At 33.7% G+C, this 72,089-nt stretch overlaps 4 protein-coding genes and 1 pseudogene across 4 annotated transcripts; 2 read left to right on the forward strand and 3 right to left on the reverse strand.

Moving 5' to 3' along the window:
- Window positions 1-686: 686 nt before the first annotated feature.
- On the reverse strand, window positions 687-1,655 carry LOC100927121 (olfactory receptor 4K13). Its single transcript, XM_003755767.1, has one exon. It carries the CDS (start codon window positions 1,653-1,655, stop codon window positions 687-689), a length of 969 nt encoding a protein of 322 aa, XP_003755815.1.
- An 11,834-nt stretch (window positions 1,656-13,489) lies between these two features.
- On the reverse strand, window positions 13,490-14,865 carry LOC100926866 (annotated as a pseudogene).
- A 14,350-nt stretch (window positions 14,866-29,215) lies between these two features.
- Window positions 29,216-30,796, forward strand: LOC100926603 (olfactory receptor 4K13-like). The gene is made up of 2 exons (XM_012544056.1): window positions 29,216-29,229; window positions 29,848-30,796. Exon 2 carries the CDS (start codon window positions 29,858-29,860, stop codon window positions 30,794-30,796), a length of 939 nt encoding a protein of 312 aa, XP_012399510.1. The 5' UTR covers window positions 29,216-29,229; window positions 29,848-29,857.
- A 12,172-nt stretch (window positions 30,797-42,968) lies between these two features.
- On the forward strand, window positions 42,969-43,898 carry LOC100926339 (olfactory receptor 4L1-like). Its single transcript, XM_003755765.1, has one exon. The coding sequence runs from the start codon at window positions 42,969-42,971 to the stop codon at window positions 43,896-43,898; it is 930 nt and encodes a 309-aa protein (XP_003755813.1).
- A 24,255-nt stretch (window positions 43,899-68,153) lies between these two features.
- Window positions 68,154-69,086, reverse strand: LOC100920932 (olfactory receptor 4K13-like). Its single transcript, XM_003755747.2, has one exon. The coding sequence runs from the start codon at window positions 69,072-69,074 to the stop codon at window positions 68,154-68,156; it is 921 nt and encodes a 306-aa protein (XP_003755795.2). The 5' UTR covers window positions 69,075-69,086.
- Between the last annotated feature and the right edge of the window lie 3,003 nt (window positions 69,087-72,089).

Consider the following 72,089-nt stretch of genomic DNA (forward strand, 5'->3'; position numbering starts at 1 on the left):
GGGAACATTTTATAAGTTATGTAGCAGAATATTTCAGATATCATTGACATTCAGTCATGAAAAATATGTGAAAAGAAAACATTGTGATGGCTTTAAGAAATTTCAGCAGGAAATTTCTGCTAGAACCAGGAAAAATGCTGCTCTGAAGAGAACTACTCATGTTCTGGATTGATTTTCATGGATGAAAATTTTAATTACCAACTCAGAACCATTTGCTTTAAGTTATTAGATCAGAGATCAGACTGAAGCTGAGTATGAATCTTGTTTCCTGACTCTGCAAAAAAAATGTAAAGTAGAAAAAAGGCACATTTCACTATGTTTGGGTATCCTGGGCTGTATCACTTCTCCTAAATCAAGTCTTGCTTACTTTCAACAGCCCATCCTACTCCTCCTCTCTGTATTTATTTTATTATCCTTGAAATTATTTCAAGTTCTTATCTCTGGTAGGCACACACACATACACACACACTCTCTCAATTCTCAGTATAAAGTAGAATGTCACCAATAACAGACCTAATAAAAGCATCAAAGGTTCCTCATTGGGCAGTACACATAATAATATACTTTGAGAGAGAAAAAATATTTTAGACATTAAAGAAACACTTTACAAAACACTTTCAATGTCCTTCAAAAAGGAAGGACTTCTGTCAGAAAAGGTCTTTTACCAAACTATTTCTTTAAAATGTCTAGAAAAGAAAGTTCTTTGGAACTCTCAATTGCAGGTTATGCTTGGAATTTATTTGTCGATTCCGTATTTTCTTAATGGCTGCTTTTACCTCTTGATTCCTCAGTGTATAAATAATGGGATTCAGTAGGGGTGTAAAAATTGTATAAAACACAGAAAGTATCTTATCAACAGAATATCTGCTGAAAGGCCACACATAAATGAAGACACATGGTGCAAAGAATAAAGTGACTACTGTAATATGAGCTGAAAGAGTGGAGAGAGCCTTGGAAGACCCACCAGAGGACCGGTGCCGAACAGAATAGATTATGATTGTGTAAGAGAAGAGTAAAAGAATGAAACATATGAGGGACAGAAGCCCACTATCAGCAATTACCAGGAGCTGTAACACATAAGTGTCTCTACAGGCAAGTTTGATCACCAAGGGAAGGTCACAAAAGAAACTATCCACTATATTAGGTCCACAGAAAGGCAAATTCAACATAAACGCCATCTGGCTTGATGAGTGAACAAAACCAACAGCATAAGAGATCACTATCAATCCCAATAGCACCCGATGGTTCATAATAGTCATGTAGTGGAGGGGTTTACATATGGCAACATATCTGTCAATTGCCATGGCAACAAGCAGCATCATTTCACTCCCACCAAGAATGTGCATAAAAAACATCTGGGAGAAACAACCCCACCAGGAGATAGTCTTGTGCTGTCGGAGAAAGTCCACAATCATCTTTGGGGTAGCAAAGGAGCCCAAGATCATGTCAATTAAGGAGAGATTTGCCAGCAGAAAATACATTGGAGTGTGAAGATGTGAATCAAGGGTTACAGTGATCAAGATGAGCAGATTCCCTAATACAATTCCAATATATACCATAGAAAATCCAAGGAAGAAGAAAATTTGGAGATTCTGTGATTTGGTCAGTCCAAGCAAGATGAACTCAGATACTACAGAATAATTATTCAGTTCCATTTTCTTGGGCCATGTTCCAAGTATTTGAAAATAGGGAGAAAGAGAAATTAATTCTAATTATTTAATTGAAACATTGATATCCAGTCCTTTTGTGCAATATACTATAAAATTAATTGCCTTCATATTCTTTAGTTTTTAAAAGGAAGAAACTGAATACTATTATATATGGCATATACTTTACAAACATCATTTCATATAATTATTACAATAATGTACAATGATAAAATATAAATATTACAATACAAAGTATTACAATTACCCGTGAGGTAGATGCTGTTATTATTTCCTAGAGCTGAGGGAAATGAGGGAGTCAATAGTTCAATTATTTGCCCCGAGTCATTCAGTAAATATCTGAGGTCAAATGTGAAATGCCTCTTTTAATTAGAGCTTTGTCAGCTATAATCTTTATTGTCCCTAGGATGTGACAGATGCAGAAAGGAAAAATTGAAGGTTCTAGTAAGCCACAAATAGGAACAGAATCTGGGAGAGAAAATCATTGTGCTGAGTAATTATGCAATTCACACTCCCTTAGGGTTTTAAAAATTGAAAACAATGATTTTTCTTTTCATCTCCATTCCCACTTCTATGTGGGACATTTTCTAGTTCCTTTCTCAATTGAAACAAGCTATTGTCAAAGCAAAAGAGCAAATTAGGAACCTAGGAAAATTAAGAGAGGTGTAGTTCAGTGCCTTCTTTAAAGGAATGGAGAGGGCAGAATTGAAAAATCACAGAAATCTGTCACAAAACATCCCATTAGAAATGATGAGCAGGATGTTATCAAAAAAAAAAAAAAAGAACCTGGAAATTTCTTCATGAACTCAAGCAAAGTGAAATGCGCTGTATACAAAGTAAAAGCAATGTTCTGGGATGACCAGTTAGTTGTCAATGGCTTTGCTTTTCTCAGCAGTGTAGTGATCCACAACTATTCTGAAGTACTTACGATGAAAAATCCTATTCATACCCAAAGGAACTGATTGTATCCAAATAGAGATTGAAGAATTCTCTCTTTCTTTTTCTTTTTTTAAACTTTATTTATCTTGAGGATTTTTATTTTAATTAGGGTGGGAGATCTATGTTTACTTTCACAAGTGAATTTTATGTAAATGTTTTGCCCAACTTCAAATGTGGTTTCTTAATTGTGGTTGAGAATAAGGGAAAGAACCTAGAACTCAAAAATTAAAAAAAATTAAAAATTTGCTTTAAATGTAAGTGGGTGAAATATTAAATAAATAAACAGATAGATAGATAAACAAAAACAGCCCATGAGATATACTAATCTCTAAAAGTGCCAGAAGATAGCATCAGGGAAGGCAAATACAATAGTCTGCAATTCTATGTTTTTATGCAATGCAAGATCAACTGAAGATTTGACGGAGAGCCTTAAAAATCAGGGACCTAGCTGGAATCTTAAGATCCTAAAAAATAATTCATTATCTCTATACATAGCTGCCCAAATTATCAGCTTAATGCACAGTGTCAGTCTCCTTTTCAAAAATTTTACGATCTCCCTATTTCTTGGCAAAATAAAGTTCAAGTTTTTCATTATCTTTGAACAGAAAGGATTTTCATCTTTCACATACCCTGCTTTATCTCTCATCCCACTATGCCCACCTATCATAGGAGTAAAACATATAGATTTTAGACTTAGAGCTTTAAGAGATTTTTAAGGTGATATAGTTCATTCTCTTCATTTTTTATGGAAACTAAGACTCAAATAGATTGTGGTTTGCTTAAGGTCCCACAGGTGATAACTGACTTAACTAGGAAGTAAACAAGTGTTAATCCCTACAGCAATATGATGTCTTATTCATTTTTTTTAGTTTTATTTATTTTATTTTTAATTTATGGAATAAAAAACATTTCCATAACATAGAATGATTTTCAAAAAGCTGAAATTACAAATCTATTGTATACAATTTGCTATTTCTATAAAATATAATAAAGTTATCATGTGATTTTTTTTTCTTTTTTCCTGAGTGTAAATAGGAAAGATGCTTCGCCCGTGCTTTTATGACATTTTTTCTACTTCTGGTGAACCTCTTTTCCTATTTGTTGCTGTCTCCAACTCCAATCCAGGTTACAATCACTGAACCAGAAGAGTACTAGAAAGTCTAGTATGGCTATATTCTGGGAGACTGAGGCCTTTCAGTGCTTCTCCTTATCCAGTCTCATGGCTTCCTTAGCTTTCTGAGGGCTCTCTTTTATAGTTCCACCTCCAAGCCAAATGGAATTACCATGTTAGAAGGTTATCAGACTCACTATACTGGAATTACAAACCACTATCAGGCCTTTTCTGTCATTTCTTCTAAAATGGGAACTCCAAATCATTGCTAATAAGAAATAAGGCTTTTTGTTATCGCTGTAGCTCTGCACTGTCTTTTTACACAGGAGACCACTTCTATTTCTTAATCTCATGGTGGGAAGGCCTGAGTTGAATTAATATCTTATTCCTAGGTTTAGGATGTTCCTTTCAATAGGTCATTTTTAAGCCTTGTCTAAATATTTCCCTCAACACTGCCTCATACTATGTTGAAATGACTCAGTTTTTAGAATTTGTTAATATACAAAATCAAAAGCCATTTTTCCTGATGAATTCATAGCATATATAGTCCCATCTCATTTATGAAAATTTAATTCCTCTATCACCATCACTATGTACAAAATAGTCTAAAACTCTAAGAACTCCACAAGAGGTGTCTTCTCACAACAGATAGTGGTCTAATGCAGGGCAGTTTTTCTCCTCCATGCTCCACAGAAAGAAATGGAACTTTTATCACATTCATGACTAGATTTTGCAGACCAATATTTGATCCCACTGATTCTAGAATCATGACAAATTCATGTAGCAGAAATGCCACTGGAGATGGAAAGACTAGGAAAGATATCATGGCCCCCATATGGAATGTATGAAGGACAGTATGAAATGAGCAACTACCCTCTCCAGTTGCTGAAGCTGTTTGCCAAGTTTTCAATTGGCTTTTATCAGATTCTATGGCACTGGGAGGTGGAAATGGGGGTACAATGCAGTTCAAATCCATAGTTTTGGAATTACTCTCAAGATATTAAGACTGTGATTGTCTCTCAGATTCTTAAAAAAGTTTTATGTCCTCATCACCAGGAGATCTAGGACAGCAAAAGATCTAATTTAGCAAAGAGACACCATAGTGAAAAGGAAAGAACACAACATTGCAATCAGTGTGATTCTTATGTGGTGTTAGATGCTGTATCTCTTTAGCTAAAAATCAGAGAAGTACTTTAAGAGTTGCAAATTGCTTTTCACCTATTATTTAATTTCATCCTTCCAACAACCACATGAGGTAGACACCATGTTTATGACCATTATATAGATAAAGAAGTTGAAACTGAAAAGGGTTGTAACTTGTGCAGACACACAGCAAGGAAATGTTTTCTCTATTAGATTTAAATTTCCTCAAGAGCAGATATTGTCTCTTACTTTTATTCTGATCCCCAGCTCTTAGCACAGTGCTTGACATATAGTAGATGCTTAATAAGCATCTATTCTTATCAAATTTAGATTTTCCTGACTCTAAATCCAAGCACATCAGCCACTATATCACCTAGTTATTTTGTCTGTCTGTCTTTGCTATTAACTGGCACTGTTATCTCTGGTACTCCATACTTCATGTTCCTCAGAAATTTTATTTTTATCAATTGTAAAATGAGAGCATTGTTGAAAATCTCGTCAATTATTTCCATCTCTGAAGCCTATGACCCTTCTTTAGCACTTGTAATTGATTTTTTTAACAGTTTCAATTCTGATTCAATATTGACTTCTCTGATCCCTTCTTATCCTATCCATTCTAACGCACTGCATATATTTTTCCTATATTGAGCTTACCTATACAGTTCCATTCTTCATTAGAGTTAAGAGCCAACATGCTCTTATATTGGTTAAAATATTTTAATGCTATTTTATTCACCTACCCCTTTTGTTGAAGGCTTCCAGGAATTCAGATATTTAGCATTAATGATAATATGGAGATTTGATGCAGTTTAATGGTGTTCTTCTTTAAATAAAAAGATAGATAGATAGAGATTGCCTGCAGTTTAATGGTGTTCTTTTAAAAGTAAAAACATATGGAGATAGAGAGAGTTGTTGAGAGAAGATAGATAAAAATAGATAAATTTATATGAGAGAAACAAAATGTATAAGAGAAGAAACAGAAAATAATGAATATATCCAAGAAAGAATGATGATAATGAGAAAGATGATGCAGCACTTGGAGATCTGAAAATACCCAACTGGCAATCAAAGTCAAATGGGAATTGCTAAAAACACCAATTTTGTTTTTCCTCCATGATGCCTAGAGAATATTTATATTGACATTACATCATAAATAACATTCATGGATTTTCCTGGGAAGAGCAATTAGCATTATTAAAGATAGATACTAAACTACTAGATATTCATAATAATAGAACATGCTTGAAATGCATGAAACTGGCAGAAATTTACTCCATTCAAAATCTCCATATTTGTATCTGTTAAATTTCATAATGCAAGTAAAATCTTCATGGTCATAGTGGTATTTGTGCTGATACTTAAAGGATAGGTAGGATTTCAATAATCAGGAATGAGAAAGCAGGTATTTCAGATACAGGAAAAAATGTGAACAAAGGGAGGGATGTGAAATGGATTCCATCCAATTTTAGACAGAGTATATGATAGGGCACTTGGGAGCAAAGTGATATGGAGCTAAAAAGTAAGAAGTGGAGAGATGGACATCTTTTATACGCTGAGAATTACCGCAAAATCAAGATGACTTTGAAAAAAGTAGAGGAAAAGTTCTTTATTGTTCAGGATTGTTTACTTTTAGTACTTAGGTGATTCCTCATAGTGCTCAGCAAAGAACTAATAGTGGATTCTCAATCTACTTTTCATGGTCAAGAAACATGCTTGTATTATGGGACTATGAGCAAACAGACACAACAAAGTGATTGATCAATGTCTTTATTCAAAAACATAAAAAAGCAACCCCAAATTCATTTTTGCCCAGGTTATAAAATAGGAAAAAATGTCCTGCCAAATTGTAGTTAAAATACATCACTGACTAAATCACACTTTTTTATCAGCATTTTTTGTTGTCATATGTTGAGCCAAAAAAACATTAAGTGTATACTCCAAATCCAAGTTCAGTGTTAAGCACTGAAGATATAAAAGCAAAAATCAGTCCCTACATGTAAGGATTTCACAATTTATTGGGGGGGCAATTTGCAAATAACTTATGTACAAATTAGTTACATACAGAATATATTTTAAAATTTGACAGAGGGAAGGAAATAGAATTAAGAGTAATTGGAAAATTTTCATATACATAAGCCACAGCAATCATTCCCCCACAGGATTCTTAGGAAGTAGAAGGACAACTATATATAGTTCTTTATTTTCATTTTGGAACGAATAACTGAAACCCACAGCTGCCAAAATAGTATTTCTAAAGAACACAACTGACCATATCACTCCTGTATTCAGAAAACACCAGTGGCTCCCTATTATTTGTAGGTCAAATACAAATTTTGACATTTAATGCCTTTTACATCTGGCTCCAGGCTCCATATTATTCATAACTCCTCTTCACATAGTCTTTATCCAAAAATGGTTGTTCTAAAGAATAGGGTTCTGACTTTTGATCCAGTCTGCTATCTGCCCCCAATTAATGGGAAAGTTCATCCCATTCATATTTATGGTTAAAATGACTAATTCTGTATTTCCTGCCATCTTATTATCCCCAGATTATGCTTTTCTTTTTCTTGACCCCTCTAACCTTCTTTCCCAGTTTTAAACTTATGGTCCCCACTTGCATCATGCCCCTCACCCTTTATAGGACCCCTCCCTCTCCCCTTTGAATCTCTTCCCCTTTCTTGTGCCCTTTCCTTATTACTCTTTTTCTTTTCCTTTTTCCTCTCCCCCTTTTTAATGAGTTGAGAGAAAATTCTCTGTAAAATAAATATGTCAGTTATTTTCTCTTTGAGCCAAATGAGAGTAAGATTCACACAATATTCCTCCCCCTCTCTAAATTCACTCAGATATGAGAAGTTTCCTTTGCCTCTTTGTGGGATGTAGTTTCCCTCTTTTTATCCCCCCTTTCTCCTTTTTCTGACACTATCCCCTTTCCATTTCTACTTCCCTTTTTTATATTATATCAATAAAATCAAATTATAAGGTAGTCTTTATGTATATCCACAACAGAAATACAGTTCTCAAGGCTTCCTTTTACCTTTCTGCTTTCTCTTGAGTCCTATGGTTTAAGATCAAATTTTTTTGTTTAGTTCTGTTTTTTTTCCTTAGAAACAAACAGAATTCATCTGTTTCATTAAATGTCCATCTTCTTCCCTGGAAGAAAACGCTCAGCTTGGTTGGGTAGTTTATTCTTGGCTGCATTTCAAGTTCTTTTGCCTTTAGCAATATTAGATTCCAGGCCCTTAGATCCTTTAGGCAGCCAGATCTTGGGTGATCCTTATTGTGGCACCTCTGTATTTGAATTGTTTTTTTCTGGCTGTTTATAATATTTTTTCCTTAATCTGATAGTTCTGAAATTTGGCCACAATATTCCTTGGAGTTTTTATTTTAGGGTCTTTTTCAGAACGTGTTTGATGAATTCTCTCAATGCCTATTTTACCTTCTGATTCTATTACATCTGGACAGTTCTCTTTGATGATTTCCTGTAAAATAGTATCTAGGCTCTTTTTTTAAATCATAATTTTCAGGAAGTCTAATAATCCTCAGATTAGCTCTCCTAAATCTATTTTCCAGTTCTGTCATTTTTCCAAGTAGATATATAATGCTTTTTTTTCTAATTTATCATTTTTTTGGCTTTGCTTCACTGATACTTGATGTCTCAATGAATCATTCATTTCTATGTGTTCAGTTCTGATTTTTAATGAGTTATTTTCTTTATTAGCTTTTTTTTTAACTTATTTATGTATTTGTCCAATTGAGTTTTTAAATGAGTCGTTTTGCTCTATGGAATTTTTTTCCATTTCACTAATTTTTTTAATGAGTTATTTTCTTTTTCCAATTCACAAATCCTACTTTCTTGGGAATTCTTTATCTTTTCCAATTCACAAATTCTACTTTCCTGAGATTTTTTTTTTTACTTTTTCCAATTCACAAATCTGTTTTCCTGCACTTCCTGGGAATTCTTTACTTTTTTCCAATTCACATTTCAGGAAGTTGTTACTTTCTTGCATAGCTTCTCTTTCCTTTCCCCATTTTTCTTCTAACTCTCTTTTAAGACTTTTAATGGTCTCTTCTAGGAGAGTGTTATGTGATGGGGGTCAGGTAACATTTCCCTTTGGGGTATTGTCTGTAGACTGTTTGCTATTAGTCTCTTTGGGGCTACAAACCTGCTCTCTTTCTGTTTAGAAGCTATACATCATCCTTTTGATTTTTTTTTCTAATTTTTAAAGCCTTTAGGTTCTGCCTTCAGGGCAAGGAGGTTACCAGCTTCCTCTGCAAAGCAGGGATAGGTATAAATGGGCTGCAAAGGGCAGCAAGGTATGGGAGTGCTCTGGGAAAAAGTCCCCCTCTCTCCCCCCGCCACTGGAAGTGATTTTCACTTGGTTAGCATAGTCAAGCTGCAGCAGTGCCCAGTGAAGAACTGCACTGTACAGATTAGCGACTGCCCTGAGGCTAGAGACTGAGCATTGAAAGTGTCACTAACCCAGCCCAAAGCCCACCAGGGGGCTGTGGGTATTAGCAGCTGACCAGAGAGTAGAAACTTCCCACATGGATCGGAAGTGTCTCTGCCAAGGGAAGCACAATCACACTGTGGAAGATCTATTGGCCCAGGCTGAGCCCCCTACTGTGCAGATTAGAGGCTGTCCCAGACTGTGCCCACCTGCTGTGCAGATTTGTAACTGCCCCAATCAAGCCCCGTACTGCAGAATGTGCCTGCTGAGCTGGGTTAAGGTCTATGCTGAGTCTCTCACTTCTGGTTTTGGGTGGGTATAGACAGATCCTGTTAGGGTCTGGCTTTTTTAGGGTACTTTCTGCCTTTGGCTTTAATTTCTCTGCTGATCTGCTGTTTTGCAACCAAGACAGAGCAATCAGCCTATGCCAGAGTCACCTCTGTAATTTTCTAACCACAGAGGCTACTCCTTTTCCCATCAGCTCTGTTTGCTAGCCTCTCCTACCTCCTTGCCTGCACTGGTCTGTTCCCACCCCTCAGGACAAACCTTTCCTGGCAATCTTCTAGATTATCTTCGACTGGTGAGTTGTTGTACTTTTAATCCTTGTAGGTTTTACCAGTCAAGCTCTATTTTTGAGGCTGAATTTAATAAGTGGCCATGAGGTTATGACAGGACCTTAGAAAGTCACATGTGCCTTCTCTGCCATCTTGGATCTGCCCCCCCTCTCTCTCAATTTTAAGTGTGTTTCTTCTGAGTGGATGCCCATCAGTTGGGGAATGGCTGAATAAGTTATGGTATATGAATATTATGGAATATTATTATTCTATAGGAAATGATCATCAGGATTATTTCAGAAAGGCCTAGAGAGATTTATATGAACTAATGCCAAGTGAAGTGAGTAGAACCAAGAGAATATTGTACATAGCAACTACAAGATCATACAATCATCAATTCTGATGAATGTGGCTCTTTTCAATAATGAGGGGATTCATGAACAATTCCAATAGATTTGTGATGGAGAGAGCCATCTACATCCAGAGAGAGGAGTAGGGGGACTGAATGTGGATCAAAACATAGTATTTTCATCTTTTTGTTTTTGTTTGCTTGCTTGCTTTTTCTCTCTCATTTTTTTTTCCTTTTTGATCTGATATTCTTGTGCAGAATGATAAATGTGTAAATATATATAGAAGAATTGCACATGTTTAACATATTACTTGTGTAGGGGAGGGTGTATGAGGGAGGGAGAAAAAATTTGGAACACAAAGTTTTACAAGATTTTGCACTATATCTGCATGTATTTTGAAAATAAAAAAGCTATTATTAAAAACATTAAGTATATTTCTTTAAATATTGCTACATCCCTGGAGGGTTTTTTATTCATTCTACTATTTCTGTTTTATCAGTGTGCTCATCCCACTCACTTTCAAAATTATAATAGTCATGTTTCATTCCATCCTACTTCTCCCCATCATTTTTACTTCTCTTTTTTTTTTTACCCTATTCTTCCTCAGAAGCCTTATTTACTTTTGACTATTGTCTCTCTAAACCACATAACCTGCAAAGAGATTCTTGCTTGTCCCATCCCTTTGCTCTCAAATTTCTCTGGAACTAAATAAGACTTTTATACTAAAACCAGTTGTATATATTATTTTCCTTTTAATCAAATTAGGTTTGGACATAGTTGCCACAATGCCTACCCTCTATTCTTCTAACTACCTTCATGATGACACTATTCTTAAGTGTCATAAATATTTTCCAAAATAAGACAATAAACAGCTTAACTACATTAAATCCCTTATGATTAATATTCCATGTTTATCTTCTTATATTTCTCTTGATTCTTGTATTTGAAAGTCAAATTATCTGTTCAGTTCCATCATTTTACTCAAGAATTTCTGAAAGTCCTTTAATTCATTAAATTTCATTTTTTTTCTTTCAGGGGTTTACATTCAGTTTCTGTGTAGATAATTCTTGATTGCAAACCTTGTTCCATTGATCTTTAAAATATCATCTCTCATGTCCCTTAGTAATTTAATGTAGAAGCTGCTAAATTTTGTATCATCCTGACTGTAGCTATACAATATTTGAATTTTTCTTTCTAGTTACTTGTAATATTTTTTTTCATTGACATGGGAGCTTTGAAAAATATCTATAAGGTTCCTGTGAGTTTTTCTTTTGTGATCTATTTCAGGCAGTGATCAACAAATTTTGTTTTCAACTTTTATTTTACTCTCTAGCTCCAAAACTTCAGAACAATTTTCCTTAAATATTTCTTGAATGTAGTCGGTATTATTTTTTTGACCATGACTTTCAGATAGTTCAACAATTCTAATATTATCTCCACTTAATCTTTTGTCCAGGTCAATTGTTTTCCCAATAAAATATTTCATTTTTTTCTATTTTTAATTTTGTTTCATTATTTCTTGATGTCTTATGAAGGCATTAGCTTCACCTTGTCAAAATTGTTTTTTCTTGAGATAATTGGGGTTAAGTGACTTTCCCAGGGTCATAGAGCTAGGAAAGGTTAAGTGTCTGAGAAGAGAATTGAACTCTGGTCCTCCTAAGTTGAAGGCTGGTGCTCTATCCACTGAGCCCCCTAACTGCCTCCTCAAATTCTAATTTTTAAAAAAAGTTATTTTCTTCATGAAGTTTTTGGATCTCTTTTCCCAATTGGATGGCTTTCTTTTCTTGCTTTACTCCTTTCTTTTTCCAATTTCTCCTCTTACTATTTTATTTGATTTTTAAAGTCCTTTTTAAACTCTTCCAAGGAGTTATTTTGGGCTTATGACTAGTTTACATTTTTCCTTGAAGTTTTACATGTAGCTGCTTTGATTTCATTGTCTTCTGAGTTTAAACCCTGATCTTTTTTCTTATTTATTTATTTTCATCATTTACAGCATTGTTTTTATTTTCTGTCAAAGAAAGTGACAGAAATAACAATAATAACTTTATGAGATATCAGTAAAATTTCATTTTTAAATGGTGTTCTTTTCACCCCTCCCCAAACAGGGGAATAATGGAGGCAAAAAATGAATGCAATGCCACTGGTAGAAGCAAATGAACAGTGCCAAACTATTCTAGTATAAAGTCACTCCATAAAGAAAATTCTTCAGTTCTGGAATACTTCGCAAATTCTACTTCCAACAATTTATATGCTTTCTTTTTGACTCTCTCTTTTTCTTTCATGTTTGCTGGCTATAATTAGTCCTGAAAAGTCACTGGCTAGTAAAGAGAGGAAGCTTGTGCAGTGATTGGAATGCAGATGACAAGAGGCAGGCATTAAGCGAATCTTATTCCTGGGAACCAGGACTCTTGCTCCCTAAGTCAAATAAAAAACAGCCAAGAAATAGAAAGCTGAGCTTACTCTGTCTGACTCACAAGAGCAAAACCCATGACTTGATGGTAGCAGAAATACCAGCAACTACATCTAGAACTCAACATAATAAATCTCTAGTGTCAGATGTTCACCTAGGGACTTTGGCAACAGAGACTTTTAGATGTACTTTAAGACACTGAGAGCTATTACGTTTATCTGTAACTATACACTATCTGTTATTTTCAAGGGGAAACAGGCATTAAACTTTAAGCTGATAAAATATGGATATCTAAAAAGTATAAAAGTATAAATATCCCTTTTAGAATGAGCATATTACATTCTGATATCATTTCATCTCTTAAAGTTTGGATGGCATGACCAAACAGTATAAGATAGTAAATTAGGGCTGCCAAGCATTTCCTAACAGTGAAGGCCCCAAATATCTGCATTTCAGGGTTGTAATATATAGCATCAAGTGCATTGTCCTTTAAACTATCTTCAATGAGTAATACCAAAGAAAAACAAAGTTTAAAAAAATCACTTCACATGGATCATTATGGGATCTTTCTGCCCCAGTCATGTACAGACAGACCTGGGAAAGAATTCAGAGTGTGCTAGTTCCATCCAGGGCCAGTCCTGCCATGTGCCAGCACCAACTTGCACACACACATTCTCTGTGCACTGTGTCGTGGAGTGATTTCTTCACGATCTCATAGCTAGTCAGTCTCACACTACTTCAAATACCTCCCCAAAAAAGGTTCAAATTCAAACCCAGATTTCATAGAAAAATTGTCTAAAGCAGGTTTTTTCTTTAGCCACGCCAGGCATTTCATTATATTTTGGGAGGGAAAAAAGTGAAAATTCTTCAACTCTCCACACTGTGGTCTTTACATCCTGGAACTACCTCTAGGGAAATCTTTGCCTTTTTGCTGGTTTCACTAGTTGTGCCATAAAAGAGATTATGCAATATCTTGAAGACAACATGAAGAAATTCAGCTTGGTCTTCATTTCCATAATTATAAGATGAACTGACAGTTGCTCAAACTTCAAACCATCAGACATGGTTGAAACCATTTGCTGGAGCTCTTCCTCTTGACACTGAAGTACTCTGACTGGCACTTGTGATGTTTTGCTTTCTCTCTCTAATTTTGTCCTTTATAAGTTTTATTAGTGAAGCTATGGTATAAAATTCAGCTTCTTCCAGCACCTTCCCCTCAGCAAAGTCCTTATTAATGACCAATAGTTCAGGACGGTCCAAAATAGGTGGGATCTCTGTCTATTAAATAGGTACCTGTTTCATCTTTGTCTGAGTCCAAGTCCGAATGTCCCTGGCATAGGCGGTGCAGGAAGGATTTCGGTCTGGCTCAGTGTCTGCGGGTTGGTTAAAATGTAGATGCGGCCCATGTTGAGCTGGACCTAAGGAGCTGCCTCTTGTAGTCTGCTCCCCGAGTGCCAGGCACAAATCCAAAGCCTCAGCTCCAATACAAGCCGCACTGGACCCCCACCCCTAGAGCAGCACCAAGAAACAGGAGCACCTCCCCATAATCCAAGCCCTCTGACTGGGCCTTGCACAAAGCTCGGAGCGCTTGGCTTTCTCAGGCTGGACTCTCTCTCCTATTTATGACTAGCTTCTTTTTATGTTTGCCTGTTTGTAATAACCTGTTTCTTAGTGTTAACTATATATTAGAATCTGGCTCTGCTCCCACTGTGTGAGGAATTATTTGTGTTCTTTTTTTCAGAGCTCTATCTGGAAATGCTTGACTTTTGATTCTGCCAGTGTGCAATGATGCATGGCTAGTGGGTTTATGCCTTAATTTTTTACTTCTAAGCTAGAACCTGGGCTTCGTGTTCCACTGCTGCCACAAAATCTCCCACTCCCTGAGGTCCTGGAAATGTACCATTGATTATTCTCTCTCAGTCACAAGCATCAGTTTTCCCCTTTACCCAAGAATCAAAACAAGGGACTTTGTTCTCCTACAAGTGAACACAGCCAATTCTCTCCATCCAGGAATTACAAGCAGAACTCTCACTCCCCTCCATAATCACACTTATCAACTTGTGCTTTCTTCTCCTTGACAGCTACCACAACCTAGGAAGCCTGTCTTTCTCCTTATAAGTCATTTGACACCTCACCATCCTTAGGGTGAAAGTTCCCAGAGCCAAGGCCCTGATGAAGCACTGTCCATGAGACTTACTGTTGATTGATGAGACATTATTACACTTCACTTCCATCCAGATCATCACCTTGATAGGTCAGAGTTTTCTTATCATTCTCCCAAACTGTCTTAGTCTGGGCAACTGCTTTACTTTGACCTTATTATTTCTGCACTCTACAATTCAATTTGAGGCATTATTTTATGTTATTTGGAGGGGAGTTTAAAAGAATCAGATTATTGCCTGCCTTATTTTGACATTATTGCACAATCCATAAATTACCAACTCACTAGTTGCTTGTTTCTTAACCTGTAAAATAAAAATTATCCAAGATTTCATCTATTATTTATTGCTATGATAATTAATAATGATGAAGATAATTGTGGAAATATGTATAAAAGAATTGCACATGTTTAACATATTGGATTACTTGCTTCTGAGGAAGGGAGAGAAAGGAGAGGAGGAGAGGGAAAATTTGGAACAGAAGGATTTTCAAGAGTGAATGTTGAAAATTATCTATGGATATGTTTTGAAAATATAAAGCTTTAATTAATAAAAAAAAACAAGGAAAAATATGTAGAGATAGCTATCTATAGTTTTTAATTCCACTCAAAGTACATGGTGATCTGTATACAAAGCTCAGACATCAGTTTCAGTAACCTTAAGTAAAATGTGAATATAAGCCAGAATTTTATAGAACACAGAGGGAAAGATAAAGGTGTACCAAATGAAATAATTTACCCCAAGTTTCATATGGACTATTGGAGAATGAAGTACAACAACTATCCAACTAGCTTGCTCATCCCCCAAATGGAATCTTGTCTTCAGAGACGTAATTAGCTGCATAGCTTTGGCCAAAACATTTCCACTTCTCCAAAATTAACTGCTAAAAGCTTACTTCAAGACCCCTAATGGACTGGCAACAAGTAACATATCTGCAAATAAGTAAGAGAAGGGGAAAGATAAGATCACATACTAGCTGATCAAAACAGGAGCTGTTGCTATTTCTCAGTCTTCATTCTTCAGGTGGTGTCACCTAGTTTGCAGGGGGAAAAATGACATGGAAACTCAACATAAAGACTGGACTATCAGTAGCAACATGTCATCTAGACCGTAATTACTTTCTCATCATGCACTTTGCTCAGGTAGTCTTTATATACTAAGAAATCAAGAATGTCATTTCAATGTACTTATTGGGTTGGTCACATTGTTCAAATGCTAAATGTAATCTTCCAAAAAGACTATTTTATGGAGAACTCACATATCAAAAGAATTCACAAAGTGGTCAGAAAAAAAAGTGATAAAATGTCACTCTCAGTATCTCTCTTAAGGACTTTAGAATTAATAGTATGGGACTTCCAGCCAAGATGGCAGAGAGGAGGCACACAGCTGTGTAAGCTCCGCATTTTCTCTCAAAATTCATTTCATGACAAGCCTCTGAATTAATGCTTGACTGAAAAAAACCCCACAAATAATTACCAAGAGAAGACATCCTTGAAATTTGCCAGGAAAGGTATGTTTTTGCTTGAGGGCAGGAACAGTTTTAGATCGGTCACAGGCTGAGGGCAGGCAGCAGCAGTGGGAGCTCGGCAGGCAGCTCACAGCCAAGCAGACCAGAAGGGGTGGGGTGTGATCTCAGCCGTCTCTGTGGGGAGATTTTTGCTACAGGATTGGATACTTTGCCCTGGCAGCAAGTCAGTAGCCCAGCAGAGAAGCTAAAAACACCGGGGGTGAAGAATACAATCCCAAACAGCTGGAGTTTCTCGGAACCTGGACACCCCTCCCCCACAGTGTCTCAGCACGCTCTTAGAGTCTCAGAGCGCAGTACAGCACAGTCCTGCTAGTGCCTCACTGCTGCCCCCGCAGTCTGTAGAGGAAGCTTGGTAACACCACCCAGCCCCTCCCTCCAAAAAAGCAGATTCCATTTGGGTTTTTTTTTTCTTTTTTTCTTTGCTAGTTTGTTTTTGATTCTTCTCTGACAAAATGAGCAAAAAATTGAAAAGGACCTTAACCATTGACAACTTCTGTGTGGATAGAGAGCAGACCCTAAACCCTGAGGAGACTAAAAACAGACTGTCTCCAGGTGAATTCCCAAGAGAGGAGATCATCTGTTCTTCAGCACAGATGAATCTCATAGAAGAAATTAAAAAGGCTCTCACAAGAGAGCTAGAAGAAAAATGGGAGAAGGAGAGGGAGGGTTGGCAAGAGAGTCTGGAGAAGTCATCCCTCTCATTTAAAGACAGAGTGGATAAAGAAATCAAATCCTTGAAAAAGAGGATTAGTGAACTGGAAACAGAAAATAGCTTTCTAAAAAATAAAATTGGCGAGATGGGAAAAAATTCCATAGAACAAAACAACTCAATTGGACAATTAGAAAAAGATCTAAACAAAGTGAGTAAAGAAAATACTTCATTGAAAATCAGAATCGAACAAATGGAATTGAATGACTCGAGGAGACAAGAATCAGTCAAACAAAACCAAAAAAAATCAAAAAATGGAAAAAATGTGCAATACCTTCTTGGGATTCCAGGTCTGTCAAATATTCCAAAAGGCTAAGGAACTCGGTATGCAACCAAAAATAACTTACCCAGCCAGAATGAGCATCTTTTTCCAGGGAAGAAGATGCTCATTAAACGAAATAAGTGAATTTCACCTATTTTTGATGAAAAAAACAGAACTTAACAAAAAGTTTGATCTTCAAATATAGAACTCAAGAGAAACCTAAAAAAGTAAAAAGAAATCTTGGGAACTATATTTCTGCTGTAAAGATGTATAAAGAATACATGTATACCTTGTTCTTAGAGGTAGAAAGGACATTGTACCAGAAAAAGGGTAAAGTAGGGGTACTACATTTCACAAAGAGGCAAAGGAAACCTATTATATCTGAGAGAAACAATGGAGGGGGATGAATATAGTGGGTATTTTACTGCCATCAGAATTGGCTTTAAGAGAAAAATTTTAGACATATTCAATTTATAGTGAAACTTCTCCCACCTCATTGAAAAGTGAGAAGGGAAAAATGAAAAGGGAAGGAATAAGCTAAGTGGAAGGGAATACAGAAACTGTGAGGGAAAGGAGTAAGGTAGGGGGAGGAACTTTAAGGCGGGGGGGGAGGGATACTAAAAATGGAGGGCTGTGAGAAGCAAGTGGTGCTCACAAGTTTAATACTGGGAAAAAAAGGGGGAAAGAAGGGAGAAAAGCATAAACAGGGGTTAACAAGATGGTAGGTAATACAGAGTTGGTAATTTTAACCATAAATGTGAATGGCGTAAACTCTCCCATAAAGAGGAAGCGGTTAGCAGAATGGATTAAAAGCCAGAATCCTACAATGTGTTGTTTACAGGAAACACACCTGAAGTAGGGAGATACATGCAGAGTAAAGGTAAAAGGTTGGAGCAGAATCTACTATGCTTCAGGTGAAGTCAAAAAAGCAGGGGTAGCCATCCTGATCTCAGATCAAGCAAAAGCAAAAATTGATCTAATTAAAAGAGATAAGGAGGGCACTATATCTTGCTAAAGGTAGCATAGATAATGAAGCAATATCAATATTAAATATTAAACATATATGCACCAAGTGGTGTAGCATCTAAATTCTTAAAAGAGAAATTAAGAGAGCTGCAAGAAGAAATAGATATCAAAGCTATAATAGTGGGAGATCTCAACCTTGCACTCTCAGAATTAGATAAATCAAACCACAAAATAAATAAGAACGAAGTCAAAGAGGTAAATAGAATAATAGAAAAGTTAGATATGATAGATTTCTGGAGAAAATGAAATGGAGACAGAAAGGAGTACACTTTCTTTCCAGCAATTCATGGAACCTATACAAAAATTGACCATATATTAGGACATAAAAATGTCAAACTCAAATGCAGTAAGGCAGAAATAGGAAATGCATCTTTTTCAGACCACGATGCAATGAAAATTACATTCAACAAAAAGCCAGGGGAAAGTAGAGCAAAAAATAAGTTGAAACTAAATGATCTCATACTAAAGAATGATTGGGTGAAACAACAAATCATAGACATAATTAATAACTTCACCCAAGAAAACGACAATAATGAGACATCATACCAAAATGTGTGGGATGCAGCCAAAGCTGTATTAAGGGGAAAACCAGGATATTATTATACACTTCAACAATGATAGTATATGAATATGTATTCTGATGGAAGTGGATTTCTTTGACAAAGAGACCTAACTCAGTTTCAATTGATCAATGATGGACAAAAGCAGCTACACCCAAAGAAAGAACACTGGGAAATGAATGTAAACTGCATTTTTGTTTTTCTTCCTGGGTTATTTCTACCTTCTGCATCCAATTCTTCCTGTGCAACAAGAGAACTGTTCGGTTCTGCACATATATATTGTATCTAGGATATACTGCGACATATTTAACATATATAGGACTGCTTGCCATCTAGAGGAAGGGGTGGAGGGAGAGAGGGGAAAAATCATAACAGAAGTGAGTGCAAGGGATAATGTTGTAAAAAATTACCCTGGCATTGGTTCTATCAATAAAAAGTTATTATAATAAAAAAAATTTTTAAAAAGAATTAATAGTATGACATGGAAGATACTGGAACAAGGGCAGAGCCAAGATGGCGGAGAAGGCATACGTGACTTTCTAAGCTCTTCTCTTACCTTCTTTATCAATATTATATCAAGCCTCAAAGATAGTCTTGACTGCTATAATTCATAAAGATAAAAAGTATAACAACTCACCAGCTGAAGAAAATCAGAGTCCACCAAAAAAAGGTTTTTCCAGGGGAAGATCGAAGACGGGAGAAATTGTTTCCAAGAAGGCCCCCAAACCAAAAGTGAGAGCACAGATCTCAGCAAAGCCGGCCCCAAACCAGAGGGCTTTTCCTTGGGCAGTTGGAACCTGGCAAGGAGGAGGGCCGCCCATTCCCTCTAATTCACAGTGAGGGCCCTTAAAAAGAGCCCCAGGGCCAACTGGGACAGGCAGAACTTGGGAGACTTCCAGAGAATGGCCATCGGGTCATTTACCCACACCCCACAAGAGCCCCGGGGCAGGGCATTTCCAACCTTAGTCTCAGCCCAGGGCAACCAACCCCCCCAACTACTTTGATGCTCAAGTGTGAATCCACCTGTTGGGAGAAGGAAACCCCACCAGGCATCCCAACCTTTGGGAGCCGGAACTGGCATCCTCCCCGTTCTGGGAGGAAGGAACCCCTTGAGAGGAACCCAAAGGATTTAAACATAAAAAAAAGAAAAGAACAAACAACAGAAAAGGGGTTAAAAACCTGAAAACTAAAGAAACAGGCACCAGACAAACCCGGGAATGTCACCTCCCAATTCCTACAGAAGAGACCATTAAAAAGTCCAAAGAGTTAGAAGATAAATGGGAAAGGAAAGAGAAGCCTTTAAAAGAAAACAACCCGAAATAGAATTGAAAAAGAAAAAATTTTGGGAATTTTTGGGGAAAAAAATTTGAATTGAAAAAATAAAAAAATCAGGAAAGTAAGAATTGTGAATTGGAAAAAATAAAGAATTACAAAAGTAGGATTTGTAATTGGAAAGACAAAGAACTTGAAAGAAAGTAGGATCGTAATTGAAAAAAAATAACATAAAAAGAAAATTATGAAATGGAAAAAACCAGAGCAAAAAAACATTTAAACTCAATTGACATACAGAAAGAAAAAAAGCTAATGAAGAAAAAATACTTTAAAAATTAGAATAAAATAGAAACTAAATTCATTGAGACAAAGAATCTAAGCAAAACCAAAATGACAAACTGAAAAACCATGAATTATCTACTTGCAAAAATGACAACTGAAAAATAGATCTAGGAGAGATAATCGGGATTATTGACTGGAAAATTATGATAAAAGAGCCTAGATACTTTTTTCAAGAAACAAAAGAGACCTGCCCGATGTAAAGAATCAGAAGGTAAAAGGCATTGAAAGAATTACCAAGCACCTTCTGAAAGAGACCCAAATTAAAACCCGGGAAATTGTCCAAATTTCAGAACTATCGATTAAGGAAAATTTTCAAGGAGCCAAAAAAAAACAAAACAAAAAAACAATTTAAAAGAGGCCAAAAAATCACCCAAGACTGGCTGCTCAATCTAAGGATCAAAGGCCTGGAATTGATATCTGAAAGGCAAAAGAACTTGAATGCAAGAATAAACTACCCAAAGGTTCATTTTCTTCCAGGGAAGACGATGGAACTTTAATGAAACAAATGAACAATTTGTTTCTAAGGAAAAACCAGAACTAAACAAAAAAATTTGATCTCCAACCATAGGGACCAAGATGCAGAAAAAGGTAAAAAAGAACTTTGAGAATTGTATTTCGGGGATATACAAAAAGAATAATGTATAATTTGATTTTACTGATATAAATGGGAAGTAGATATGGAAAGGGAATGGCAGAATAAGGTGGGAAGGAGGGATAAAAAGAGGGAAACCACATCCCACGAAGAGGCAAAGGAAGCTTATCATATCTGAGGGAATTTAGAGAGGGGGAGGAACATTGTGTGCTCAAAGAGAAAATAATTGACATTTGTTTTAGAGAAAATTCTCTCTCGCCTCATTAAAAAAGGGGGAGAGGAAAAGGGAAAAGAAAAAGAGTAATAAGGGAAGGAAGGGGAAAAGATTCAAAGGGGGGGAGGAGGATTAAAGAGGGTAAGCATCATGAACAAGTGGGGAATGTTCAAAAAGGGGAAAGAGGATTGGGGGAGGCAAGAAAAAAAAGTAACTGAATTATTAGGGGCCAGGAAATACAAAAATTAGTAATTTAAACCATTTGAATGGGATGAACTCCCCAAAAGAGGAGGCAGATAGAAGACTGGATAAAACGAACCCTAAAATGTTGTTTTTACAAGAAACAATTTAAAGAGGGGGAGATACAACAGAGTAAAGGTAAAGGCTGAGCAAAATATATTATGCTTCAGGGAATAAAAAAGGGAGCCATCCTTATCTGATCAAAAAAACAAAATTGACTAATTAAAAGAGATAAGGAAGGAAACTACATCCTGCTAAAGGGAGCAAAACAATGAAGCAATATCAATATTAAAATAAGCACCAAGTTATTGCATCCAACTTCCTAAAGGAGAAGAAGAGGAAAAAAAATAGACAACAAAACGTAATAGTGGGAATTCCCAACCTTCACCTCAGAATTAGACAAATCAAACCACAAAAAAATAAGAAAGAAATTAAAGAAGTAAATAGAATATTAGAAAAAATTAGGAGTTAGATCTTTGGAGAAAAATTGAATGGAACAGAAAGGAATATACTTTCTTCCAGAATTTCATGGAACCATTCAAAATTGACCATATTTAGACAAAAGACCCTAAATTAAATGCAAGAAAGCAGAAAAAATGCTTTTTTTCAGATCATGATGCAATAAAACCAATTCAACAAAAAGGATAAAAGACCAAAATTAATTAGAAACTAAATTATCTCATCTTAAAGAATGATTTGAATCCAATTTATAGATACAATTAATAATTTCACTAAGATAAGACAATGGAGACATCATACCAAATTTTGGATGCAGCCAAAGCGGTAATAAGAGGGAATTTTATATCCTTAGAGGCTTACTTGAATAAAACAGAGAAAGAAAAGATTAATGAATGGGCTTGCAACTAAAAAAAAAAAAACTAAAAAAAGACCAAATTAAAAAACCCCAATCAAATACTAAATTTGAAATTCTAAAAGGAGAAATTAAAAATATTGAAAGTAAAAAAACTATTAAATTAATTAATAAAACTAAGAGTTGATTCTATGAAAAGCCAATAAAATAGATAAGGCTTTGGTAAATCTGATTAGAAAAAGGAGGGGAAAATGAAATTAGTAATCTTAAAATGAAAAGGAGAACTTTCCATCAATGAAGAGGAAATTGGAAATAATGAGTTATTTTGCTCAACTTTATTCCAATAAATTTGATAACCATGAAATGGATGACACCTAAAAATATAGACTTCCCAGATAACAGAGGAGGAAGTAAATTTAATAGTCCCATTTCAGAAAAAGAAAAAGAACAGGCAATTAAACAACTCTAAGAAAACCCCAACCAGATGGATTTACATGTGAATTTACCAAACATTTAAAGAATAATTTCCCAATGCTAAAAATTATTTGATAAAATAGGGAATGAAAGAGTCCCACCAAATTCTTCTAGACAAGAATGGTATGATACCCAAACCAGGAAAGGGAAAAACAGAGAAAGAAAAATTGGGACCAATTCCCAGAATATTGATTAAAATCTTAAATAAGATATTAGAAAAAGACTAAGAAAACATCCCCGGATAATACACAATCAAGTAGGATTTATACCAGGAATAGGGCTGGTTCAAATTGGAAAACTATCAAATAATTGGCCATATTAATAACCAAATTAACAAAACCATAAAGGATTTCTCAATAGATGGAAAAAGCATTCGACAAAACAACAACATTCCTATTAAAAACACTTGAGAGTATAGGAATAAAGGACTTTCCTTAAAAAATCCAGCATCTATTTAAACCATCAGTAAGCATCATATGTAAGGAGACAAACGCAACCATTCAAAAGATCTGGAGGAAACAAGGTAGCCCATATCACCGTTACTATTTAATAGTATTAGGAAACCTAGCTTTGGAGAAGAGCGAGAAAGAGAAAAAGGTAAAATAGGCAATGAGGAAAACCAAATTATACCTTTTGCCGATGACTTGATGGTTACTTAGAGAACCCCAAGATTCTACTAAAAAGTTATTGAAATAACCCCAACTTTAGAAAGTTGCTTTATAAAAAACCCCTAAGTCATCAGCATTCTTATATCACTAACAAAATCCAACAGTCAGAGTTACAAAGAGAAATTCCATTTAAAGTAACTACTGATAATATAAAATATTTAGGAATCTTTCCAAGGGAAAAATCAGAAACTTTTATGAGCAAAATTACAAAATTTTCCAAAAATTAAGTCTGATCTAACAATTAAAAATAAAATGTTTTGGATAGGGTAAAATATAATAAAGAAAAATATTACCTTTAAACTAATCATTTATTTAGTGCTAATAATCAGACTCCCAAAACTATTTTAATGACCTAGAAAAATAACAACAAAATTCAATGGAAAAACAAAAGGTGAAGAATTTGGGAATTAATGAAAAAAAAAATAAATGAAGGTGGCTTAGCTGTACCAGATCTAAAAAATTATATTATAGAGCAGGAGTTCCAAAATCATTTTGGACAAGAAAGATTATTATCAGGGAATAGGTTAGGTTCAAGGGACAAAACAGTCAACAACTATAGCAACCTTAGTCTGAAAACCCAAAGACCCCAGCTTTTGGGATAAGAACTTATGTTTGACAAAAAGTTGGAAAATTGAAACTAATACAGAAACTAGACATTGATCCACACTAAAATATACCAATATAATAAAATGGGTTCATGACCTAAAAAAAATGAAATTATTAAAAATTAGAGGAAATGGATTTTACCTTTAGACCTGTGGAAGGGGAAGGAATTTATAAAAGAAACAGAACTTATGATCACAAAATAGAAAATTTGAGTATACAAATGAAAAGATTTTGTCAAACAAAACTAATGCAGACAAGATTGAAGGGAAGCATAAACTGGGAAAATATTTTTACAGTCAAAGGTTCTGATAAAGGCCTTTTAAAATATATAGAGAATTAACTTAATTTTAAAAATCAAGCCATTCTCCAATTGATAAAATAGTAAAGGATATGAAAGACAACTTTAGATGAAGAAATTGAAACTATTTCTAGTCATATAAAAGATGCCCAAGTCATTATTAATAGAGAAATGCAAATTAAGACAACTTGTAATACAACCTTGATTTTGAGATGACAGGAAAAATAATGATGATTGTTGAGGGAGGAAAAAACTGGGACATTGCATTGTTGGTGGAGTTGTGAACAATCCAACCATTCTGAGAGCAGTTTAACTATGTTCAAAAAGACAAACTGTGCATCCTTTGATCTAGCAGTGTTACTACTGGGCTTTTCCCAAAGAGATCAAAAGAAGGGGGGACCTGTGCACGAATGTTTGTGGAGCCCTTTGTGTGGGAAGAAACTGGAAACGAGAATACATCAGTTGGAGAATGGTTGAATAAATTGTGGTATATGAATATTATGGAATATTATTGTTCTGTAAGAAATGATCAACAGGATGATTTCAGAAAGGCCTGCAGAGACTTACACAAACTGATGTTGAGTGAAAATAGAAGGACCAGGAGATCATTATATACTTCAACAACAATACTATATGATGACCAGTTCTGATGGACCTGGCCATCCTCAGCAATGAGATCAACCAAAATTTTCCAATGGTGCATTGAATAATATCTACGCCCAGAGAAAAAACCTTGGAGATGACTAAAACCATTACATTGAATACCCAATCCCAATATTTATGCCCATCTGCATTTTTGATTTCCTTCACAAGCTAATTGTACAATATTTCAGAGTCTGATTCTTTTTGTACAGCAAAATAATGGTTTGGTCATGTATACTTATTGTGTATCTAATTTATATTTTAATATAGTTAACATCTACTGGTCATCTTGCCATCTGGGGGAGAGGGTGGGGGATACAAGGTGAAAAATTGGAATAAGAGGTTTGGCAATTGTTAATGCTGTACCCATACATATAACCTGTAAATAAAAGACTATTAAATTAAAAAAAGGAAGATACTGAAACAGGACTGCCCAGCATGACATATCCTTATCATAGAAGGTGCTATACTCTATGAGCAAAGCAGAACTGCAAGAAAAAATATGAAGTGTACAAAGTTAGAGAATTCACATCAAATGTTCATATGAACTATTTCTACCTGACGTGTGAAAAGGCATTCCAAGCTTGTATTGGTCTAATCAGGCACAATTAGACACACTAATTTTATTCTAACATAATGATGTCATTTTGGTCCTCTTTGAGAACGAAGGATGGCAACCATCCAACCAGTTTATCCTTCCCCCAAAAGGAATATTGTCTTCAAAAACATAATTGTCTGGCTATGTAGCTCTGGCCAAAAAATTTCCATTTTTTCTCCAAAATTAACTACTCAGAACTATTACTTTAAGACCCAATCCTGGGCTACATTTATCCTAAAAGATTAAAGCCCTCCCCATGATAGAAGCAGTAAAATGAAGAGGAATAAATAGTAATCAAACATCTATATGAATCTGTTTCTCTCTAAAATCACACTAAAGTCTCTGCTTAGCATAATAAGAAAATCAGTCAAATATATGCTAACTTTCATCCATTCAATAAGAATTTATAAAGTCCCTATTATTCCCAAGATATTGGTGCAATATTAATGAATTTGGGGATGCAAAGACTTCCCCTCAAAAGCCCTTGACCTCAAGGAACTTATATTCTACAATGGCTTATATCCTTATTTAATCATTTACTTTCTTATATTAGCCTCTACTACTGCTGTAGAATCTATTATGAATTACTCAAGATTATTGATTACTTTTCTATAAAGTTGTCAGTTCTATATTTTAAAAAAGATATCATTTATCCAATTATGTTGTCCAGGGCAATTAGTACAGAGACTGGCATATAGTTGACACTTAATAAATGTTTATTTATTGATTGATAATACTACAGAAGTTTTTTAGATCTGTTGGCTCCTTCAATTAAAACAAAAGTCAATAACACATTCAATGGACAAGCCATTTTTAAAAGGTTCTTCTTTAAAATCCCTGTGAAACCAAGTTAACTTGTAATAACAATCCCCATTGCAATTTACTCTCTTGTTATGACCTACTTGGTCTCCAGTGCATCACTTTTGGGTCATGAAGTAAACAAATTGCTTTTGCTCAAGAAAAATAATTACTAATATAAAATGAGTAGTGGGAATATCATCACTATATGACCAATGCCAAATATCTTAGAAACATCCCAGTGAATAGTGCCATCTTTATGTTTTGCACCAGAGCTTATGAATAGAATCATATATGCCTACATAAATATAGACATTAAGAGAGATCTTTTATGATCACTTAAAATTCTTTTTCCTTAAACTCCCCTTCTCTTTCAGTAGGTGAGATATACAACTTTAAAATGATACATAATAGATGGTGAGAATACCAAAACAGAGTGAATCCAACTATAGATTTTACCTGCTTGTCAAGTGTGAATTATTAAATATGGAAAAATATTGACTCTCAGAAGACAACGTGGATCTTCACAGTACTATATAAAGACAGCATTGTGGAAGCAGCCACAGGTATGATTTAGCAAATAAAGGAAATTACAGACATATATATGCCATGGTACCTTCACTTCAGGGCTAAAATAGTCTCAAGGATAAAGAAAGGAAAAGTACCTTTAATATACTGCCAAAAATGTCCAGGATTCCCTCATGCATTAGATTCAAAAGAATCACTAAATTAAGAAAATAGGTGCAAGTAATTGGCAATATACTCAGAGTGAAACCATATTCTTCTACTCCCAATTTGATACATCCTAATTTTTCTTCCTATGGGACTTTTCAAGTTCAATAAACTCAATAGTTTAGGAGGGAGAGTATATGAAATATAATGTGATAAAATGAACGGAGTCCTGAATTTGCATTATAGCTTTGTAGCTGGAAGAGACCTTAGGAGTCCTGCAATCTAAACCCTCTCACTTTACACATGAGGAAATGAAGCTATGTAAAGGTGACATGACTTATCCAAGGACACATATGTAATAAATGATAAGACAGGGACTAGAACCTTGGTCCTCTGATTGCCCCCTCCCTTATATTTACCACCTTTGTAACCTTTAAAGGTCTTTAGTCTCTTTTAGGATATCTGACAGCCTTTCAGCTCTTAATCTTAGGATTGTATGACTGCTTGCTGTCCATATTCCTTCATGGGAAGTTCAGCTTTCAACATCTTGTAGACACTCCTTGTAAATTAAGAATAGAGGGAGGGTAGAGGCTCTGGAGACAATTTTATGGTTGAAAATTTCATTAAGAAAAAGAGAGTTTATGTTCTTGGTTGGCTCATTGTTGGGGAGCTTGACTGGTTGAGGAGACCAGTGGGAGACTGAAGAGAGATGAAAGGAGAAGACAGTTCCAATAATAGACTCATAGATATATAGGGGACCTTGGAGAGCATTGATTCCACTTCCTCATCTGATATTTGAAGAAGCTGAGCACCTAATAAATGAAGTGACTTGCTCATGAATATACACTGAATTATGAGCAGTATCAGGGCAACAACCCAAGCAGCCAGTGTTCTCGTACCTGTTTCACCATATGTGATTTCATAACTCCATTGATAGACATTAGTCAACTTCTCTTCTAATTCTATTAATATGCATTAATTATTAATGACTAAAATGTATTTAGATTTTTCTCATTGAAATGAATAATTGAGTGAGATTGGCATGGATAATTGTTGTCTAGTGGTAATTGGCTAGTGATAATAGCTAAACTCTGGAATGCTGATTCTTCTCAAGTTCTTTATCATGTAGATGCTCTTAAAATAAATTCAATTTAATTCATTAAATATTTATTGAGCACTTATGTGTAAAAGAGCTCCTAATTTAGCCCTTAAATTTATTGATTCATTATGCATTTCCTTAAATTCATTAAAACTTTCTCTAAAAAGTCAGGGAGATGGATTCATATTGTATTATTCAAGGATTCTTCCAGGCTTTCAGTACTAGAAACATTGTAAGACTAGAAAAATACAGATAATGGTATCCTAACTAATTTCTTCCTTCATAACATTATTGTGATTCACACACATGAAACAACCTATATGTTGATCTCTCTAAAAACCAGTTCTTTATCCTTTTCTATCTCTCCTTCTAAAAATTAAATAATGTCAATGATTCATCTATGCTGTAATTATCGTTGACACTTATTTTTTCAAGAAGAAATTAATAAAACTGATTTAGAAATTGCCATGTTCCTACAATTAGCTTTGAATCTGCAATAGAAAAAAAAAGTACTGCTCTTTGAAGATACCCACTTTTCTATCATTATATTTATGTTGACAAAGAAAGGGAGAGTCAGATTTCTTTAGGGGGTTGTGATGCCTCATTTCTAAGATTCCTCAAATTTGATAATTCCACAATTTATGATCCCTAATAAAAGATTAAGTGCAATATGGGACAGATGAGTTCAAGATTCTTTTTGGCAACACATTGTCTATGGAATTAGAGTCATTTGACTTATCAGTCCCCAGGAATCTCTCTAAGACTATAAGTTGCAAACAAGGAAGTGCCTCACCAAGAATTTTCTATACTAATAAAATCCTACATGTGTTTGTGTGTTTTTTTTAAACTATGTGATAATTGAATGCTTCAAAGAACTGTAAATTCTTCAGTTATAGGTATTCCTTCCATAAATTTAAAATACAGTTATTGATTGATAATTGATTGTTAAAAGTGTGTTGGAACCAAATCACATAGTTTGTGAGAGCCAATTGCAAAATTTTCATTGTGAGCACCTATATCTCAGAAATTAAAACATTGTAAATAAGGGTTTGAATTACTATTTTGTTGATTGGTTAGAATTAAGAAAATTATGGGGAAAATTAGTGATGCAGATTAAACTTAAAGTGCATTATGCATATTAAAAAAACCAAAAAAACCAAAACGTGAAGATCCAGTGATATTTATGCATAGTTTAAAAGAAGGCTTCCTGAGTACTTGTGGCCAACAATAGTAATGAAATAACCATTAGCAGGTAATTATCTGCCAAACTTCTGATGACAAACCTCTTGGAATTTGAATTGGTATGTTTGAAGACCCATCATAATTTACTTCACATGTCAAAGTCTTCCTTCAAGTTACAAATGTAGGGCTTCAGTGAAATCTGTGTAGGAGGATAGATATACCTCACCTAGATCAGTTGAATAAATAAAGACATTTTCAGCTCTACTTTCTATAAAGTCAAGTATTTTGATGCCCAAATATAAATAACACAAATTTTGGAGTATTCAGATACCACTAAATTTGGAATCCACTTTGTTTAAAATATATAATTAAAGATTTTTACATTCTCATTTAAAATTCGAGTGCTAACTTCTATCTATAAAAAAGTGATACCTTTCTAATTATCTCCCTTACAGGTCAGTTCAGAAGTGAAGAATTGAATCAATGGAACAGGGAAATCTCTCAATGGTAGCAGAATTCATCTTGTTGGGACTCACTGAGTCTCGTGAGTTGCAGATTTTCTTTTTCATATTTTTTGCCATTGTCTACACAGCCACTGTGTTTGGTAACCTCATTATCATCCTCACAGTAACCTTTGAACCTCATCTTCACTCTCCCATGTACTTCTTACTGGCCAACCTCTCATTCATTGATATGTCCCTGGCCTCTTTTGCCACTCCTAAAATGATCCATAGCTTAGCCAGTAAGCACAAGGCCATCACTTACCAGGGTTGCATGGCACAGATGTTTTTCCTTCACCTCTTTGGTGGCAGTGAAATGATGCTACTTGTTGCAATGGCAATTGATAGATACATAGCCATATGCAAACCTCTTCATTATGCAACCATCATGAATTATCATACCTGCTTTGGGCTTGTGCTGCTCTCCTGGATGACTGGTTTTGTGCATACCATGAGCCAAATGAGTTTTACAGTGACTTTGCCTTTCTGTGGTCCCAATGTTGTGGACAGTTTTTTTTGTGACCTTCCTCGGGTGATCAAGCTCGCCTGCCTCGATACTTATGTCCTAGAGCTCTTGGTCATTGCAGACAGTGGGTTACTCTCCCTGATTTGCTTCATCCTCCTGCTCATCTCCTATAGCATCATATTAGTCACTGTGCGACTTCATTCCTCTAATCGGTCCTCCAAAGCTTTGTCTACACTTTCTGCACACATTACAGTAGTAGTTCTTTTCTTTGGACCATGTGTCTTCATTTATGTGTGGCCCTTCAGTAGCATCTCAATGGATAAGACTCTTTCTGTGTTTTACACTATTTTTACCCCCCTTTTAAATCCAATCATCTATACTTTCAGAAATAAAGATATGAAGAGATCGATTAAAAAACTGAAAAATCAGCATGTGAGTTGCAGATTGACCTTTTAATTGACACATCATCATTGTAATTATTAGATTCAGTAGCATCATTATCAAAAGGACTTTAAATACATTTGTGCCAGACTTTATAAAAAGCAAATTGGATTATCCTTATCATTCATAAGCTTGTACTCAATAGGTGTAACTTTGTGAGACTATGAAATCCCAAATACATATCCACTCATGATCTGATTGTATTTATATTGTAATATTGTATCTGAGATTACTCAGTAGCACTTATTTAGATCATCTATAAGTTACTTCAACTATCAACTATCTATTTTGTTATCTAAAAATTATAAGACAAGAGTATATGTTCTCAATGTCCTCCAGAATTAAATCTGATAATCTATGATAGTCCCAAAAGCACAAATAGTTTAATTTTCCACTATTTGAGAACCTAAAAATGTTCCCCCAAGAAGACTCATAATTAGAAGGATATAACACCACTCGGAATTGAAAATTGAAGGTTCATTCAACTACTGTGCTTAAAGGAAACCAAAAATAAAATAAGGTTAAATACCATGTTTTCTGTTATCTAATCTGACTTGTTGGAGAATAAAAAAGAATATTGGCTCTGGAATCAGTAAAACAGAATTCAAATTCTACTTCTATAATTTAATACCTGTATACCCTCAAGTAAGTAGTGAACTCCCCTCCCAATACACACACACACACACACACACACACACACACACACACACACTATACTTTTGGCTTCAATTTCTTATGAGAAGGGAAAAGAACAGAGTATATATTTAATTGAAGCCTACTATAGATAGCCACTATGCTAAGTACTTCACAAATGTTATCTAATTCGATCCTTACAACAACCCTATGAAGTAGATTCTACTATTATTCTTATTTTATAATTGCCCTCATTGAGGCACGTAAAAGTTAAGGGAATTGACCAGAGTCACCAAGCTAAAAAATGTCTATGCCTGAATTTGAACTTAGATTTTCCTGATTCCAAGCCCAGTACTCTAAAATGAGGAACTGGCATAGATGATCTTTAAGTGATACTTGCAAATAAATTGTATTTTTATTGGCAAAGGGAACTCACGGACAAGGAAACTCCTATTAATGATATATGTTGCCACCTTCTCTGCAAAACTTAAGAGAACTTTTTGAAACATTAAAAGGTTAAATGATTTGTGCAGGGTCACATAGCCAGTATGTGTCAAAAGGAGAATTTAAATCTAAGTCTGACAGTGCAGTTCTCTATCCCTTATACCATGCTGTTATGTTGTAAATAACACTAAAGGTATTAATGAAGAAATGAAGACAATTTTTAAAATTTCATCAATAGATAAACTAGAAAAAATTATTAATACATAAAATTCAGATTCACTATCAATCAAACAACTAGCATGTATTAAGCAATGTTTCAGACACTCTAAAGACATGAAGATCTAGGTTTGAGTTAAAATCAGCTCTGGTGTTCTGAAAGACTCTGCTATTCTTAAGATTCTTGGGCTCAGGGTTCTGGGCTATCTGTAATTGTATCCCAGAGTGATTTTTTGACTTGTATGGTTCATGCTGACTCCCATCTTTCCCTCAGTGGCTCATTTTGTCCTCATAAACACCTTGCTAAGTATAAACTATTATTATTCCCCTTTTAAATTGATGAAACTGAGGAAGATTGAGGATTTGTGATTTCTTCAAAGTCACATAGTCAGTGAATGTTTGAGGCTAGATGCTCAAATATATTTGAGCTTGAACAATTTTCCTGATTCTGAATGCAGTGTCATACTACTTAGCTGTTTAAAATATTCAAATAATCCAAACTAAAACTGCAAAATTGCCAAGAAAATTCACATAAATAATCCTATTCTCAGAATATTTTGTCTTTAAATATCTGGAAACCAGTGCTTGACTTTCAAGAGGTTAGTTTCATCTTTTCATAGAGAATAGAGGAGAGAAGGAGACAACATAACAGGAAAAATCTGTGGAAAAGGAAGGTCAACAAATTGTAGGAATGTTCATTCTTCTTAAGGGAATATTCTACCCAACACTAGCTGTAGTTATTCCATGTTGCCAATCTTGGCACATCTCTACATAAAGCCATTGTCCTCCCAATCAGATCTTTTACCTAGGATGTCAAGCATTAGCTTATTGTCTTAATATATTCCATGGAAAGTTGAATTCCCAAGACTTGAGAATGTCTTCAAATATACAATCATACAAAGTAACCTCTAATTGGAATGGTTCTTAATAAAATTTTTCATATACCAGCATCATAAGAGTGAGAATAATAAGAAGCGAATGAGAACCAAAGATACTTGTGATCAATATGCAGCTTCAATCATTAGGACAAGTAGATGAATAAAATGATACTCAAATCTTCTGAGAATGTTATGCTGATTACATAATCTAATAAATTCAAAATTAGAGGATGCCTAAATACCCCCAATAAAAGCTATAATTCCAAGTCATAGTGATACTTGGGAGCCATGTGTTAATCAACATAGACAAAAGGTGATACTTTCTAGATATAAAGATCTCATATTAAAATCATATGAAATGATGAGCTAAGGCTATGGTTATAATCACAAATATGCTTAAATAATATTAATTGTTATAATAGCATTTATTACTCATTATTTGAAATATTTAAAATAATTACAGGGCTTATATTGGGGGCAATTAGGTTGTGCAGTGGATAGTGTCAGGACTGCAGTCAAGAAGGCTTAACTTCCTCCATTCAAATCTGGCCACATTCCCTAGCTGTATAGCCCCAAGCAAGTAACTCAACATTCTTTATCTCAAGAAATATAAACCCATGAACAAAATTAGAAACTGACTAACTGTGAGGTCAAATCCCATTTTGTGCTTGTTTGGATCCTGATTGACTCAGATTGAATATAAATACCAGTGATTTCTGCATTAACCAGAAACCCTGAGGATCTTCCCCTCCCAGATTCATTTATTTATTTAGATTTTTAGGGGACGAGGTGAAAAAGGAGATTCTTAGCCTCAATTGCTACCCAGTCTTAAATCACTGAATAGATGCTGCCTCAATGAAACTGAAATTTGATGATCTTAGTTTAAAAAGACCAAATTTTTCCATTGCATTCAGGGCTATCTCCAGTCATCCTTAACTATAAATCTGATTACTGAATCCAGATGACTTGGGAGGGGGAAGTGAGGCAGGTGATCTTACACAGCCTTCCCTCACTTAAATCTAATTCATTGCCATGTCATAGCACGTCTTTGATGCCATGGTCCTCTTCAAGAACAAAAGACAAATAACTAGATGTGAGTCTGGACAGGGCACTTAACTCTTTTTGAGTTTCTCACCTATAAAATTAACTGGAGAAAAAAAAATGGCAAATCATTCTTTACCAAAGAAAACCCACAAGGGGGCCACAGAAAGTGCACCAGAATAAAAATGACTAAACAAGAGCAACAACAATAGCAACAAAGATACAGAAGATATTGGAAATGGGCAAATGGCAGATTAAACTGATTAGATTTAGTGGGGAAGGGGGAGAAGGAAAGGGAAAAAACAAAGATAATCCCAAGACTGTTTTGGTGGGGCTTTGAAAAAGGAGACTAAGACTATTATTGGCACTAATAGAGAAGATAGAAATAAGTAATTGGATTCAATTTTTAAAAAAAATACAGGGGTTTTGGTGGGAGAGGGGGAAAGACGCTGAATCCAATTTTATTTTTAAGTTTAATGGTCAAATTTGAAATACAAGTTAACCAGTCTTTTTGGAAAATGAAGATACTGTTATTGTTTTAGAAATTATCATCTATGATTAATTGTTGAAAAATGATAATGGATGAACTCTCTGAGAATCTGAGTAAAGAAAAAAGAAAGGAAAGTCAAATGTATCTCTTTTGTTGAATGACAATAAGAGAAAAATATTTAATCATAATGCCAAAGAAAGACATCAGCAAAATAAGTGAGGAAAGAAGAAATACAAAACCTATGAATAAAACTAAGATAGAAGAGATCATTAAAACATAAAATTTAACTTACTGGAAGATGAATCATATACATTAAACATTCTATAATCTGAAAGACAATTTAATGTAATGCTTAGAGGAGAGCTGAATTGAATTACTTCCTCTAACATATATTAGTAGTAGGATATTAAGTAAGGCTTTCAAAACTTTTTGTAACTATAGCCAACTCTCTGAGACTGTAAGTTGTAAATCATAAATGTATACATTTATACATACACATATCTGAGAGAAGTATAAAAGTCAGTCAGAAATAGAACATATTTTATTTCAGAAGCTAATTATTCAGATAATAGGGTATGTTCAAATAAGAATTTTCATTGCTTCACCTTTAAGTACATCAAAATGTATGATTAGGATGTAATGCAACTATCTGAAATGAGGAAATTTGGTTGCCTGAAAAAAGTACTCTATTTCTAGCAAGCAAACAATTCTAAAGACAAATACAATAATAGCATGTGAATGAACAAATAAAGCATTTATTAATCATTTATATGTACAAAGGAGTATACTAAGGACATAAATAGAAAAATAAGAGTTACTGCTATATTGAAGATTTTATCTATGTTGAATAAATGAATCAGTGATTGAATTTGTAAAAAAAAAATCATTTATTTAGCACTTACTGTGTGTTATTCATTGTGCATTTTGTCAGTTTAGATGATGTTTGGTGTTTTCAATTTTATCAGATCTTCCTTTTTGTCCTCTGTTTTCACAGCACACTTCAAGTCCTTATGATCTGGATTATTACTATTAGTTCTTATTTTATTTTTCTATTTATTTTATACTATATAGTCCCACTAGATTAATCTTTATAAAAATACTACTTTTAACACTTCTCCAAAGTTAGAAATTTTCAGTACCACCCATTTATCCATTTTGTCAGTTCAAATTGAACTGCTACTCAGATTTACATTGTTTTAGATATTACACACACACATACATATATGCAAATATATGTATATACACTCATTTTATATACTCTGCATATTATGTAAACATATATGTGGATTAAATCTATATGATGGACTTTAGTTACTAAAAATGTTATCTGGCAAACACACAATTATAAAGACAAATGTAATTTTAGCTTTCCTTACTGTATTATAGAATAAATCCAAATTTATAAGCCAGGCACTCAATGTGTGTTAACACATGCTTAATCATAAAATGTCATAATTGGAACAAACCATAGAGATAGCTTCTCTCTCATTTTATGATTGAGGACATTGAGACACAGATTAAACTTTTTCTCAAAAGTTATTCAAGTAGTTAATTGTAAAATTGGAAATGGACAAAAGTAACACAGTAATACATAGCATAAGATAAGATGCACACTTTGTACAGACATTAAAGAACTATAATTTCAAATTATCTTTGAGATAAGAAGAAAAAGAGAAAGACATTAGGTGAAGAGAGAGCAGAAGGAAGAAAATACATTTATATAACATAGAATACTATTTTCTATGTTTTCTGTTATCTTAATATACTTTATTTCATGATTTACAAAAGTCATTAATAAAGCAAATGATTGTCCCTAGTATTAGGACCTTTCGTTTGCAACAAAAGGTCCTCCTCTCCTTTTTCTCTATATGTATCAGAACTACTTACCTAACAAAGTTGCCAGCTCCTGCTGTGTGGGTTACATAGTAAGTGCACAATAGTTATTTTAGATCAATTTAGGCTATGCAAGATCATTTAAGCCAAACAGATTAGGACAAATTGTAGAAAAGGCATAAAAATCCGCTGAAGAAGATAACTCCTTAAAAAGCAAAATTGTTTGCTACTCCATATGATTCTTTAAAGATGGCTATGCCTCAACATAAAGAAAACAGCATATTTGGATTCTATTATCTTACTTATACTCACCTTCTCCTTCTTTAATCTCAGTTTCCAACATACACAAATGCACCACTTTGCACAGAAGGAAGGTTATGAAAGAGAATGGGAACAGTCCATTTTGAAATTGCTTTGAAATTTCAGTTGTCACTTTGATGTTTCAGATGGAATGAACAACTATTTATTCCATGAACAAACTAATTCTAACTAGCAAATTCTTTCAGAGAGCTAGAAATATTTAATGGCTTCCCCATATTTCTGGGCAAGCATTCAATTAGAAAAAATCAAGACTGCTGTTCAAAAGAAGAAAAATACCTTCTACTCCATTTCCTAATGCTCAAAATGAGATTGTTGGACTTGATCTCTAAGTCATCTTCCTATTATTAACTGATTGTCTTATGATCCTTTCAATTAACTTTTATTACTGAGAAAAAAATTTGATATGAAAAGTATCTGTCTTAGATCACATCTTAAGTTGTTTCATTTTTATCTTGCATATTTATGAATTAATTCACAAGCTCATCAAATTGTATGTTCCCTCTAGTGATGCAGATTACAACCCATCTGTCTCTTTTTATTCCTGTGGCACTTTTGTCCATGTCCTCCCATAAGTTTGCCCCAGCAGATCTATCCATTGAAAAAAGAAGAATCTCAGCATTAACTCTTATCAATAAAAGTGAATTGAGGAGGAAACTAATAGTTTATGAATGATATAGTAAAAACCATAAGGACAGTAATCTAAATTGAAAATAATTGTATGCTTCTAAACTAATAGCAGCAAGATTACTTCTAGAGTAGTCATACATCATCATTTTGCCTTGTGTTTTTAATTGCCCTAAAATTCTCTGAATTATAGATATGTATATAAAAGAGATCATGAAAAATATAAAAGAACCCACATATACAAAATATTAATAGCAGCTCTTTTTATTGGAAATTGAGGGGATGTCCATCACTTGGGGAAATGGTTGAATGTATTATGTGAATGCACTGGAATATTATTGTGCTATAAGAAATAATGAGCAGGCAGATTTTAGGAAAAACCTTAAAAAACTTAGATGAAAGGATGCTGAGTGATGTGAATAGAATGAAAAAGTACATTGTATACAATGACACCAATAATATGTGAAAATCAACTATGACAGACTTCACTCTTCTCAGCAATACAATGATCAAGAATGATTCAAAAAGACTTGTCATGGAAAATACTATTCACATCCAAAGAATGAATATGTAGTCTCAATATTTATTTAAACATTTAAACACTTTTTATGTCCTCTCATTTTTATGTCCTCTCATTTCCCCAACCCACTATTTATACAACTAACTTGTTAGAAATCATCACCAGATGCCTTGAAGCAAAAAGGAAATAAGGGTAGAATTAATTATCTGAATGACTCTAGCAACTCTGTGGGATTTTATTCTTGATTTTCTGGATGTTTGTTGCCACATATTTCTGTCTCTTTGTCCACTTCACAGAAATTTCCTTTCATTCTAATTTTTCTCTTCTTTCTCTTAATAGCTAAGTCCTTTCCATTTCTAACACTCTAAACTATCATTCTTTTTGCAGAGAATAGAATTAACTAAAAACTCATTGAAAAAATTGACAATTTCAGGAAAGTTGCAGGAGAAGCCCATATGAATCACCAGCATTTCTATTTATTAACAACAAAGTAGAACAGGAACATTTGGAAATTCAATGACCTAAGACAATTCTGAGGACTTATGTTGAAAAATTCAATTCATTTCCAGAGAAAGAACTGATGAAATCTGAATGAAGATGAAGAATACTTTCTTTTTATTTTATTTATTTTTGTTGTGTATTTTTTCCTCTGTATTTTTTAAAAATAAGGCTAATATGGAAATATTTTTGTATGACTTCACATGTATCCATCTAAAACCTATATCAAATTGTTTGATTTCTGAATGAGAGAATTTTTAAACTTAAAATTAAAAAAAATGTAACATTAAAATTTCTGCATGTAATTGGAAAAAAATTGTTAGATAAAAAAGACAAGGATTCAAATGCTGGCTTGGTTATTTACTCTGTAACTTTGAGTATATTCTTGGCAAATTGGATCTCCATTGGCATCTATAAAATGGGACATGGAGTAGAATTGAATTAAATTATCTCTAAAGATGTTCCCAGCTTTAAATCTACTATTCCAATATTAATATTAATAATTGAAATCTGTGTTCCTTGCTCTTGCCTACAAAGAGCAAAACTCTTTTCAAAAACAACCAAAAGGAGCTAATTGAAGCTGGTTAGAGTTTTAATAAATCCCATAGCTGTTTAAATTCTCAAGGCTGTACCATATATTTTAGGATTCATCCAATTGTCCAAAACAGCTTTTTTTTTCTTTTTACCTTAAAGAAAGGAATGTCTTGAAGGCAGGGGGTGGAAATAAGGTCTGCTTGTCTGTTTGTCTCTGTCTCTGTCTCCCCCTTTCAATCCCTCTCTCTTTGTCTCTCTCTCTCTCTCTTTTCTCTCTCTCTTTTTTGTCTTTGTGTCCATACACATATGTGTTGTATATATTAATAACGATTGAGAAGCAAAAATACTCAAGTTCAGCATATTGCTATGTCTCTGGTTTTGCCTTTAGATAGGTAGGTGAGCAAAATTATATTCATATAAGTTGAACTGAGAAGATAGCATTAAAGTTATATTCTAATGGATTCAGAGTGACATGTCTACATGTCAACATGTCCCTCATGTTTACATGAAGTCTAAAATCTTCACAAAGAAGATATTACATTAAGTGTTATTAATACAGGCTGAGTACATGCTCTTGCTTATCAACATATCCATATGTTGATATTTTAATGTGCTTACTTATATCTTATAAAGAAATTAAACAAGAAAAGTTATTTTACTTTTTCTACATACAAAATCATTTGGACCTGACAGTGTGTAAATATTTTAAAATCCTTCTTAATTCAATGAATTATACTTTTAGACTATTTAATTCCAAATAATTATTTTGGTTGAATTTTCTTTTAGTTTTCAAACAATTGACTTATCAAAAATATCAATTATCAGAGGTTTTAAGGTCAGAACAGCAGAATCTGTCACATAAGCAAAGTCATTAAAGCAAAAAAAATTAGTTAAAAGCAAGATCAATCTAGTTATAATAAAAGAAGTATTCAAGAAGAAAAAAGAAGCATCATCTTGGAGGTGGACAAAATGAACAGAAATGATTCAATAGCTAAAGGGGATCTATTGCAAATTCTGGAATTTGTGAGTGAAGTTCATATTGTGGTGTCTTTTGAAAGATGACTATAATAGCTATGGGTTGAGAATATCCAGGGACTACAAACAGAGAAATCAACTAGCAGGCAGTTGGAGTAATACAGTTCTACAGTAGTGGCAGATAAAATGCAAGGGTAAGCTGGAATGCACAATCAGTTGAAAGAGGAAGAAGTAATAGCAAGTGCTGACTAAATGGTTATTGGCAATGAACGAAAGAAAGAAAGAAAATGAAGCTAACTTTAAGTCTATGGAAGTGAGGGGAGAAAAAATGAAAAGGGGAATAAATTTATAAAATAGTCTTGTCTATGTAGGTAAAGCATTTCCAGTCATTCATAAGGTCTTCAAATGTGAGTGACAACTTCTTGGGGACAGTATAGAAAGGATTTCTAACCAGTTACTTGAGATGTCATTTCCAACTTGTATATTCTATGACATAAAATCATATACTTGTAGGTTTCAAAGGAAAAGATTTGGGGATTCAAAATCAGTAATGGAGAGATAACCTTGGGTTCAAATTATAATAGACATAATGTGAAGATATGAAAATCTATTAACTGACCATCTTTTGATGCATTTTATTGTTTTGGAGCAAAATGTACAAAGAATGGATTCCAAAATGATGTGAAACTGTCTCTACTAGTGCAGATTCACTTTCTTTGAAACAACTTATCATTTTGGAAAGTTATCTGAGGGCTAAGTGAAGTGAGGAAGCCAAGAGAACATTGTTTACAGTAATTGCAAGATTATATGATGATCAATTGTGATGGACATGACTCTTTTCAACAATAAAGTGATCTGAGACAGTTCCAATAGCCTTGTGATGAAAAGTGCCATCTGCATCCATAGAGAAAATTGCAGAGAGTGAATGTGATTCAAAGCATATTATTTTCACTTTTTGTTGTTGTTTGTTTGCTTGAGTTTTTTCCATTCAGTTTTTTCTCCTTTTGATCTCATTTTTCTTGTGCAGCATGACAAATATGGAAATATCTTTAGAAGAATTGTACATGTTTAATTTATATTACATTGTTTACTCTCTTGAGGAGGGAGGAAAGAAGAAGAAAAAAAGAAAATTTTGAAAGGGAAGGCTTTTCAAAAGTGAGAAAACTATCTTTGCATGTATTTGGAAAAATAAAATGACATTTAAAAAAGTTATTTGAGAAGATTAAGAATTTAAATGGCTTAAAATCACATAACCAGAAGATGTCAGAGGCAGAAATTATATATTGATGGCTTTGAATATTTGAGGTAAAATTATACCACAAAATTTAATAGGAGTAATGGTCAAATAAATTGTGACCAAATTGATATGATATATAAGGGAAAGAGGAAATGAAGCTAAATCCAAGTTTATTGGAAATGAGGGAAGATGACCAAGAAAGAAAAGGGCAAGTATAATGTAACTGTCACTAGATAACATTTCATCTGAAATAGATCTAAAATTTTAATGAATAAAAATGGATAAAAATATTCAAAAATGTGATATGACAGCAAAAAAGTCTCATTTTAGGTTGCACTAAGAGTATAGTGTTCACAAATGAAGTGACAATCTTACTGTATTCTGTCCTTGTTAGACCACATCTGAAGCATTGGCTTCTATTCTGATTGCTAATTTTTAGGAATAACTTTTGCAGTCTACAGCATATCTAAATGAGAGGGACTATACTGAAAGAGCTTAAGAGTATGGTTTATTGAGCATTAATTTCAGGAATTATGGATTTTTTGCATGGGGTAGAGAAGATGAGAGAGGAAAGGTTAGGATTGATGTCTTTGAGTGCTTGTAAACTTATGAAAGAAAATATACTTATTCTGCAAATCCCCAGAAATTAGAGTCAATGAGAAAAATCTTCAAAAATGGCAGATTTTGGATGTGATATGAGGGGGAAAGGCCAAATAAATAAAATTTTTCTAGATTTGAGATGAGTTAGCCTTTACATAGCCTTTACATCTCCAGGGAAAGAGTATAATACTGCTGATCATTTATGTGAAAAGGAGCATTACTCAGATTCAAGTTGGTGTAGGTGATCCCTAAATCCTTTTTTATCTCATATTTTGTGAATGTATGGATAAGCCTATATATTGTACTTTAATATTTATAAAGCAATAAAAATGGGAATATTTTCCACTTTTAGATAAATTATTAGAAGTAAATTATCAACTTATGAATATAATTTCTTCTATTATTATGTTTTCTTGAACTTCAAAATTATTGTTATATAGTATTTGAATCCTCCCTAATGTTCTGCTGGGTATGTGACAATGTTCTGCTTTGTTTTGTCTTATTTTGTTCTGTATTCCTTTTCCATTTTTCTTTTTTCCCCTTATTTTGCTTTTTAATAAAATACAATTTAAAAATGTAAGAAGTAGTAAATTATCTCAGATTACTAGAGGAACATTAGAAAAATATTATAGAATAACTGGAAGCAAACCATTTCCCACTATTTGAAAATATGACTGAAAAACAGAATCATAGCATTTTGAAAATCTGGTGTGCTATCCTGAAAACAAACAAAAAAAATTAGCAGGCAATTTTGTTGCTTTTTATTTTTTTAAATAAGAAGAAAATTGATAAGAATCAAAAACAATGATAAAAGTAATAACTTTTAATCCCTAACATTAAGAGGGTATCTGGAGTAATAACTAAAGAGCTGATTTCAGAATTAGAATGATCTGGGTTCAAATTCTGCTTCCAATGTGTGCTGGCTATGTGTCTTTAAGCCATTTAAACTCTCAGTGTTCTCAAGTAATTTCCTGTGATTAGAATTTGTTGCACAGAAAATGAATCTGCATTGGTAGAGAGTGTTTCACATCAGAAGAGTCCCAGAACCAATAACAAGTCTGATAAAACTAGAAAAATGGCATTTTAGAGGCATTTAATCAAAAGAATCTGTTGTTAGACTCCTTAAAAGGTTATTTACCTAGAAAAGTACCAAATATGCCATTTTAGGGACTCCCAGAACAGTTTATGGTTCAAGATGTTTTAATGATATACTATTTAAAAAACTAGCTATGTATTATTATTAAAAAGTGAATAGTAATGATTAAAAATATATACTAATTAAAATTTATTTCTGATTCTTTTTTTCCTTTAAAGGACATCTGCAACACCTATTAGTTGGACTGATGGATCACATGAACAAATCCACAATTTCTGAATTTGTTTTAGTAGGTCTCTCTGGATCATGGACACTTCAGATTCTCTATTTTATGTTCTTTTTTGTGCTCTATGGTGCCACTGTTGTGGGAAATCTCCTCATTATCCTCACAGTGACATTTAGTTCCCATCTGAACTCTCCAATGTACTTTCTCCTTGGAAACCTCTCCTTTTTTGACATGTGCCTCTCTACTGTCACTACACCCAACATGATAGTTGATTTGCTCAGAGAACACAGGACTATATCCTTAAGGGGATGTATGACTCAGATGTTTTTCATGCATTTATTTGGGGGTGCTGAGATGACTCTCCTCATTGCCATGGCTTTTGACAGATATGTTGCCATATGTAAGCCTCTTCATTACACATCTATCATGAGCCGTCACCTGCTCCAAAGATTTGTGTTATTCTCATGGACCATTGGTTTCATACACACTATGAGTCAAATGGTTTTGACTATAAACTTACCCTTTTGTGGCCCCAATGTTGTGGACAATATTTTCTGTGATCTTCCCCTAGTGATCAAACTTGCCTGTAAGGACACCTACATTCTGGAACTCTTTGTCATTGCTGACAGTGGGTTACTCTCACTGATTTGTTTCATTCTATTGTTTTTATCTTACACTGTCATTCTGGTCACTGTCCATAATCGCTCCACTGGTGGATTGTCAAAAGCTATCTCTACACTATCTGCTCATATCACTGTGGTGACTCTTTTCTTTGGGCCATGTATCTTCATTTATGCTTGGCCATTTAGCAACTTTTCAGGGACTAAAATTCTCTCTGTGTTTTATACTGTTATCACACCTCTGTTAAACCCCATTATTTATACCTTGAGGAATCAGGAGATGAAGGTAACCATCAGGAAACTTAGGACCCAGCATATTAACTCCAAATAAACCTTTTATATGGAACTTAATATGAAGATGAATGTAGCAGAGAATAGTGTGTTAGCTTTGGAGTAAAGGGAGACCAAAATTCAATTAATTCAAATCTGGCCTCATATACTTCTTGTGTGACACTGGCCAAATCATTTAACCTTTATTTGCTTTAGTTTATCATCTGTAAAATGGAGTTAATATTGTCTAACTCCCAGAGTTTTGTGAGAATAAAACTTTTAAAGTGTTTTGTAAACCTTAACATACCATATGAATCAAATAGCTGATGGTATTATATTAAGAATGTCACTAATAAACATTCTATAAAATATACTAGATTATATTTAAAAATCCAACATTTCAATTAACCCAGATTTCATTTATTTGGGCAATTGATGAAGATCTCAACTTGTGGTTTTTGTGATTTTCTATGGATATAAAAATCATCTCCTTGTGGTGAACCTGGTAATAAGGCCTTTCTTCTTTGGATGCAAAACACTTGGCTAATTTATTGTATTTCTTATTGATAAATTGATTGAGATTTACTCATCTTATTGTGATGAAAATAAACTAAGAAAAATTGACTTATAACATATCAAATCTATTTTATATAAAAGAAAAACTTATAGCAGTCTGAAGAGAAAAAGAAATTATGTGCTAGGTAAAAAAGATTGTATTTTTTCAAAGAAAGGTCAAAAAGTAAGTAATTTGTTCTGGGCTCATTTGATTATGTTTTTACATGATGATGAATGAGAGAACACATTTCAATAAAGAAGAAATCATTAAACATATCCAATTCTGTATAAGGACTGAATCTGTCATCCATGTATCCCAGATCATGAGGTGATATTTAGTAGAGTGTAGATGTTGCTGTAGGTTTTAACTAGAGATGCCATAAAATCAAAGTTTGGTAATTGAATTTAACAGATGTGTGTATTTTGGGTATAAGATGGAAGTATGGGGGAAAAAGCTGAGGAACTTATAGAATTCAATGCTATGGCCTGATGGACACCATCCCTGGTGGCACAATTACCAAGAATAACCTCACTTGGCTAAAGCTCTATTTGAAAGTTAACAGGTCCCTGGGCTATTTCTAGATTAGAATAACCATTAACATTAAAATATTACTTTAGCAAGAGTCAGTGACTGTTAGGTTGATTGCTTCTTAAGAAGTAAAGAATATCCACTATAACCTCTTAAGAAATAAAAATAAAATTAAATAAGCATTATGAGAACCTGGGGGCACTTTCTAACATTGATCAGAAATTAGGAGACAGAGGTATCAAGGGATCCAGCAACTAAGGAGTCTACTCTCCTCTTTACTGCTTATAATACACTTTAAAATCAATAGGCTTGCACTCCCTAATAAAATAATTAATTAAGCCTCTTTCCTCTGGCATCTTTTCTTTCCACTCTATACTGTTACATTCTGTCATCTCATAAGCTCCCAAAGGTTCAATTATATTCACTATGCAGATTATTATCAGATCCTTTATCTATCCCTAGAGCCTCTACAGAACAGTAATTGTCAAATGGATAGATTAAACTATATGTCTCATAGATAGTTCAAAGTCAAAATGTCCAAAATGCTAAAACATAATTTATTATCTCCCTTCTTATCACCAAATTCTTCTTCTTTCCAAATTTCTTCATAATTGTGAAGAACATTATCAATTTTCCACATACCAAGATAGGTTTTCAACCTGAGTCACTCCTCACTTTCACTAACTTCCCCTATGCAGTCCATTGTCAAATCTTGTCTTTTCTAATTTTGCATCTCTCATATACATGCTTTTCTCTCTGTTCATACAGACATAATCCTAGTTAGATCTAATCACCTCACATCTAGACAGGGAAAATAGTCCTCTAATTAATTTTCCTGATTCAAGTCTCTCTTCATTCCATATACTTGGTAACAATCACATGCATGTTGACTTTTTCAGCTAAATTAAAGTTCAGACCCTTATTCAAGGATCTTCAGAATCCTATTCCCTGTTGCATCAAATATTAACTCCTTTGTCAATGAAAAACTCTTTTTTAATAATAGCTTTTATTTTCCAAAATACATGCAAAGATAGTTTTCAACATTCACTCTTGCAAAATCTTGTGTTCAGTATTTTTCTCCCTTTCTCTCTCTCCTTACCCTCTCTCTTAGGCAGCAAGTAAAATACAGGTTAAACATGTGCAATTCTTCTTAACATATTTCCATGGTGCATATGAAAAATGAGATCAAAAAGGGAAAAAATGAGAGAAAAAAACAAACAAACAAGTAAACAATAACAAAAGAGGTGAAAATAATATGTTGTAATACCCATTCAGTCTCCATAGACCTCTTTTTAGATGCATTGGCCTGAATTACCTCCTTGTTGAAAAAAAAAAAAAACCAAGTCCAACACAGTTAATCATCATATAATCTTCTTGCTGCTGTGTGTAATGTTCTTTTGATAGTACTCATTTCATTTGGCATTACTTCATGTAAATTTCTTCAGGCCTTTCTGAAATCATTCTGCTGATTGAACCTTATGGAATAATAACATTTATTTGCCATCACCTATTCAATCATTCTTTATTTGATGAGCATCCATTCACTCATTGAAAAAACTTTTTACAGTTTTATACCTTCTTACTTTTATTTTCTTCCTCTACTAACTCTCTCAAGTTCTTGAAATTACTTCATCACATTATTCCATTTCTTGTCTCCATTGCTTTACATTGGCTGTTTCCCCTTACCTGGAATTTTCTGCTCCATTTTTTACACTAATGGTTTTCCTGACTTCAAGATTCAGCTTAAATTTCTATTTCTGCAAGTGGTCTTTCCTATTTTCCTATATGTATACCTTTCCTTTTCAGATTACCTTCATGTGTTTTATATATATGTTATATGTATCCAAAAATGTTGCCTCTCCCATTAGAATGCATTTCACTTAAGATCAGGGACTATTGTGTAAGTTTTGTTTTGGTGATATTTGAAGACCTTCCTTAGAAAAGTATTTGCTCCATAGTAAGAAATTCAAAAGACTTTTGCCTGAGAGCAATCCTTGTAATATCCATTGAATCTTTTGATGTGTCTTATAAAAGAAGCATTAACAAACATTGATAGAAAGAATGTGAGTGGCCTGGAATCTATTTCCTTAGGACTTTCAAGGGGACCTCAAGATCCCCTTGAATAGAAAAATATGTTCAATAGAAAAAAATGAACCATTCTCCACTGAATCCCATATAACTAAAACTTCAACAGAAGGCACACTGTGATAGCAAGTATTTTTTTTAAATAACTTTTTATTGACAGAACCTATGCCAGGGTAGTTTTTTACAACATTATCCCTTCCACTCACTTCTGTTCCGATTTTTCCCCTCCCTCCCTCTGCCCTCTCCCCAAAGATGGCAAGCAGTCCTATACATGTTAAATAGATTGCAGTGGATCTTGGATATAATATATGTGTGCAGAACCGAACACTTTTCTTATTGCACAAGGAGAATTGGATTTAGAAGCTATAAATAACCTGGGAAGAAGAACAAAAATGCAAGCAGTTTACATTCATTTCCTAGTGTTCTTTCTTTGGGTGTAGCTGCTTCTGTCCATCCTTGATCAATTGAAACTCAGTTGGATCTTGTCTTTGTTGAAGAAATCTACTTCCATCAGAATACATCCTAATACAGTATCGCTGTTGAGGTATATAATGATTTCCTGGTTCTGCTCATTTCGCTCAGCATCAGTTCATGCAAGTCTCGCCAATCCTCTCTGTATTCGTCCTGTTGGTCATTTCTTACAGAACAATAATATTCTATAACATTCATATACCACAATTTACTCAACCATTCTCCAATTGATGGGCATCCATTCATTTTCCAGCTTCTGGCCACTACAAACAGGGCTGCCACAAACATTTTGGCACATACAGGTCCCTTTCCCTTTTTGAGTATCTCTTTGGGGTATAAGCCCAGTAGAGACACTGCTGGATCAAAGGGTATGAACAGTTTGATAACTTTTTGGGCATAGTTCCAAATTGCTCTCCAGAATGGCTGGATGTATTCACAATTCCACCAACACTGGTCCCTGTTTACCCACATCCCCTCCAACATTCTGCATTATCTTTCCCTGTCATTCTGGCCAATCTGACAGGTGTATAGCGGTATCTCAGAGTTGTTTTAATTTGCATTTCTCTGATCAATAGTGATTTGGAACACTCTTTCATATGAGTAGTAATAGTTTTAATTTCATCATCTGAAAATTGTCTGTTCATATCCTTTGACTATTTATCAATTGGAGAATGGCTTGATTTCTTATAAATTATAGTCAATTCTCTATATATTTTGGAAATGAGTCCTTTATGTGATAGCAAGTATTAAAATGGAAAGATTTAGAAATAAAAAGAACTGTGGAGGTCAAGTCCAATTTATAACTAAGGAAAATGAGACATAGAGAGGACAAATTATTTTTCTGGGGTCACATAGCTGATAAGATAGAATTTGAAGTTATGTTTTCCTGATTCCAAATCTATTGGCTTAATCCACTATACCATGCCACTCCTTTTTTTATCACAAGAATCAAAATTAAGACAATTGGGTTTTTATCACCATTATTCTTAATGAGACAATGATATAAAAGTTTAGCTCTGGAAATCTTACTTTCATGTCTTTTCAAACAAGAGGTATGAAGAACAACTTGGGTAAGGTATGTGGTGAGCAGACAAAGGAATAAGGAGAGGTCTTGGTTATGTTCTTAGAATATTACAACTTATGGGAATTAATTTCAAACATGCTGTATTTATCCAAAGTTATGAATAGTTAGTACACTGAGTCTCTCTTGTATGCAAGTCTCAAATAGATTTGAAATATCAAGATTTTCATGGGAAAACATCCATTTGCTTTAAAGCTAATATTCTTCTTGACAAACAAAAGAGATAATAGGAAAGAAATCCTTGTAGACAGAAAGAGAAATCATGGGCTCATAGAATAGATTAATGAAACTAATAGAAATCAATACATCATAATATTATAGAATCATATAAATCTCAGATCTGGAAAAACCATAGCAGAAAAAAATAACCACTTCTATATGATTTAGTCTTGAATTGAATAAATTCAGTGAAGCAGAATGGGCCCTTTTTCCCCTTTCTATATCTGCTCTCTAAAATCAGAAGGTGTATATTGATACAATCATGAACTTTTTTCAAAACAGTCATTAAGCCTAATTTGGAAAACATTTTAGGAATTAAAATTTTAAAGTGTGCTATATTACATTAGAAATGCTATCAAATTCTCAGTTAGTTTATCTAAGAAACCACATGGAGAGATTTATTTACTAGAGGAAAAATGGTAGAATAAGTAAGAATTGTCTTAATTCTATCATATTCATTTCCATACAGCTACAGAATTGTGAGTTCAAGACAAGTTTTAGAGCAATGGACCCAGCACAAAGTCAAGTTTAAATATTCTTAAAGCCCAAAACACCTAAAGTATTGGTTTGAAAGGTCTGTCTCACTTGGATAAAGGGGGAGTTCAGTCCAGAACAGAAAGTGTCCCAGCAAGCCAACAGCAAGTCTCACTTCAATAAACCAGCAGAATAGATCCTGAGCCCAGTGCACTGGAGCAAGTGAACAACAATACCAGGATTCCCATATGTTTCAACATAGCCATAGGAAATGGCAGATACCATATCTGAGAACCATGCAGTACTTCACCATAACTCAAGGGTATAAGCAATCCCCAGAGGCCAGACATCCATCATGTTTCAATTTAGCTCTCAAGAAATGCATAAATACTCTGCCAGCCTCAGCACATGCCAGACACAATCAGTAGGACTCCATTTAAGCATCAAGTAACCTAATAGATCTCTAAAGCATCTAGCAGTGCCACTCATCTCCACCTCACTCCAACCCCTTAGCATACCATCAAACCCAAAATCCTCATAGGCCTCAAAGCAATATTAATGCAGCACTAGTTAAAAAGCCAGAGCCTGCAACTCCAAATTCAAGAAGCCCAAGATAATATCCTTTCTACTGTGGGAGCAGAAATCAGATTTAAAAGAAAGGAAAAAGACTTCTCCCTCTCTCAAAAACGTGAAGAAAAAACAAAAAAAAAATCTTATCATAGAAAATCATTATGGTGACAAGGAAGATCAAGACACAAACTCAGAAGAGGACAACAGTGTCAAAAACTCTTAAGGGCAAAAAGCTATATAAAAATGGGAAGTGGTCTCAAACACAAAAAGAACTCATCAATGAACTCAACAAAGAGCTTAAAATCAGATAAGAGAGGCAGAAGACAAATTGGTAAAAAGAAATGAAAATGATACAAAAAATTATGAAAAAATCAAATTTTTGAGAAAGAAATTAATTCAGACCATGTTGTAAAGCAACAATGATCAAAACAATCTACTATTGGCTAAGAAATAGAGTGGTAAATCAGTGGAATAGATTAGGTATACAAAGCACAGTAATCAATGATCATGGTAATCCTTGTTTGATAAACTCAAAGATCCTAGTTCTTGGAATAAAACCTTATTATTTGCCCAAAACTTTGGGAAAACTAGAAAACAATAGGAAAAACACATCTAACACTGTATACTAAGATAATTTGTTGAATCACACAGTATACATTCATGAAGTCAAATACACATATATAAAATCAGTCATTTATATTTGAGTCAGTTACCAATTTTCTTCTTCAATACATTTTCTTCATTAGTAAACACAAAGTAGCACCACACCATGAAGATATTAGCAGAAATTAGACAATGGAAGAAGTGCTTTCTTTTTTATCTGAGACTACTTCTTAGGATCTTTATATCAGATCAGATATAGGCATAATAGGACTCCTGAAAATTAAACCTCTTCTGGATTCCTTTTTCTTGGAGCCCCTGTTCTTTGTATAACAGATTTTGGCTTAACTGCTGGCTTATCAGTCCAATACCCAGAGATATGTAGACTCTGTGAAACATCTTCCTCCTTATTGATCCTAATGTTCAGTTTTCCTTCAGAAAATAATTTTCATATGTAGCCAAACATTCCATGCATATTCTTTGACATCTTCCATGGCTCTAGCATATCAAAAAATCAAAAGCAATTTAAGCAATACAGTCATTTACAAAATTTCTAATATTCCTACTTCAGGGGGATATTAATTTGCCTTTATATTAATCCATTAATATGAAATAAATGTTAATTAATTAATACTCTAATTGTAAAGAGAGATTTCAAAAGATTTATAGCTGAAAGAGGCTTCAAAGATCTATTTCATTATTCCCACCCCCAGAATTTTACAGTAAGCAAACTGAAGCCTTTAGAGGTTAAGTGATATTTATCAAAACCACACAGTCAATAGCAAAGTCAGTATTTGAACTCAAATCCTATAATTTCACATAAAGAGATATTATCATTCTATCTCACTGCCTATTAGTATATGCTACTTTACAGATTCTGTTCTCCTTAACATATAAAACCATATTTCTCCATTTTCCAGCCCTCTAATGGGAAAGATTCTCCTTAAGACCTTAAATGTAAATGTTTTTTTTTCTTTTTTCCTCAATACAAATTTTTAATTCATTAATTTAGTTTTTATATATTCCCTTATGAATCATGTGAGGAGAGAAAAATCAGAACAAGAAGAAAAAAACATAAGAGAAAAATAAAACAAAAAAATTTAAAAGTTAACATAACATGTGTGCTGCTTACTATTTGATTTCCATACTCCTTTCTCTAGGTACAGATGGTGTTTTCCATTAAAAGTTTATTGGAGAGATTGAAGCCAAGATGGTGGAGAGGAGACATATCCTTATCTGAATTTTCTTCCTGTCATATACAAGCTAGGGAAGCTACTGGGAAGATCTTAGCCAAAATACAGCAGTATTTGCTACTCTGCCCTAGTTACAAGCCCAGTGGATCAGTGGATTAACTGTGAGACATCTACCACTAAAACAAAAGGTAAATAGTGAGTCTCTGATTTCCCAGAATAACCAGGGACTTAACCATGCCCAACAGCACGGACCCAGCTCAGCTGATGTCACCTGTAGAGGAAGCTAGAAACAATCTCCCCTCTCCCTAAGAGCAGACCTCAACCTTTTTTAAAAATGAGCAAAATGAACTCTGATGATAGATACTTTTTATGAAGAAAGAGAACAGACCTCAAGCCCTGAGAACACTGAAAATAAATCATCTCCAGATGAAGTCTCAAAGGGTGATATGAGTTGGTTCCTATCTCACAGGCTCTCTTAGAAGAATTCAAAAAGAATCTTAAAAGGAAGTTGAAAGAAAAATGAGGAAAAGAAATGACAACATTGCAGAAGAGTTTAGAAAAGGAAACAAAAATATTTTGAAGAAAACAATAGATTTAGTAAAAAGGCATAAACATACAATAAGCATACAAATCCTTACAAAATAGATTTGACAAAATAGAAAAAAAACAACTCCTTGAAAAACAGAAAATGTGAAATGGAAAAAAATCCATTAAACAAAAGAGCTCATTTAAAAATTCATTTGGCCAAATGCAAAAGGAGCTAAAAAAGGTAACCGAAGAATATAAATCATTAAAAATTAGAATTGAACAAATAGAAATGAATGACTCACTGAGATAGTAAAAATTAGTCGAATAGAACCAAAAAAAGAAAGAAAAGAAAAAAAAAAAGAAGAAAATGTAAAATATCTCATTGGAAAAACAACTGACCTGGAAAAAAAGATCTAGGAGAGATAATCTTCTTTTTCCTCCTTTTTTATTATAGCTTTTTATTTACAAGACATATGCAAGGGCAATTTTTAAGCATTGACCCTTGAAAAACCTTCTGTTTCAAGTTTTCCCCTCCTTCTCCCAATCCCTTCCCCTAGTTGGAAGGTAGACCAATACATGTTAAATATTTTAAACACAATATATGTATTCATATCCGTACAGTTATTTTGCTGCACAAGAAAAATCGGACTTAGAAATGTTAAAAATAACCTGAGAAGGAAAGCAAAAATGCAAGTGGACAAAAACAGAAGGAATGGAAATGCTATGTTTTGGTTTACACTAATTTCCCATAATTCTTTCGCTGGGTGTAGCTAGTTCTCTTCATTATTGAACAAATGGAACTGATTTGGTTCATCTCATTGTATAAGAGAGCCAAAACCATCTGAACTGATCATCATATAGTGTTGTTACTGAAGTGTATAAAGATCTCCTGGTTCTGCTCATCTCACTCAGCATCAGTTCATGTAAGTCTCTCCAGGTCTTTCTGAAATGACTGCTCATCATTTCTTACAGAATAACTATTCCATAACATTTATATACCACAACTTATTCAGCCATTCTCCAATTGATGGGCATCCATTCAATTTCCAGTTTCTAGCCATTACAAAAAGGACTGCCACAAACATTTTGGCACTACAGGTCCCTTTCCCTTCTTTAAGATCTCTTTGAGATATAAGCCCAGTAGTAACACTTCTGGATCAAAGGGTATGTACAGTTTGATAACTTATTGAGCAGTTCCAAATTGCTCTCCAGAATGGTTGGATGTATTCACAATTCCACCGAAAATGTATCAGTGTCCCAGTTTTCCCACATCCTCTCCAACATTCAGCATTATCTTTTCCTGTCATTCTAGCTAATCTGAGAGATGTGTAGTGGTATCTCAGAGTTGTCCTGATTTGCATTTCTCTGATTAATAATGATTTGGAGCATCTTTTCAAATGGCAAGAAATAGTTTCAATTTCTTCATTTGAAAATTGTCTGTTCATATCCTTTGATCATTTATCAATTGGAGAATGGCTTGATTTCTTATAAATTCCAAGTCAGTTCTCTATATATTTTGTAAATGAGGCCTTTATGAGAATCTTTAACTATGAAGATGTTTTGCCAGTTTGTTGCTTCCCTTCTAATCTTGTCTGCATTAGTTTTGTTTGTACAAAAAAGCTTTTTAACTTGATATAATCAAGAATTTCTATTTTGTGATCAGTAATTATCTCTAGTTTTATTTTGGTCACAAATTCCTTCCTCCTCCACAGGTCTGAAAAGTAAACTATCCTATGTTCTTCTAATTTATTTATAATCTCATTCTTTATGCCTAGAACTTGAACCCATTTTGACCTTATCTTGATGTATGGTGTTAAGTGTGGATAAGAACATAAGAAACTATGCCTAGTTTCTGCTATACTAATTTCTAATTTTCCCAGCAATTTTTGTCAAACAGTGAATTCTTATCGAAAAGCTGGGGTTTTGGGGTTTGTCAAACACTAGATTATTATAGTTATTAACTATTTTGTCCTGTGAACCTAACCTATTCAATTTATCTGTTTCTTAGCCAATACCAAATGATTTTGATCACCTCTGCTTTACAATATAGTTTTAGATCTGGAACGGCCTCTCCATTTGATTTTTTTTCATTAGTTTTCATGAAATTCTTGACCTTTTGATCTTCCTGATGAATTTTGTCATTATTTTTTCTAGGTCATTAAAATACTTTTTGGGGGGAGTCTGATTGGGATAGCACTAAATAAATAGATTACTTTAGCTAGTATTGTCCTCTTTATTATATTCACTCGACCTATCCAAGGGCACTTAATATTTTTCCAATTGGTTAGATCTGACTTTGTGTGGAAAGTTTTGTAGTTTTGCTCATATAGTTCCTGACTTTCCCTTGGCAGATAGGTTCCCAAATATTTTGCACTATCGACAGTTATTTTAACTGGAATTTCTCTTTATATCTCTAGCTCTTGGATTTTGTTAGTGATATATAAGAATGTTGATGATCTGTGTGGATTTATTTTGTATTCCGCAACTTTGCTAAAGTTGTGGATTATTTCTAATAGCTTTTTGGTAGAATCTCTGGGGTTCTCTAAGTACACCATCATATCATCTGCAAAGAGTGATAATTTGGTTTCCTCATTACCTACTCTAATTACTTTCATCTCTTTTTCAACTCTTATTGCCAAAGCTTATTGAATAGTAATGATGATAGTGGGCAACCTCGTTTCACTCCAGATCTTACTGGGAAAGGTTCCAGTTTTTCCCCATTACATATGATGCTTACTGATGCTTTTAAATAGATGCTCCTGACTCTTTTAAGGAAAAATCCATTTATTCCTATACTCTCAAGTGCTTTTAATAGCAATGGATGTTGGATTTTATCAAATGGTTTTTCTGCATCTATTGAGATGATCATTTTTTTTTTGTTAAATTGGCTTTTGATATAGTCAATTATGCTAATAGCTTTCCTGATATTGAACCAGTCCTTCATTCCTGGTATAAACCTTATTTAGTCATAGTACATTATCCTGGGGATGATTTTCTATAATCTTTTTGCTAATATTTTATTTAAGATTTTTGCATCAATATTCATTAGGGAGAATGGTCTATAATTTTCTTTCTCTGTTTTCAGCCTACCTGGTTTAGGTATCAATACCATGTCTGTGTCATAAAAGGAATTTGGTAGCAGTCTTTCATTCTCTATTTTTTCAAATAGTTTATATAGCATTGGAGTTAATTGTTCTTTGAATGTTTGGTAGAATTCACATGTAAAACCATATGGTCCTGGGGATTTTTTCTTAGGGAGTTGATTAATAGCATTTTCTATTTCTTTTTCTAAAATGGGACTGTTTAAGCAATTTACTTCCTTTTCTGTTAATCTGAGTAGCCTATATTTTTGAAGGTATTCATCCATTTCACATAGCTTATCAAATTTATTCGTATAAAATTAATTAAGAATTATTGCTCTAATTTCCTCTTCATTAGTAGAGAGTTCTTTCTTTTCATTTTTAAGAATAACAATTTGATTTTCTTCTTTCCTTTTCTAATCAGATTTACCAAAGATTTATTTATTTTGTTGCTTTTTTCATAAAACTCTTAGTTTTATTTATTAATTCAATAGTTTTTTTTTACTTTCAATTTTATTAATTTCTTGGATGCCCATCAATTGGAGAATGGTTGGGTAAATTGTGGTATATGAATGTTATGGAATATTATTGTTCTGTAAGAAATGACTAGCAGGAAGAATACAGAGAGGCTTGGAGAGACTTACATGAACTGATACTGAGTGAAATGTGCAGAACCAAGAGATCATTATATATGTCAACAACGATACTGTATGAAGATGTACTCTGCTGAAAGTGGATTTCTTTGACAAAGAGACCTAACTCAGTTTCAATTGATCAATGATGGACAGAAGGAGCTACACCCAAAGAAAAAACACTGGGAGATGAATATAAACTGTTGCATTTCTGTTTTTCTTCCCGGGTTACTTTTACCTTCTGAATCCAATTCTCCCTGTGCAACAAGAAAACTGTTTGGTTCTGCACACATATATTGTATCTAGCATATACTATGACATATTCAACATATTATAGGACTGCTTGCCATCTAGGGGAGGGGGTGGAGGGTGGGAGGGAAAAATCGGAACAGAATTAAGTGCAAGGGATAATGTTGTAAAAAAAATTACCCTGGCATGGGTTCTGTCAATAAAAAGTTATTATAATAAAAAAAATTATTAATTTCTCCTTTTATTTTTAGCATTTCAAGTTTAGTATTTGATTGCAGGTTTTTAATTTGCTCTTTTTCTAGCTTTTTAAGTTGCAAACCCAATTCATTGATCTTCTATTTCTCTATTTTATGCAAGTATGCCTCTAAAGGTATAAAAGTTTCCCCTTATTACCACTTTGGCTACATCCCACACATCTTGGTATGACGTCTCATTATTGTCATTCTCTTGGGTGAAATTATTAATTGTGTCTATGATTTGCTGTTTTACCCATTCATTCTTTAAGATGAGATTATTTAGTTTCCAATTACTTTTTGGTCTATTTTCCCCTGACTTTTTATTGAATGTAGTTTTTATTGCATCATGAGCTGAAAAAATTCGTTTACTATTTCTGCCTTTCTGCATTTGAATTTGAGGTCTTTATGTCCTAAAATATCGTCAATTTTTGTATAGGTTCTATGAACTGCTGAGAAGAAAGTGTACTCCTTTCTGCCTCCATTCAGTTTTCTCCAAAGATCAATCATACCTAATGTGTCTAATATTCTATTTAGCTCTTTATCTTCTTTCTTATTAGTTTTGATTTATCTAATTCTGAGAGTGCAAGGTTGAGATCTCCCACTATTATAATTTTGCTATCTATTTCTTCTTGTAGCTCTCTTACCTTCTTCTTTAGGAATTTAGGTGCGATATCATTTGGTGCATATATGTTTAGTATTGCTTCATTATCTATGCTACCCTTTGACAAAATATAGTTTTCTTCCTTATCTCTTTTAACTAAATCAATTTTCATTTTTTTCTTGATCTGAAATAAGAAAGACTACCCCTGTTTTTTATTTTTTACTTTACCTGAAACATAATAAATTGTGCTCCAGTCTTTTACCTTTACTCTGTATATATTACCTTGCTTTAAATGTGCTTTCTGTAAACAATCTATTGTAGGATTCTGGCTTTTGATCCAGTCTCCCTTCCGCTTTATGGAAGAGTTCATCCCATTCAAATTTATAGTTAAAACTATTAATTCTGTATTTCCTGCCATCTTATTATCCCTAGATTATATTTTTCTCTTTCCTTTCCCCCTTACCTCCCTCCCCAGTATTAAACTTATGAGAACCCCTTGGCTCATGCAACTCTCCCTCTTTAGAATTCCTCTCTTCCCTTAAAGTCCCTCCCCCTTTCTTATACCTTTCCCTTACTATTTCTGCATTCCCTGCTATTTAGCCTATCCCTTCCTTTTGTTGCTTTTCCCCTCACACTTTTCAATGAGGTGAGAGAAGTTTCTCTGTAATCTAAATAGGTCTAATATTTTCACTTTGAGCTAAATCTTATGAGAGTAAGATTCACACAATGTTCCTTCCCCTCCATTAATTCCCTCAGATATTATAGGTTTTCTTTGCCTCTTTGTTAGATGTAATTTCTCTCTTTTTACTTCCACTTTTCCTTTTTTTCTGATATAATTTCCTTTCCACTTCTAATTCCTTTTTTATATTATAACAGTAAAATCAAATTATACATGTGCTCTTTATGCATGCCTGTTCAAAAATACAGTTCTCAAGACTTCTTTCTACCTTTTTATGCTTCTCTTGAATTCTTTATTTGGAAGTCAAATTTTTTGTTTAGCTCTGGTTTTTTTCATTAGAAATAAATGGAATTCACCTGTTTCATTGATTGTCCATCTTCTTCCCTGTAAGAAAATGCTCAGCTTAGCTGGGTAGTTTATTCTTGGCTGCATTCCATGTTCCTTTGCCTTTTGGAAGAGAAATTTCAGGTCCTTTGATCCTTTAATGTGGAAGCTTCTAGAACCTGAATGATCTTTATTGCGGCTCCCCAGTATTTGATTTTTTTTCTGGTTGCTTGTAATATTTTTTCCTTAGTCTGATAGTTATGAAATTTCGCCACAATATTCCTTGGAGTTTTTAATTTGGGGTCTCTTTCAGAAGGTGTTCGATGAATTCTTTCAATGTTTATTTTACCTTCTGATTCTATAACACCTGGACAGTTCTCTTTGATGATTTCCTGAAATATGGTGTCTATGCTCTTTTTTTCATCATGATTTTCAGGGAGTCCAATAATCTTTACATTATCTCTCCTAGATCTATTTTCCAAGTCCTGTTGTTTTTCCAAGTAAATATTTAATATTTTTTCTATTTCTTTTTTTTTCTTTTTTCTTTTTTTTTAGTTTTGCTTCACTGATTCTTGATGTTTCATTGAATCATTCGTTCTGATTTTTAAGGAGTACTTTTCATTTACTTTTTTTTACTTCTTTTTGTATATGTCCAATTGACTTTTTAAGTGAGTTGTTTTGTTCTATGGAATTTTTTTTTCCATTTCACAAATTTTTCTTTTTAAGGAGTTATTTTCTTTTTCCAATTCACAAATCCTGCTCTCCTGGGAGTACTTTATCTTTTCCAATTCACAAATTCTGTTTCCCTGGGAGTTCTTTACCTTTTCCATTTCACATTTCAGGGAACAGTTATTTTCTTTGTCAAATCTTTCTTTTAATGAGTTATATGCCTTTTCCATACTTTCTTGCAGTGCTTCCCTTTTCTTTCCCCATTTTTCTTCTGGTTCTCTTTTAAGGTCCTTTTTAATTTCTTCTTGGAGAGCCTTGTGTGGTAAAGATCACGTTATATTCCCCTTTGGGGTTTTATCTGAAGACTGTCTGCTATTAGTCTCCTCAGGGTTGGAAATCTGTTCTTTCTCACTATAGAAGCTATCTATTATTAGAGCTTGCTTTGCTTTTTTACTAATTTTTTTAAAACCCTTGGGGTCTGCCTTTAGGACAAGCTTCCTCTACAGAAAAGGGACATACAGTGGCTGCCTTGTGAACAGGCTGTGAACAGGCTGAGAAGAATGGCTGCCCTGAGGAGAGCAACCATACTTTGGAGAGTGGCTGCATTGTGAAGTGCAGCCATGCTGTGATCATGCTGAGTCAGTTCTTCTACTGGGTGAGTGTGGCCAGGTCTTGTGAAGAAACACTGGCATTTTGGGGTACACTCTACCTTTTGCATTTGTGTAACTTCTCTGCTGTTCTACTGCTTTGGGGTCAAAGCAGAGCAGCCAACACTGTGGTAGAGTCCTCCCCTCAAATTCTCCACCCCATGGAGACTGCCCCCTGCTCCCATCCTTTCAGATGTACTGGCCTCCATGTTCTGTCTCCCTATCTGTACTGGCCTCCTCCTGTATCCAATCAAGACAGAGATTTTCTGGTGATCTTCCAAATTATCTTCTGCTAGTAATTTGTTGCACTCCCAATATTCATGGATTCTACCAGTCAAGCACTATTTCAGGGGCTGAATTTTGTAATCAGTATTGATGGTAATAGGGGAGCTCATAATGCTCTCTGCCATCTTGGCTCTGCCCCCTCTATCCCTTTCTTCTAGGAGAGACAATTAAGAATTTCAGGAAATTAAAAATTTCCTGAAAACCATTATGAAAAAAAGAGCCTACACTTTATATTTCAGGAAATCCTCAAGGAAAATTGCCCTGATGTCCTAGAACAGAGGGTAAAATAACCATTCAACGAATTTACCAATCACCTTTTGAAAGAAACCCCAAAATAAGAACTCCAAGGAATATCATAGCTAAATTTCCATATTATTGGATCAAGGGGAAATTATTGCAAGCATCCAGGGGAAAAAAATAATTCAAATACCGAGGAGCCAGTCAGGACTACACAGAAGCTAGCAGCTTCCATTTTAAAGAATCAAAGGGTCTGAAATTTGATATCCCCAAAGGTGAAGGAACTTGGATTGCAGCCAAGAATAAACTATCCAGCAAAATTAAGCATTATTTTTCAGGGGGAAAGATGGACATTCAATGAAATTATGGCATAAGTAATGAAAAAAATGAAAAGAACAACAATTTCCTCCATTTGGCTTTGGATATTTTTTACATTCTGACACTTCTATCTTATTTTAATTTGATGGATATGTATTGAGCACACATTAAAACAAGTGACCAAAACTATGTTAGCTTCTATGGGAAGCCACTTTGTTCTTACAAATTTGTCAGAGATTTTCCCAGATAAATGGGAATCAAGAATTGCCTGCATAAAAAAGAAAATCAGTTTCATGATTTTCTCAGACTCTAATATTATGACATGCTATAGAAGTAATAGACTTTACAAAATTAAACATGATAGTCATGGTATTAACAAAATCTATTTTAAAAGTAAAGACCCATTTATACTTCCAAAATTTAGCTTTACATATATATTTAATGACTATTTTAGACTAAGTTTTCCTCCCTTTCAATGGGCTATAGCAGCATCAGGCAGTGGAGGGAAAAAAGGATAAACTTATAGCTTCTTCAGAGCTTCTTGTTTTTCTTTTAATTACTTAGGATTTCTGCTTCTTTTAGAATTAAATGTGTGTATGTATTTCATATAAATTGGTGCTTGTAATTATGTGCAATATCTGCCTATCTGAATATCACTTTCATAGAGGTCTATCTAAACTCTGTAGAGTCATACTTAAACTATAAAATATGAATCAGTGGCTGATTATTACTCAGTTGCTCTTTGTAAAAGAATTGAGTAGTCTTTTGTGCTACCACCAGAAATTTTTTGACATTTATGGGGAATTTGGTAAACTCCATTTGGGGAGTGAAAATCTAAAGGAGATCAGAGAAAACATCCCACTGAATGCAACAACAAGCAGCTCCAGCATATGTGTCAGTACAGGCAGGTTTCAACACCAAAGGAAGGTTACAAAAAAACATCATTAATCACATTAGGTCCACAGAAAGGCAAATTCACCATAAAGATCATTTGGTTCTTAGTGTGCACAAAGCCAACTGTCCATGACAACAATATACTTTCTACTAGAATTCCATGCTTCATAATAGTCTTGTAGTAGGGGGGCTTACATATTGCAACATATCAACAGCCATTATAATGAGAAGAGTTATCTCACTACCTCCCAAAAGATGAGCGAGAAACATCTGTGCCATGCAGTTCCACAAATAAATAGTTTTTGTCTCCCTGAAGAAGTCAGTGTTCATCTTAGGGACAATAACAGTGGAAACAATCATGTCAACAAAGGAGAGGTTCATCAGGAGGAAGTCCATAAGAGTTGTGTACAGGTGAGACAGTTTCCAGCCAATATTGATGTATAGGCAAGGAAAAAGATCATAAAAAAAGAAAATCTCAAGCTGCTAGGGATTAGTTAGATTTAACAACATGAATTCATTTCATAGAATTGCTCTTCATCTTCACCAGCTTGATATATTTCAGGCATCCAAAAGTTCTCTGTAGGAAAAACAATTTGAAATTAGTCACAGTTTTAGGAAAATGTTCTTCAATATATGAAAAAGGAAAAATATATACATGAAAAAACATAATATTGAATACAAAAAGTTCTCTTCTTGTGCAAGTTATTTAATTCCTAAGCTACTGTTTTCTCAGACATATCCTCAATAATCATAATTAGAACACTGGGAGTTGTCATGAAAGTACTTATCAATAAATGAAAGTCTTTAGTAAGCACAGCAATGTAATAAGTTAGTGTGGAACATACATAGCAAGTCTCTATATCTACTGTAAATATGTTCTAGGTAATACATTCATGACAAAGGATACAATTTAAAAATAACTACCAAACACTGGATAGACAATGTAACATTGACCAATGGGAAGCCACAGTTCACAAACAGAAATGACCATTGTGATTTGGAGACCATGAAGAATCAGGCTACTAAGAAATTCAGTATATATTCAATAAACCCTTTTTGATCAGAATTAAACTATCACCAGGAAAAACAAAAAGAAAAAAATTTCTGACAATCATTAAATCTGTATCATTGTTGCTTTTCTTCCTTTTTAAATGCTTCAGTTTTTAGTAATTTGAATTCAGATATGACATGATAAATCTTCTTTTTAAAAAAATTCTATTTTCTCTAGTCATCAGGATTACTCTCTTGGATTCTCACTTCACCTTTGAGATTTTCCTTTATAATATTTCAAAACATTTTTGTCTTGTGTATTATTCTAAGGCATTAACTTCCGCTATCCCTGACTAATCACTTGCAAATTCCTGTTGGTCCTAACTTCTGTTATCTCTTGAATCTCTTTTCCTCTTCTCTCCTCACACATTACCTAACAATCTAGACCCTTTTCATCTTTCTTCTTATTAGATATTTGTTGAACTGAATTGGATTGTGTTAAAATCTTCTGACTTGTATCATTGTTATTAATAATACCCAAATAGCAAAATAATCTTCCTGTGTGGCAAGAAATGTTATCAAGCACTCCAGTAACTACCTATTACAAAAGGAATAAAAGGTCTTATATGCTTAATGTTAGCCTATTGCAGGTTTTTATTCCAGTGTTCTTTACAAAGTTGGTTCCATTCTCTTTTATAGCCTCAATTATCAGCACTATGCAGATAGTTATCAAATCAAAATATCCATCCACTATCTTTATTTTGAATTCCAGTTCTAAATTTCTGTTTTAAAATACTGGCTATCTCTACCACAGTGATCTGCAAAGCATCTGAAACTCAACTTGTTCAAAGACATGCCAAGGTTCAATTTCTATCACTTGTCTTCTTCTTGAAGAAGAGGAAATTCATCACAGATGAACAACAGATGAATTTCTGTTCATTAGCTAAGTAAGTAGTAGGCTTTGTGTGCTATATTAAATTGTGAAGCTGTAAAGATGAAAAAATAACTATGTCCCTATAAGAAGTTTAGATGCCAGATTAGAGGAAAAAGCCAAGATACATGGACAGAGCACAGAAAAATAATTCTCTATAATTTAATCTCATCATGAATATCTTATTTATGTACTTTTACTCACACCATTTTCAATGCTTGAAATACTCTTCACTAAAATTCCCTATTTTTATTATGTATAATAACATCTAGATGACACAGTGTATGAGATCCAGGCATGGAATCAGAAGGACCCACATTCAATACACCCTCAGACACTTACTGAATGCATCACCAAAGGCAAGTCACTTCACCTCAGTTTGCCTCAGAATCCTGAATTGTAATTGTTGTCATTGGTTTTTGGGAAGTCTCTGGCCAGCCTTTGTTTTAGTTTAGTAATCACCACGAGAATAGCCATGTGTTAAAGTCCACATCCTTTATTATCTTCTTTACAATCTAATTTCCTTAATGGGACCCAGGCCAGCTTTCTGGAGAGCCTTTTAGACCAGCCTTGATATCGGTGGGGGAGGTACAAAAGGCCAGCCACCATGGTGGTGTGAGATGAAGTGAATCTGTCTCTGACTCTGAGGGCTTGTGCTTCAACCTCCAGCCATCACAAAGATGGAGGATGGAATGAATCTGGCTGAGTTTGTCCCGGTTTATATGCTCTGTTCTAATTACATTGCCATAGGTGCGAATCTTGTAGAATAGGTGTCAAACTTGTGGAAGTATATTAAGTACTAAGTACACTACTGAACTAGAGAACTATTAATCCCCATGCTAAACTAGGTAACCGTTGTCTTATCAATTCTACTGAGTTAGCACCTTGTAAGAATACTTGTTTCAAGTACACAGTTTTGGCCCATAACACTATAAGATGGCTATTATAACATTTTTTACCTTGCAGAGTTGTTGTGAAGATTAAATAAGGTCATATTTCTAAAGTGCTTAGAAAAGCATAAGTGCTATCTGCATAGTTATTCCTCTGTTTCCTTCCTCCATCTTACATCCTATGCTACCCAGCTCTACACTGATTTTTTTCTGCCCTTCATTATCTTCTCCTCTTTTCTCCCACCTTAATTCAATCATTTGTGAATTCCAGATGCTTCTTTGTTCCTATCATTATTCCAATTTTAATTTCTTCTATGCATCCAACTCTTAATTTAATTTAGACCCTGATCACCTTTCCCCTTGAGAAGTTTGTTAATTTAATTGAAATAAATAAAACTGGGCAATCTAAATTCACTTGAAAGATATTTATTTTACTCTTTCCTATATTTAGACACTTCAAACACTTGCCAAAATAATCTCCATAAATGATAAGATTGGGCAGGTCACTTTGTGATCAATATCCTCTGGTTCCTTAATATCACAAATAGAATATTGTACAAACTTTGAAGCATAACATCAAAGGCCATTTATGTATACTATATTGTAGCTAACAGGGATGATTATCTGTGCAGACAATTATTTGTGTACTGATATCATTTTTCCCTCTTCTCTCTCTTTTTGCAGACTGGCTTCCATGTATTGATCATACTCATTCATCTTTACAACCTTTTTAAACCTGTCCCCATACCACTTCTTCCACAAAGTTTTATCCACATAACCCAATGATTTTTCTCTCCTTACATCTTAATCTCCTATATTTTCTCCTTATGCTGAGTCCTCTCTATTTCTACTGTATTTATGCACATGAGAAGCAGCATATTGATGCAGAAAGAGCAAAATATATGGTGAAAAAAACCTTAATGCTATTTCTGGCATTCCTAATGTTTGACTAACCATGATCAAGTTATATAGCAGTTATCTATTTTTTATTTTTGCATTTTATAAATGGGGTTGATTATAATTCTAATGAATACATTGCAAAAGTTTTGAAAGAATAATAAATACGGCATGTAAAATTCTTGACAATATAAATATCAACTATTAGTATTATTGCATTCAGTAGCTTTGCATTATTAAATTCTACCTATTTCAGTGTATAGTCTATACAGTTTTCCTTTTTGTGCTCCCAATGTCAGGGGTTCAAGTCAAGAATATAGAATAAGCTTTAAAAGTACTTGTAGAATTGAATAGAAAATTGAACTGGATCAGGAAAATGAATGGGAAACACATTAGGTCTTCTAATTTTATGGTATGTGGAAAAAATTCACTCAGGTATTAGCTAGAAATGACTCATGCTTTTAAAATCATATCATTGAAGTACAGTTGGAATAGATATATGAAATGAACTTTTTTAATATATGAAGAAACAGACCTTGGAAGATTGCATTGTATTCATTCCTTCAGTAGAGAATACATTATTTTCTAAAGTCATCAAATCTATATAAAAATCTATTAAATGATTATTATATAGAAATCACAGTATATTAGCTTTGGTTATTCAATCTACCAGTACTGGGCAAATACATCAAAAAGATGTGAACATAAGGAGATTTTGATTCTCTTTATTATTTCCTCTGACTTCAGGGAGAAAAAAAAAAACTTATGTACATTATCAAGCACGGTGGGGAGGGAGACTTGTGAAAAATCTTTACGTAACAATGATCTAAAAATTAAAAGAGCAAATTCCCCTGGGAATTATTAGAAAGTCTTATTTTTCCCCTTAACTACATTAGAAAGATTAATTCCCTGGTCATTAAGGTCTTTGTTGAATTTTATCAAAGAACAGAAATTGTTCATCTAAACCTTCTTTAAAAATATTTTCCTGTATGTCACATGGAAGAGAAAGACCACAGATATAGCATCAACTAATAGTCTGAGCATACAAAACAGAAGGTCCTATTTCAATTATAAAAGTTGTAAGTCATCATCAATACCAATAAATTTCAAGGGGAACTAAGGAATACCCAGGGAGTAGTTAGAAATTCAGACTGTTTTTCAATATTTTTTCAAGAAATAAGATCTTTTTTAGCCTCATACCACTAACTATTACCACTTCCATTTTATTGTCAATTTTGCATGTGTTTACAGGGTGTATATGTTATCCTCCAAATAGAAGAAACTTTGCATGTGCATGGCTGTCTATATATTGTCTCTACCATTAAATTGGGGATTGTTTAAAAGCAAGGACTGTCATTTGTCTTTTGGGGAGTATCCCCAGTGCCTTTCACAGTACATAGCACATGTACTTGTGCTATGGCACAGGCATTTACAAATCTTTATTGATTATTAAATAACCCTATTGCCCCCATGTATTCTGTCACAGGGCTTCTTAAACTTTTTTCACTCATGACTCCTTTCACCCTCCAAAATTTTACACAACCCTTTGTATATAGGTATATAAAATAGATACACAACTAAATTATTTATTAATAATAAATCATAATGCCACAACTCCCACATTCAGTTAGTTACCCAACTCCATATAGAGCCATGGTTTATAGTTCAAGAAGCTTTTCACTATGATACAATGACACTGGACTCCTTGCTGTTTCTTGAACAGCACATTCCATTTCCAAACATCATGAATTTTCACTGGTTATGTCCCATTTCTGAATTTTTCTACTTCCTCATCACCTTTTCCTAGTTTCTTTGGGTTTCCTTAAAGTTGCATTTAAAACTCCACATTCAAAAGGAAAAAAAAAAACCTTTCCTGAGCTTCCTTAATGTAAATGCCTTCCTTCTCATAAAATATTCAATATTATTCAATTTCATATATAGTAAGTTTATACATAATTTTTGTATATTTTCTCCATTTTTTTCCATGAAGTCCCAGAAAGTATTATCTGTTCTAACCATATTCTAGATAATCAGTGTTGAATAAAGTGTTTAATAAATGCTTTTAGACTTGATATGTTCATAGAAATGTATATTAGTGCAAGTATTATAGAATTTGTTTTGTAACTAGGTAAAATGACTAAAATGTTCATGTCCTGTGATTCAAAGTTTCTACTACTAGGCATATTCTTTCAGAATGGCATTTACCAAAAAGAGATTCTACATAGTGTACATCAAAATACTTATAGCAGTATTTTAAGTTGATGACATAGCAAAGAATTGTAAACAATGCCCAATAATTGGGGATTGAATTGATATAATAGGAAAATGTGCCAAAAGAAATTGTGAGCTTGATGAATACATAGAAATGTGAAATGACTTCCAGGAGCTGATACAAAGGGAAATATTCTGAGTCCCCAAAATTGCATCACAATAACAAAAAGTATAATTGGAAACAAAATTAACCACCAAATAAAACTGAATGCTATGAAATTAAAACAAAACAAAACGAAATTGACCCCAACGAAGATATAAAAGACATATGTATGGCTGCTCTTTTATAGGGAATCAGAAGTGAGGAGATGGGATTGACCATATTTCATTATATATAAAATAATATACATAATGAAAATTTTTCTGTATGTTGATTTGTTTTCTCTTCTTCCTCTTTTTTTCTTTAATTTCTTGTTTAAAGTAATATCTCTGAAATGAAAAGAATTGGAATACAGAGATAAAGCTAGACAAAGTACAAAAATGAATAAAATATATTTTAAAACATAAAAGCACATTGATTAAAAACTTTTTTTTGCTTTCTACCTGCAAAACTATTTTGACAAAATTTTTGCCATCTCAATTGTCTATAATGCCATCATGCATTGTAGGAGTAAGATGGCCTGAGAGCTACTCCAGTGACTTTTCTAATTAAGAATTTTTAGGTTTTTTTCAAAATGTTATGGGTATGAGAGTGTGTCTGTATCTACATCTATATGGGTGTCTGTGTTTGTGTGTCTTTGTGTGTGGTGTTTTACTTCAAAAGGTGCTTGTAATTTGTGCAATGTGGCCTCATCAGAATCACATTCTCATAATTATCCATCCATGACTATGTTTGGCAGCTATGTTTCAAATAATAACAAGAGATCATAGGGTTAAAGAAGAGGAAACATTTTAGTAATAATATACCTCAATGATAATTTTCTACAAAGATCTTTCCTGAAATTATCTCCAATTTATAATTCCAAAATTGAATTTAATTCCAGATATTAAGGTCTCAAAATTAAGAGAAATTCAGAGACATACAAAACAGAAGCACCAGCAAAATTATTTCTAGAATATGATTTATAAATTGTTTTCCAAATGAGGATGATATTTATTTCTAGAGTATGTATACACATATATATAGAATTGGCCATTTTAAGAATTTTTCTCTTATCTAAAATCAAAAATTTTATTGTTATTTACAAGTTCGGCTTGAAGGAGATGTGTCTGCTCCTCAGTCTAATCATGGCTGCTTTCATTTCCTTATTCCTCAAGCTATAGATAATTGGATTTAAAAGAGGAGTGATAACTGAATAAAAAACTGAAAGGAATTTGTCTAGTGAATAACTACTAACTGGCCAAGCATAAATTAAGATTAGTGACCCAAAGAAAAGAATTACCACTGTGATATGAGCAGACAGTGTAGACAAAGCCTTGGATAGTCCACTAGAAGAATGATGCCAGACAGTGACTAATATAACAATATAGGAGACAAGCAAAAGAATGAAGGAAATCAGGGAAAGTAACCCACTGAATGCAACAACAAGTAGTTCCAGGACATAAGTGTCCGTGCAGGCAAGTTTCAACACCAAGGGAAGGTCACAAAAAACATCATCGATTTCATTAGGTCCACAAAAGGGCAGACTCACCATAAAGACCATTTGGCTCATAGTGTGCACAAAGCCAATCATCCATGACAGCAACACACTTCCTACCAAAATTCGATGGTTCATGATAGTCATATAGTGGAGGGGCTTACATATTGCAACATATCTGTCAATAGCCATTACTATGAGAAGGGTCATCTCACTACCTCCTAAAAGATGAGCCAGAAATATTTGTGCCATGCAGCCCCAAAAGGAGATGGTTTTCCTCTCCCTGAAGAAGTCTATGATCATCTTAGGAACAGTTACAGTGGAAAGAATTATATCAAGAAAGGAGAGGTTGGCCAGGAGGAAATACATGGGGGTTGAATGCAGGTGGGAATCCAGAGTCACCATAAATATAATGAGACAGTTTCCAGCCAAAATTGATGCATAGACAAGGAAGAAGATCACAAAAAAGAAAATCTCAAGTTCCCAAGAATTGGTGAGTCCTAGCAAAATGAATTCATTTATCATAGAATTATTCTTCATCTCCTAAATTATATATTTCAAACATCCAGAAGTTCTCTGTACAAAAACAATTTGAAAGAAGTAATAATTTCAAGTGAATATCCTTTAGTACATGGAAATAATAAAAAATATTACACATCAAAAATAGATGATATTGAATACTAAGAACTTTTTGGCATATCTTTTGTAAATCATTTAATCTCTCTAAACTTGTTTCTTCAACAATAAAATGGAAATAATATCACCTTTCCCTGGGTTGTTTTGAGTATCAAATAAGATAATTGTAAAGATTTTAGCCCAATGTCTAATATGTAGTAGGTTTTACTAAGTGCTTCTTCACCTTCATTTCACTGTCTTTGCATTCTCAACTCTTTTCACACTCAACTCTTTCAACTCCACACAAATATGTTTTCAAAAACCTGTGTGGAACTGAATATTACGAATATGCCTAGCTAATATATCTGTAGGTATGATGGATGTAAACTTTGCTTCAGGTGTTATAATTTTCTATGAATACAACACTTGGTTATGATGGTTATAAGATTGGTATGAACAAGGTTTGGATCATTCTTAAATTAATTCCCTAGACATTTGTCTTGTATGTTACTCTTTTAAAAATATTGATCATTTCTCTCCCTGTCTAATCACTTAGAGATTCTTATTGGCTCTAACTTCCTAGAATTCTTTGTATCTGTATTCACTCACACAGCCATTTAATTTAATTGAATCCCTTATTATCTTTCACTTTGACAAATATTTGTTGAACTGATTGGATTATTTTAAAGATCTTCTAACATATCATTTGCACTAATCATTCCCAGCTGCAATCTATTCTTCTTACATATAGCAAAAAACCCAAATCTTCTTAAATAATAGGAAGTGTGATGAAGTTAGTTAATGCAATCCAATTTCTTATGCTTGGAAAAGGAATAAAATGTTTCACATATTGTGTTAGCTTATTTCAGCTTTAATTTCCAAAGTTCTCTTCTAATTCTTTCCTAATAGGTCAATTTTCACCACTATGCATGTGCATATAAAATTAACATATTCACCTACTATCTTTATTCTGAACTTGTTTCATATTTCTATCTGGAAACTGGCTTTTTTGTTTATTTTATTTTAAGTTATGATATGACATAAAATATTTTTCCATAACAATACAATAAAAGGATGATCGTACATGAAACTGCAAATCTACTGAGCACCACTTGCTATTCCTTTCAAATATACAACAAAATTATCATGTAAATTTCCCTTTTAAAATTCAGTCTCCCCAACCCCTGCTGTAGAAATAGCTACCATTAGACACATATAGATATGTGTACAAGATCATGCTATACATACTTTTATTTATCAGTTTCTTCCTCTGGATGCAGCTAGCATTTTTCTTCATATAACCTATCTCTATCAAAATGACTTTCAAAGTATCTTAAATTCAACTTGTCCAAAGACATGCCAGGAAAATTAGTTTCAGATCAAATGAAAATATGTGTGCTCTGTTTGTTTTTCTTAAATTGTGCAGTTGCAAAGATGCAAAAACAAAACAAAACAAAAACAAAGTCCCTTCCTATAAGGAATCTAGATGGCAAAATAGGGTAAAATGGCAAAGTATGTGCCCAGGGACATAGAAAAATAATCATTTATTTCCTTATCTCCTCCTTAATACCTTGTCTCTATACTTTAGCTCACATTAACTTTTATGATCTAAATACCTTTTAACTAAATATACCTAAGTTTATGGCTTGTAAATAGGCAGCTATAGGGAACAGTGGATAGAGAGCTGGCACAGAGTCAGGAAGACCCACATTCAAATCCATTCTCAGATACTTAATAGCTGTGTCATCAATGGCAAGTCACTTGAACTTAGTTTGCCTCTATTCTCAACTACACTATAAGGATAATAACACTACCTATCTTGTGTGGTTATTTGAGAAACAAATAAGAATATATTTCTAAAGGTCCCATTATAGAGTAATTGTCATATATATACCCATTCTTCTATTCCTTTCCCCTCATTTCTCCTCATCTACCCAGAATGAAAAACTCTATGCCAATTTTTGCTTTTCTTCCACCCAGCCTCAGTTCAATAATTTGAAAACTCCAGGTAGTTCTACCTTCTAATTATCATTTGAATCTTAATTCTTCCTCTTCACCCAGTTTCTAATTTAATTTATCTTTCCCCTTGCAAAATGTTTGTTAAATTAATTGAAAGAAATAAAAATGGACAATTTAAGTAGCCTTATGAGTTATTTATTCTATTCATTTCCATCTCCAATTCAGAATCCACACATTTGTCAATATAATCTTCCTAAATAATGGGACTCGATATGGAATGCTATGACTCAACATCATCTAATATCACCCACTTGTTTTAGAAAAGAGGAAACTGACTCCTGGAGAATTGCTATATTCATCCCTTCAGTGGAAAGAATACATCTTTTCAAATTCATGTACCAAATCAACATAGAAATTTGCTGGGTAATTATTATTCAGGAATCCCATTATATTAATATTGGTCATTCAACCTACCAGTTCTATACAAAGACCGCAGGGAGCAACCTTTTCAAAGAAATATAAACACATTGAAATTCTGATTCTTGGTTATTTGCTTAGCTTTTTGGAAGAAGGATTTATATACACTTTCAGGAAGGAAAAATGCTAAAAAAAAAAAAAAATTGTGTAATGCACTTAAAATCAGAAGAGCAAATCCCCATGGGAGTTATTAGAGAACCACATTTTTAAAGGTTTTTTTTTTTTAATTCACTTTTGTTTTTCCCCTAAGCTTATGAGAAAGTTTGATTCCTTGGCCAATAAGGTTCTGGATAAATTTTAGCAAAGGACAGACTATTTAACTATTTGAACCTACTTTAGAAAATATTCTCCTATAAATTACATAGAAGAAGAAAGGGACCACCAATAGAGGATAAATTGATATACTAATCTCAGTGCATATGTTTTTTTCCCTCCACTCAGCTATAATTTCATCAAATTGGCCATTCTTTAAAAAAAAAATTGTTGTGT

This window comes from Sarcophilus harrisii, chromosome 2 (assembly GCF_902635505.1).
Source record: "Sarcophilus harrisii chromosome 2, mSarHar1.11, whole genome shotgun sequence".
NCBI lineage: Eukaryota > Metazoa > Chordata > Mammalia > Dasyuromorphia > Dasyuridae > Sarcophilus > Sarcophilus harrisii.

What these genes read in the sequence shown, in the direction of transcription:
- LOC100927121 (XM_003755767.1), bottom strand. Translation starts at nt 1,655, where the DNA reads ATGGAACTGAATAATTATTCTGTAGTATCTGAGTTCATCTTGCTTGGA.
- LOC100926603 (XM_012544056.1), top strand. Translation starts at nt 29,858, where the DNA reads ATGGAACAGGGAAATCTCTCAATGGTAGCAGAATTCATCTTGTTGGGA.
- LOC100926339 (XM_003755765.1), top strand. Translation starts at nt 42,969, where the DNA reads ATGGATCACATGAACAAATCCACAATTTCTGAATTTGTTTTAGTAGGT.
- LOC100920932 (XM_003755747.2), bottom strand. Translation starts at nt 69,074, where the DNA reads ATGATAAATGAATTCATTTTGCTAGGACTCACCAATTCTTGGGAACTT.